The sequence below is a fragment of the Telopea speciosissima genome, chromosome 2, assembly GCF_018873765.1.
Source record: "Telopea speciosissima isolate NSW1024214 ecotype Mountain lineage chromosome 2, Tspe_v1, whole genome shotgun sequence".
Lineage (NCBI taxonomy): Eukaryota > Viridiplantae > Streptophyta > Magnoliopsida > Proteales > Proteaceae > Telopea > Telopea speciosissima.
In genome coordinates, this window is record NC_057917.1 from 51,081,978 (window position 1) to 51,153,257 (window position 71,280).

A 71,280-nucleotide genomic window follows, 5' to 3' on the forward strand; every position below is an offset into this window, starting at 1 on the left:
TCACCGGATCTAGCGCCAGCGACTTTACTAGATCGTGGTTGGTGACTCTGTTGTGCAGGGCGTTGAAAGCCATCGCATCATCTAGGTCCTTGATCTCCAGGCTCTCCGTGTTAAAGCGGGCGATATAATCTCTGATGGACTCATCAGAGCGCCGTTTGATAGCCAACAAGTTGGTTGCGGTCTTCTTTTGCTTTATACTGCTCTGGAAGCGGCTGACAAAGGCCTTGGCCAACTCTGTGAAGCTTCGGATCAAGTTAGGCTTCAATTTGGCGAACCACAACGCCGTGGGCCCCTTGAGAGAGGTGGGGAAAGATCGGTAGGACACCACATCGGACCCACCATAGACTGTCATCATGGCATTAAAGTAGCTGATGTGGTCGTTGGGGTTGCCCTTCCCATCATAAGCCTCGAACGTAGGGGGTTTAAAACCCTTGGGAAGCTCTGCTCTCATGAGCTCCCTCGTAAAGGGATGTTGGCCCGGCTTGAAGCTTTAGTCTGGGGCTGTTCCCCTCTCCAGGGTCGTAATTTTTGTGTTCATCTCCCTGAGCTTATGGTCAAGCTCGCTTTCTTCGACCTAGTTGTTGATGGCGTTCGTGCGTGTGCTACGTGCATTCAACTCGTCCCTGAGATCTGGATGGGGTAGCCTTAGTGGGTCTACTCGATTAGTGCGTATGTCTGAGGCCCTGGAATGAGTCCTTTCGGACCTGCTGTGAGTTCTCCGGCTAGTGGAAATTGATTGATCTTCCACGCGTGGGGGTCTGCTCCGGGTAGGCAGGTTCCCCGTACGCACTGTTCCCAGAGGAGGTAGCTCTTGCCTGGATGGGTGCGATGACCCTGCTCTACTTCCTGATGCTCCTACGTCGTCTCTCGCTATCGTCGGATTCTCCCGGGCAGGTCTTGGGAGTACCAGAGGTTGCAACGTTGTCGGTGGTGGTATCGGTGCTGGTGGCAGACCTGCAACCGCGGTGGCTACCGCAGTGGCTGTCCTTAACGCCTGCACCTCACGAGCTATCTCCCTCAGAATCCCACTCTGGTTCAGAACTTGTAGTTGTAGGTCCTGGATCTGGCCGATATTGGCAGGCGCTCTGAGATCTGTTTCAGGGACAAATCCCTGGGGCACCAGTGGCGGAGGTGGTAAAGCCTGAACGCCGCGGCTGGTTTGGCCCTGATTCTGAGTCGTCGTTGGGTCAACCTCTAATGTGGCAAAGGGTTGAGTTCTTACCCCTTCCTCTACCGTGGGTAACTGAGGGTCGACGAAAGCAGTTGTTGTCCATTGTTGCTGGGTCTTCTTTCCCGCATTCCCGCCGCCCCGGGTGTTCTTCATTGTCTGACGAGTCACCGGGTTGTCCATGGCTGGTGGGGCTTGAGCATTGGATGGAACGATATTGGGTTCTCCTACCATGATCTCAAGTTCAGTTAAACGGAGAGTCTAAGACTTTGAGAATTGTATCGTTCCCACAGACGGCGCCAAACTGTTGCATCAGAAATACTCTCGGAACGGATCCTTCCTGCAAGACAAGGATTAGCAGAGAGTACCGGGTCAGGCCGGTGGTCTCACTCCAATGTTTAAGTTAGATCCCTGAGCAATAGTCAAAAAAATTAGAATTCAAATGGATTGGACATGTGTTACCTCCCTTATTTAAGGTGGTGGAGAGTCCGAGTTGTGCCAGAATTGGAAAGCTGAAATCCCGGAGTGGAGTGAGACCATTGGAGAGTGTAATTAGGAGATAATGTTTATCCGTCGATTCCCACACGCCTGATAGGCGTGACGTGGGCGGAAGTCTAGGACCATGTCGATCCCTGATAGACTTGGAGTGTCCTACGTAAGCTTCATAGGATATCTCTTTCGTTGGGCATGTGCAATGACACCTTTGTCCCTCGATTGTCCTCTCGAGCGGGGCTTGGATTTCACGATCTCTGTAGCTCGTTCTGACCGAGCCGGTATTCTTATCCCAACAGGGGGCAAAGCGACCATTTTGTGAAGGCCTATGTTTGGGCACAGGAGCTACACTCTCGCACAAGCTTCTTTTTCCATTTCAAATTTGATTAAAAATAAGGAGAATGATCTCCATGCCCATGTGTTTTAGCTTCTCCCTGGTCAAGCCAAATAGACGCTTCGGAGGGAGAATGATTCAGGTTCTCGTACAAGAATCAGTCTCATAGGCTAGATGCCGCATAGATAGAATCCAAGAGAGCGATTCCATCTGTGCGGCATCTGACTTAAAAGAATGATTCTCCAACCTCCTCCGAAGGGATCAAGGGAGTATCTATAAGGTCCACATGTTTAAGCAAAAGAGAGTATAGAGAGTACGGGGGTGTGTACTATTACCAGTGTGTACATGTTGTCATGTTGATGGTAGATGGATGTTATAAACAGTTCTCTAATCAGGTTGGGTGAGTTTCTCTTGTTTTTAACCCTTAATTCACTGATTTTTTGGGCACTGAATTATGGTGGTGTTGGAGGTGGGGTGGAGGCACAAGTTAGGGGACTGTTCCAAGGGCTTGGGGTGCAAGTCGGTGAAAGTAAGGGTGGACCCACTGGAAAATCCTGCATTTACTCTCTTGGTTGACAAGGTGAAAGTTTTTTTTGTTGTTTTGGTAAGGGAAGTTGACAAGATGATAGTTGCCGTCACCAAAGAGTTATTTTGATGTTTTATTAAATATTAGGCAGTTTTTTGAACAGTTTGAAGTAGTAACTTGGAAGGTATTCTGGGATGACTGTAAATATTTTGATAGTATGCTTGCTTAGAAAACTAGGCTAGATGAGTTTAGGATTACCTTGACCGACAACGTGCAAGATGTTCTTGTTAGTTAATCTTTTTTGTTTACATAAAAAATGTGTGTACACCATTTTTGAAAATTAATTATATCAATTTCAAATTAATGAGGTTGGAAGAAATTTTTTTTTTTTTGGAAACCAGTCTAGTGGTCTATCTGTCCGATCATAGGATGTTCGATGATCCTATCTACCATAGCTCATATCCAAAATTTGTGCATAAGATATGGGAAGAAGGACATTGCCTAGTAGTGCGGACCCTGCTTGCATCAGTGCCAGGCCAATGAGGGATGGATAGGGCATTGATTAGGGAGAGATTTTTCATTTTGTAAGAGGTGGGACAGTCATTTCAAGGGGGTTGTGTCTAGGTGTAAGACACGTGACCAACCAATGTTCTTTTTCTCATAAGTTATATAAAAATCCCTTTTTGGGTATCAAATGGATGGTTGAAAATGCAAGGGAAAGCTGCCAATGTTTAGGGGAGTAAATAATTGACTTTTACCGTGAAAAATGAATTGTAGCAAATCTAAACCATATAAGCTAACATGATTAGGCACCTTACCCTACTCTTCTGGCAAAGTACTACTTAAGGACTTGGCACAGGTAAGCAAATAATGTGTTGTCCACCCTCTCATGTATCAAATTTCAATCCAAAATGAGTATATTATATAAGTCAAAAGTTCATAAAAAGTTATGAAAGCAGATGGGTTTTCACCCAAAAAAAAATTCATATATGCCACTTAACTTTATTAACGTATACTATTGCATATCAAAAGTTATGACATGTTTGTAACTTTGAACCATATTTTGCACGAGCCCTATATCACATGGATCTACCTACTTCCATCAAATATGAATTTGATAGTTGGGGCAGGCTTTATTTTTCAACCACCCCTCCCCTCCACCCAAACAAAAAAAGAAGGGGAGGGGAAAGGGGGATTTTCTTGACCTCACATTCTCATATAGTATCTGAGGTAGGTTGTTCACATCATATAATTTATGAGGTTAGCATTTTAGAGATGGGGCAACCAACTCGGATTTTTCTAGGTTGAGCTTGGGTGGGTTCAAGAAAAATTACATTAATGCCCCTATTTCGAACCAATGGTAACCTGTGAACTAGAATGGAAAATTCACATGTTACATATAATATAGCAAATTAGCAATGGGAAAAAGGGTTCTTTGCACAACTCAACATGACGGGGCTCATCTTATTGTACCATGTGGAAGGATGATGTAGTGATTCCATCCATTGGATAGAGAAGATATGGTTTGGATTAGTCATGCGTCAAATTTGAAGTCTAATTCAATCAAATACGCGTCTATGTGCATCCAGGACAATGCACCATCTTGTTAGTCCTAGTTTTTTTAAATCTTAGACCCCAAAAGTTTTCTGAAAGCCTTATTTTACAATATGGCTAATTCTGTTTGAGCCGAAATTTAACCAGTCAGCAAGGGACTTAGGGATCTAACTGTCCACAAAATTTAAACCTTCTATCAAAACTACCACATAGCTAATATTGCATCATACAGAAAACCCCTCTTAGGCAACGTTTTAAAAAAATTGGATCGGACTGACCCCAATTGAATCACTAGGGCACACGATTTACAGGCAATTCTAGGGGTTTTCCAGGCTGATTCTGATCCGATTTCGGACCAACCCGGATCCCATTTGCAGATTTTAAACCCTGTTCCTAATTGGGCTTTCCAAGAAGCCAAAGCCCATCAAGCAAACATTTTCCTTTTTTAGGGTAAACCCATCAAGCAATTCGTGCTACCAAATGGGCAAAATGGTCTCCACACTGTCTCCAAAACTAAACAAAAAAATGGTCTCCACTCCATTATTGCCTTTAAAATTCAAAGCGACAAAGAAAGAACTTTCTAAACTAGCCGTTACATTGACTTCAAACGCGCTCTCGCTCTCCTTCTCGCGCTCTCTCTCTCTGTCCGTCGCTCTCTTCCCAACTCCCCCTGAGGACTGTAGTCGTAACTCTCTCAGCTCTTCTTTCTGTCTACGTTTTGCATTCTCTCTCACATTGTTCCACCGATCTGTCTCGCTCTCAAGTCTAATAGAATGTTCACGGAAGGCCTGGACGAAAGCGCTATTGAGTGGATCAAGAAGGTATTGAATCTCTGGATGCTCGGTAACATAATCTATGAAATTTTAATCTGCGAACATCTTTTCTTCCAAATCTCTCTGTAAATCTTGACTGGGTTTTGTCTAAGCTTAACGTTTTTCTTTCTATTTTCCTCCAAACAGAGTTTTGATCTTGTTGTATTTCATTTGAGGTCTTTTCAAACATTTCTTTTATCATTTATTGTGAATCTTGAGGTTCTTTGCATTCTTTCACCGAAAAGTAAGGTTCTTTTTAGGGAGAAAAAAACTTTTGCTTTTGATACATGGTATGATATTGTCTTTCCAAAGTTCGTCTCTCTCTCTCTCTCTCTACATGTTTCTTGCAGAAAGACTTCTCACCTGCATCACTTGATGATCTCCAATAGTTTCATCTGAACTTTTCTTGAAGCTTCGTTGTGACGCTTCCTGAATCTTGCAGGGATCAGATGGAGACACACAGCTTCGATCTCCCTTGGCTGAGAGATTTAGTATTGGTACCATCCCACAGTCTCCTTCTTTGCGCAACAGCAAGAATTATCTCTCTTCCCCGATTTTGCCTCCACTGAAGTTCCATTCTGGATTGCTAATGCCTCAAAGTGCAATGACTCTTGGACTCAATGATGACGATGATGAGAGTGTGGCATCAGTTAATATGGATACCGGTTACTCTGATGAATCTGAGGAGGAAGATTTGGGATCTAGTGACCATGACTTGCAGGATAAGCCAATTGTCCAGCGCTACGATGAGGAACTGTTTGTAGCAAAATCAATTTCAAATTTTAATCGAGAATCAGGTAAAGAATCAGATGGCCCACATGGATCAACTATGATCAGAGGGTCTTCAAAGGAGAAACTCAGGATCGAAGTGCCTGATAACATCAGAAGATTTAGAGGTGGTGATTTGGGCATCAGGGAATGTGCCCAGCAGAATTCAAACCAGGGTGGTAGAGATCAGCCTCGGGAACAGGTTGGGCAACCTCGATGCTTGTGATTAATATGAGACGACTTCTCTGTCAAGATATAAGGTTTCAAATGAAATTCCAGTTTTAATAATGCAGTGTGACGTTTGCTTGCAGGGTTCCCATATGGATGGAGTTTTGCCCGACAAGTTAGTAGACTTGGGAACTCCTAGTGCACCTCCCATCATGGAAATTGATAGAGGAGAAAGTAATTTTGAAGTGACGAGCCAGCAGTGGTCATCTCCAACACATTTAATGGAAATGGAACAAACTATCGGTGAGATAAATGTACCAAGTCAAACAAAAGCCTGCTTTGGAAGCCAAGAAACACCAACAGATTCTGGAACACAATCTCAAACAAGCAATGAACCATGTGCATCGTATTGGCAAACAAATTCAATGGATCAACCAATCTTTTATAGTACGAGGTATTCTCTTCTTTTAAGCTCCTTTAAGTCTTGATATTGTTTGGATTGTTGGGCCACATCTGGTTTCCTTTGAGCTGTTTCATCCTGCTCCAATTGGAAGATTAGGCTCTTGTCTTGACAAGAAACATTTGAGTTTTGTGTTTTCTCATGCTCTAGCATATGCTAGGCCTGTCTACGCATCAATTATGTAGTTCCTCTGATCATTGGAGCACCTATGGGATGCACCCAATCTAAAACCAAATTGCTTCTTTACCCTAAGCATCTGTTGCATATATAGTTATGGCTAAATTTTTTCTAGACAAACAAGTATTAAGGGTATCTTTTTTTTTTGGTGAAAAAGTATTAAGGGTATCTCTCAACCGGCAGACGGCAGTAAGTTTTGGCATGTAGAATGGTGATGTGGTAATTTTGCTAGTATGAATACACAGAAAACGGTCTAGAATGGTCACTTGTCAAATTTCAGATCTGAAGTCAATCATATAGGAATATTGGCATATTTCCTTGTATTTTCAATCATCTATTTTTTTTAGAAAAGTTTTATTTTTTCATTATAATTTCAAAGCTTTATTTTACCACTTGACCAACTTCGTTTTGACTAAAACTTGACATGTGAGAAGTGGACATTGGGTGTCTACCATGTGGCATCTGTCTTTGGACCTTCTATGACTAAAAAACTTCAGCTTTATCCAATCTGCCATGTGGCATATGTCTGTGGATCTGCCAGACTAAAAAACTTCTCCCCATAAAACAATCAAAATTTGGGCAGCTAAGTTAATAGAGGTTTCACAGTCTTAGACAAAGAAGCACATTGGGCTGTAGATAACAGTCTTCCAATCAATATACTTATGGCTCTTTTGGCCTTCTCCACTCTAATTGGTAGCCTTCTGACTTAAAGCTATGAATCAATATATTTTTGAACCCCCTTAATTCTTATAGGTAATATAAACATTTTGTGAGTACGTAGGCAAGAGGTATACTCTGGGCCAAAATAGCTCTAAATAAACAGAAAAGTTTATGATATGACGAAGTTGTAAAAATATGTTGTATGTATCAGAATCAATTCATGGTAGGCCAAAGTATACTAATACTACATGAAACGGAGAGAACTTTTATCCTCCATGGATGAAAACACTTTCTTGTTCAACTATCTGAAATTTGTACCACCCCTCTTTTTTATGTTATCTTGTTGATTATCATCACAGCGGTCAAAATGCATGGCAAGTTATGATTTCCTATGATGCATGCATTCGTTTATGCTTGTATGCATGGGCAAGAGGCTGCACAGAGGCACCTGAGTTTCTGCGGGACGAGTGCCAGGTCCTCCGAAGTGCCTTTGGGTATGATGTTAGCCTTCCACTTATTTCATTCAATTCTTGCATTTTTTCCCCTTTACCCTTATCAGCAGTAGTGCTTAAATCTGAAGTTTGGATCACCTCTGCCTTTCTCTGCCAATGTAGTTTGCACAAGTTTTTGCTGCAGCCCCGAAGTGTATATCCAAAAGGAGGGTTTGCTGAGAGTACAGAAGAAAAAGGCACTTTAAAGGCAACAAAGGTTGTTGGAAAGATTAGGGTCGAAGGTAATACAGCAATATAAACCAAGCAGGTTATTTTGATACTTTTCTCTGCAAGTGTTGTTTGAAAATTAACAGAATTGTGAATCTACTTTAAAAGTTCTTGGTTGCTACTATTGATGTATTTTCTTGTTAGTGAACTTGTGGTAGTTGTTTTCTACCTTTTCTGCATAAATGGATTAACTCATCTGTGCTTAATTTCAGTTTCCAAACCTTACCATTACATGTCTACTCATCACTGTTAATTCTTTTTACCAAAAAATAAATAAAAATCACTGTTAATTCTTGATCTTCAAATTTTGAAATTTACTGAGAAACATTTATCATTTGTAATCACAATTGTTCTCAAACAATGATTTTGAGATGTAACTATAAATTAATATTGGTGGGTTTGATTTTGTGATTGCAGTTAAAAAAATTCGTGTTGTGCCAAGACGGAAGCTCAAGATGACATACTCACAGCGAGGGGCATTCTATGTGCAAGCAGGGACAGATTATGTCCGACATGTTTCAGGACTATTGAGAACCGGTATCAGTTCTCTAAGGCTGACCCCATTGTCAGTGGCATCAGAAGGTTTGTCTTTACAGCTCAGAACACTGAAAGCTTGTTTGAGAGTTGGACTGTCAGGGAATACAACAATATGAATCTGCTATGTAAATGTTAGTTACCCAGTGCATGTGCTGGGGTTGGGGATTTACCTGCCATATCTTATGTCCAGTCCAACCCAAGAGATTGAGGTTGAAATTAAAAAGATTTACGCTTGAAACCATCTGACATGCTGATATGTATTCTTTTCTGAATCATGCACTATTCTTTTTTGACCCCTTAGCATGCACATAAGCATCTGTAAAATTGAAAAGAAGTGCATAAGATGCATCATACACCTTGATCTTACCATATGAATATAGATGATAGTAAACCTCTTATGTAGATTTCTGACTATATCTGGAATAGAATGAGTAGTTAGGCAGGTCATTATTACTGATGGCTAAACATGTTTACAGAAGCACTATATATCTGGAATAGAATGAGTAGTTAGGCAGGCCATTATTACTGACGACTAAACATGTTTGCAGAAGCACTATCATGCTTGTTCCGACTGAAGAGTTCTACTGAAGAAATAGATGTGGAACCAGGTTCTGCAATTTGCTTGCATCCAGGAACTGGCGATTCCCATGTCTTGTAAGTTGTTCGTTGTTTCCAAATTAGTGGCTTTATTTGGGAAGGGATGGGACTTAAAGTTGATAAGGACCAATAGACTGAAAAAATCCGGTGTTGGTGTCAAATTGGTACACAGGTCTCACAGATCATTGTTGACTTAAAAATTTACTATGTCAGACAGACCAGATGGGACATTATATTGTTGACCATCCAATTCATTTCACCAGACAAAAACTCTAGCAAATGATATGGCAGAATATAGTTGTCACGGGGTTTAGGCAACCCAAGGCGTTGGAGAGGGCTTGGACACAAGGCAAAACCAACAGCTGAGCAAGGCGTCCAAGGAGCTTGACTACTATGTGGCAGAAAGGTGTATTAGTTGGTTTATTAAGATCACCCACAGATTCAAATTGGGGGGGGGGGGGGGGAGGGAAGATCTCTACTTATTCGATGTTAAGATTTCATGTACTTTTCCACTCAAAGTTATTTCAAGAATCCATCATTGCAGCTGGATAAGTAATTTCTGATTTGCAAATGTGATTCAGTTTTCCAGAAAGCCAAGGGGATGCTCTATTGATAGAAGTCCAGGATATGAATAAAGTTATCCAAGGTCGGGCAACAATTCAAATTTCATCCTTGACTGAAAATACGGTATGCATCCTTCTTTCCCACTAGAGGTTTTTGAAAGAATTATTTTATCAACCACCTCACTTTTTGATCGATGTGATTCTCCAAACTGAGCAGAGTGATAGAGTTCGGTGGTGGCCAATTTACCATGATGATCATGAATGTGTTGGAAAAGTTCAGCTCTCTATTGGTAGTACAATTACTTGCGATGACACTAACCCCACAAAGGTTTGTTTCTTTCCTTTTACCTGATATATGAACCAAAAATGAAATGCTTATCCTTCGAAAGAAACATAACAAGTTAGATGAGGGCATCCAGAGCCTCTATGTTGAGAAAAGGCTCATTGCCAGGAGTTGAGTTTGAAATTCAGCTATGCTAATTCTGGTTCGACTTAATAAGATTATGAAATGCTCGTTGACTATGAAATGCAGATTCAATCTTCCTGACCCAACTAGAAACATTTCTCTTAGTTGCATGGTGACTCTCACAATGCTAGTCAGCTTATTACAAGACCCAATATGGAGTCTTTTAACTGCATAAATACCAAATTAGATCACAATAAGTGAAAATTCCAAATCAAATTGGACTCTCTCCAAAACAGAGAGCATTAAAACAAGACAAGTAGCTGAAAGTCTCAAGTCCCTCTAGACTTGGGTTTGGTGGACTTGGCTTACAAGAGTGAGCATTTTGCAGGTCTGCATCAGAATGTCCATACACAAATTATCTTTCTTTCTTGCTCCATATCATGACTTCAATTAATTCTTTTTGCACACTTCTATGATTCGAAATCTTGATTGTTTACCCTTTGCATCCAGAGCGGACCTGTCGTGGAAACGCTGGCTTATGATTTTGTGTTGGAGGCTGCTTTGCGTGCGCAGCATTTTCATCCCCGAAACTTGAGGTTACATGGACCTTGGAGGTGGTTGTTGAATGAATTTGCGGACTACTATGGAGTTTCTGATTCATACACTAAACTGAGGTACTTTTAGATATAAATATGTCAAATTACTCCTTATAGCTAAAGATGTTCTATGATTATGTCCATGCAACATATCCTAAATTTTCAGTTCCTTTTGTTATTTTAAATAGGTATCTTTCATATGTCATGAATGTGGCAACACCAACTAAGAATTGCTTGGAGCTTGTGCATGAGTTACTTGCACCTGTGATAAAGGCCCGAGGAGAGAAAAGTCTAACTAGACAAGAGGTGAGCCCCATAAGTGCACTTCAGTATTATTTTCAATTTACAGCCATTGTTTACATACTCACTGGTACTATAGATTCTATCTTCAACGGAGCCACAAGCACTAAAAGTTCTGTATCATAACAGTGAAATATAAATATGGAAATTAAGGTAAAAAAATTGTATAAATTTACATTGGTGACAGTTTCATCAACAATAGAATCCAAGTTAGATCTTTGGTGATTGTTTCATCAACAATAGAATCCAGTAATTAAAAGCAAAGATCTTTGGTATATTTCTATGAGTGCTTATATCTTGAATCCAAGACAGGTCTTTCTGTTTTGGATTCCAAGCTGGATTTCTGGTCCAGATCAACCAATGACCAGAGACGATGAAATTTTATTAACGAAAAATTATCTTGGTTGGGAGGTTCCAGATTGCTAACAGTGGCCTAATTATATCATAACACATTAAATTTCCCACCCAACCTTAGAGATCATATAGGATAGTTAATGAATGATGTTGCCAATTTTCCAATTCAGTTAAATGTTTATGATGCCTGGCACCAAGGTCAATGCTTCAGGCACACATTGACACGGAATGAATGCATTTTGTCTTTAGGACTATCAAGTGTTTTTCTTTTCAATTTTTCTGAAAAATTGCTCTATTATTTAGATGAACCTTATGTGAGAAATAATATATATTTTTTTTTTTTTTGGGTTGCAGAAAAGTATATTGTTGGATTGTGAAACTCAAGTCGAGAATCTGTTAGCAAATGTTTTTGAGAACTACAAATCATTAGATGAGCTCACTCCAACAGGCTTGGCAGACTTGTTTGGTCCAATACTAGAGTGCGCAGCACCAGCTTTAGTTCCTGCAGTGACAGTGTACACCCTTCTTCATGATATCCTTGCTCAAGAAGCACAAACAATATTGAGAAATTATCTACAGGTAAGCCATATGCATCATATTCAAATGTACATATGGACAAATATTTGCATATAGACATGCATATGCATCATAACTTGCAAAATTTATAAGAGATAGACCTAAGGTCAATCAATGTCGATGATACTTCCACCGCCACATTAATATCAACCTTGCCTACTTTCTGACTTGACTGAATAATAAGTGCATCATTTACATGATGTATACATAACCCAAAACTACGTTACCCTGGTGCAATGTGACCATCAGATTTGAAATTACTGGATGGTTAAAAGCTAAGTAGTTGCAAAGGAAGCTACTTAAATTGTTTAATTATTGCCCTTTTTTTTTGTTGTTGCAATGGAACAAAACATAATTACAATGCATGAGGGCTTACGAGAAGCATCTGTGGTCAGTTATTGCCAATTTACCTACATCATTTCTATAGTCTCAGTTTTGCCAACTGATCAATCTGGACTAAATGATAGGAGTACCTTTTGCATGGAAGGGCATAAACTGGGACTAAGTCACCCTGTTGGACATTGAATTTCAGATTTAAAACAACTGGATGGTTCAGAATAGGCTAACAGTTGAAATAAAAATTCTTTGAAGTGTGCCCAGATCCCTTTTCCTAATTGATTTCATGTTCATCATATAGAATTTTGCAGAGAGGTTACGCAGTTTGATTTGTTTTGATCACTCTCCGTAGGCAGGATTTGCTCATGACTATAAAGAGATCTAATGAAACAGAATTTTCTTACAGAAAGCAGCTACAAAAAGGTGTAGGAGACATATGATGGAAACCGATGAATTCATGTCAAGCAACACAGAAGGTTTTCATATGGATTCCATGACCATCTCCACAGCGTATCTCAAGATGAAGAACTTGTGTATAAACATAAGCAACGAGATTCAGGCAGACATCAAGATTCACAATCAGCACATACTTCCAAGGTACTCCAGTGTTCCCATCTTATCTTCATGAATGGTGGGAAACTGGTATTCCATTTTGAAGTTTAACTAACTTGTCCCATTAGAAGATGCATGTGTGACTTAACCAGGAAGCACTTACAATTGGTGTAGCACTAAATGCTTGGAACCCAAATTACACTAAGTTGTCCAAGTTTAGGTTGGGGTATGAGTTTTTTGGGTGTTAAACAACAAGCAAGAAGTGAAATGTGCATCTTGGCAATTTTTTTCCTTCGATTATTTGCCAACATAATCTGACATATATGCCCTTCTTTCAGTTCCATAGACCTGTCAAACATAGCGGCTGGTGTCTACAGCACTGAGTTGTGTAACAGATTAAGAGGCTTCCTGGCAGCTTGGCCCCCATCAAGCCCTTCACCTCATGTAACAGAGCTTTTGATCGCAACTGCTGATTTTGAGAGGGATCTTCAGTCATGGAATATCAGGTTCAGCCTAAAAAATCTCCATGCATAGTATTTGTTATTTATTACAAGAAGCCTCTCCCATATTACTTATCAAAACAATAAATAGCATAATAGAAAATTGGCAACTTTCGATATTCCTCTTACCTTTATTATCTTCTATCTAATGTTCTAACTTTTGCCCCAGCCCGGTTCATGGAGGTATAGATTCAAGGAATCTGTTCCACGATTATATAATGATCTGGGTAGAAGATTGGCAACTTTCGATGCTGGATCTTTGCAAGGCAGAGAAGGTCTCTCTCTCTCTCTCTTATGCTTGGTACAGATCTATGATGAGAGATTTGTTCATATAAAATACCTATTTGCTAACTTGTGAAATAATATTGCACCTTTATGAAGCCAAATCAGTTTGTTCGGTTCCATTTTGATCAGAACTCCTTGTGACAGGTTCCATGGAATGGAGTAAGTACAAATCATTCCACTTCACCATTTGCTGAGAATATGTATGAGAAAATTAAAGATGCTCTAAGTGAGTATGAAGTAGTGATTAACCGATGGCCCCAGTACTCTTTGATTTTAGAAAATGTAAGTTTGTTCCTGTATTCTCTCAATACAAATCTGGGTCAAACTAGTGACAGACAATTATTTGTATCTTATTTTTGGATTTATCCAAATACATTGTATCTATTAATATCCTCATCTTTCTTGACACTATTTTGTTTTGGAAGGCTGTTACAAACATAGAACGAGCAGTCATGAAAGCATTGGAAAAGCAATACAGTGAAATTCTAATGCCTTTGAAAGATAGCATCCCCAAAAAACTTGGAATGCATGTGCAGAAACTTACAAGAAGACAATCCACAACACTTTATTCTGTTCCTACTCAAGTAAGAATGGCAAATTTACTTCTTAGTTCCAGTCCATTTAGAAAGACAGAAACTTCAGATTTATATGTTTTTTGGAATGTCACTTAGTAGTATTTCATGCATATGGCAGTTGGGAACTTTCCTGAATACCATCAAAAGAATTCTCGATGTTCTGCACTGCAGAGTCGAGAATATCTTGAAACCTTGGGCCTCCTGTCTACCAATCAATGGAGAAAAGAAGTCAATTTTTGGGGAACAAATGAATGGAATTACGGTTATGTTAAGAACGAAGTACAAAAATTACATGCAAGCAACTGTGGAGAAGCTCATTCTCAATGTAAGTGTTTCCTTTTCTATCCCTCAGGTTCAGGTTTCTAAATTTTCATTTTGCAATGTTATATAGATGTAGAAAAGAAGAGATGCCAAATCAGTATTTGCTTTTGAGAATAAATATTTACATCCTCTAAAAAAATATTTGATGAATCATTAATTGTGCGTCTTAATCTGAAAAAAGAATGCAATAAAAGTTTTATATGATTCTTTCAGACACAAGCCAATCGAAGCACACGGCTCAAAAGAATACTGGAGGAAACCAAGGAAGAAGATGGGGAAGCTGATGTCCGTGAAAGGATGCAAATGCTAAGTTCACAACTCATAGATTCCATTACAAACTTGCATGAGGTCTTCTCAAGCTGGATTTTTGTTGCAATATGCCGTGGGTTCTGGGACAAGATGGGTCAGGTAACAGGGAGATGCAATATCCTTTCTTGTTTTATGATTTTTTTTTCAGGAATGAAAATTGAAGTTTTTATGTGTTTTTTCTTGTGGTATGTTGCTAGACTGTTTTGAAGTTTCTTGAGAGCAGGAAAGAAAACCGAATCTGGTATAATGGATCTTATTATGCTCTTGGGGTAAGTAATCTATGAAGTCCACATTTTGCATAGCAGTTTTATGCCATATCCCAACATCATCAAAGTATTTTGGGGAATCTGATATCTGAATTCTTTACCATTTATAAAGTGTGAACATAAACATCCACAGTTAGGACCAAATTGACTTACAAGTATGTTGACAGACTGATAAGAGGGAGTCCTTTTACTCTACTTGCGTGCTACAATGAACAGAGCAATAACAAGTGAACTTCTTTCTCATCTTTGGTCGCAGATTTTGGATGACACTTTTGCTTCCCAGATGCAGAGATTGCAAGGAAACGCACTGCAACCAAAAGATCTTGAGCCCCCTCGTTCAGTAATTGAAGCTCGTTCTGTTCTTTGCAGAGACACACGAAATACAACTGACCCATCCAATTACTTCTATGTCTAGTAGCAAGAAATTTCATTTTCTCAGCGCGAAGATCTGTGACTGGTGGATGCTCCATGTTTCAGTGTCTCTGATTCATTTCTTATTTTCTTGTACAGGCTGTAGCTCCATTTATCTTCATAGTTATTCTTTTGTATTATTAATATTCTTTTTCATATGTTCAGAAGGATGTAATCTTGAATGGTTTCAAAAACATTGTGTACTTGATGCCAAACAAAAGAAATAAAAATAAATAAAATAAATTTGCATCCTTTCTCATTTAGATGAAAAACAAACAGTGCGAGACAGTAGGCAATGCAAATTTGCATCTGTTTCTTATGCTTGCAATCATAGTTGTCAAGGCGGTAAGGCAACCCAAGGGGTGGAGGGGTGTCTAAGCGCTTAGGCGACCAAGGCGTCCCAGTGCTATTTTTTATTTCCCCTCTTTTCTAACATTATTTAGTATGCTACAATATGTCACATCAAGTCATCAAAAGTCAACACAAAAATAGAAGACAACAGAACTGAAGAAGCAAGCTATTGGAAGTTCGAGACAATCAAAACATACATTTGGTTTATATGTTCTTGGAATTGGTTATTTTCAGGCATACCTAGTTTCACATTTGGTTTATAGTGTACTTAGAAAATATGATCTTATCAATAAGTAATTACACTACTCTCGATTTAGAGAAATGTTTTTGTTCTCTAAGAAATTTGATTGATCAAATGATTTTATTTTTACATTAGACTTTTTGTATTAGGTAGAGCACAAAACTAGCTTTTTAACAAATCCAAAATTGCTTAAATCTGATTTATATTGAAGGAGTTATGTTCCGGTCAAACCTTATTTGGTGTGCGCGAATGCTGTCAAAATCACTCTGAATGAAATTTTTTTTTTAAAATACCAAAACAATGAATATTTTACCACCACTTTTGGTTTTTAGCAATTTTTACCATATTAAGATTTATGGAATTTTTAGATTTGAGAAAAAACCCCAGAGCATTAGAAAGTTGAAATGTTATCTACCGCTAAAAATTGAGTTTTTGTTCTTGAACTGGGGGCTTGACTTTTTATCATTTTGGAATTTAATTTTTTAACTATTTTTATTGGCATTCAAATAAGGGGGTATTTGCTTATTTATGAATAATATCTTAAGTAAATGAAATACCAAATATAAAATAAGTACTAGAACTTGGTTCAATACCTATTAAACCAGTGCAACGCGCCCTACAATAAGGTGGCAGCCACCTAGGCACCTAGAAATCCTCCTGGACGCCTAGGCGGCACCTAGGTAACACCTATGCTTGCAATTACTTACCACCGGTGTGAGAATGGCTTGATCACTTATCTTTCAAACTCATGGAAACGTTGAACACCCTCCACCCACCCTGTGGCCTCAAAAAAAGAAAAAATAAATATAATGAAATAACTTCCCCCAATCTTTCTTAATGTAGCAGCCTCATAACCATTAGTCATGTGTCTAGAAGTAAAGTAATTTTTCGGCTTCTCCTTATAAGACCTCTTATTAAAAGGGCTACCATTCATGCAGAATAAGTGCATACCTTACCACATATTCATAAGGCAGAAGCCTCACAGCAGAAAACTTTTTCATTTCACTTAAAAGGGGGAAGGGAAAATGAAAAACAGGGGTGGGGTGCGGCTTCTGTGCCATCTCTCCTATCATTTGAAAATGAAATCACCAATTCACCATGTTCTCTGATTTGAACTCTGACATTAACTCTTAGTTTCACATTTATTTGTACAAATTGAAAATAGTGAAATATTAAAAATATAAAAGGAGGGAAGAACCCAAAGGAGAGTAACGCATCAAACTATAAGTAAAGCCAAGCAACACAATTTTTTTTTTACACTAGAAACTTTGCTTCTCAATCTGGCAGTGGAAAATCTACAAGAGATATTTTTAAATTCTGTTCCCAAGGGAGACCCTTGAATACAACATTAAAAGTGAAATGATCACAACCCTTCCTCTTTGTGATCACAGCCTTTGCTTCTTGTTGAATTTGCTGGAGAAGAGCTGCCTACCGCCTGCTGCAATGTTGCCTGGAGATGTTTCCGTGGATCTGCTTCCCTTTCTTCCTCCAGCACCACTACTGACTGATACCCACGACTTTCAGTACCACCATTCTGCTGTTCAGTACTTGTTAGACGAACTGCAGGAGCATTGCTTGTTGGCTGCGGCAACTGCCCTTGACCAATCTGTGAACTTGAAGGGTTAGAAGAAGATGCACGATTGCATAACATAGAGCTCTGTGATGCTCAAACTGGATCAGCCTGATTCATTAGGATTGACTGTTTACTATAATTACTAAGAGAGAAAGCAGGCACATTTCCTGATTCCTGCTTTTGGACAAAAAGAGAGGCCAACTGTGCAAGCTGTTCAGGCTGCAATGGGCATAGATGTAGATGCCTGAGATTTGGTTTCTTGTTGAGTGAACTTTCTGGGCCAGATACAGGAATACCCAAAATTCCAGGTGAGAAATGACCCAAGCTTGCCTCCTGCATACCCTTGGCTTTATAGAATGATATTCCTGCGTGATGGAATAATCAGGATGGATAGCAGCATTGCTGGATATTTGGGAAAGTATATTTTCGATACAAGGACTTGGGGTCCACAGGTCATGAGACCAGTTAGATGGAAACACAAGGTTGTGATGCTGTACCTGCTTTCATTCAGGGACTCCGGAAACAGCCCAACTGAATGGATGGATGCTTGTAACGATGCACATGATACTTAAAAAAGGGAACTTTCCAACTACTGATTTTCTTTGATGCAGAGACAGAAGTTCCTGATGGAATAGGTTCTGAAGATGTGTTCACATAGTTTTTTGACTTTGACACTGGGCAGATGACCTAACACAGGTGTTCCTGATTTTAACAAGAATAGGTATTAAAAGACTTCAGTTTGGAACAACAGGAATAGATATTAACCATAACAGTCGTAGAAGCCAGTGAGCACAAAGAGAACTCCATTCTGGTAGCAATATCAACTCAACCACACCAATTATCAGCATCAATAGTAGAGAAAATCTTTGTGTCGAATAAATCCAATCAGCAACCAGAAAAAATAGAAGGCAGAGCATACCAATCAACCACAATCCAAAAAAATATCATAGCAGTAACAACAACATCAACATCATAAGCCCTTCTCAAGGAAGGCAGGTAGCAAGTATAATCTTCACAAAGAAGATAAAAGGGCAGCATAGGTCGGTTAACCACCACTGGTAAAAGCAGTATAGCTAATCACTGATAACAGCACAAGGTTGCTGGGAACCACAAGTAGCAGCATAAGGTTGTTGGGGACCACTGATAAAAGGCAGCATAGGTTGCTGACCACAAGTAGCAACATAAGAATCTTGTTGCTGAAAACCACAAGTAACCACCTTCATAAGATAAAAATATTTGCCAAGGACACAGGCAAATGACACGAACAAGCAAATAATAATAATAATCTTCAACTGATGACTAGAGCAGATGACAATAGTAATCTTCAGATTTCTGATAAGAACTCCAATCTCCCCCTCACATGTAGCAGTAAACATGGACAAATAATGCAGAGGAGCAAAAGGATAACCCATCATCATATGACATCAATAACCAGCATCACCAAATAACAATAAATCCCATAATTAAGAGCAGCCACACTATGCAGACTATATAAAGAACTCCAATGCATGACAAGGCAAATGAATAAATTAATAACTCAACCAGAGAGCCTGATGTCTCCCAAATTCTGGTCAAATGCTCTTTGCAGAATATAATAATCCCCAAAAATTGAGTTTATCCAACGGTTTGTTTGCAATATATACAGCAAGCCCACCAAATTAATAAGTTGCCAAGAAACCAAAGAAAAGTCCCTCCACAGGACTTCGATGGAGCTGAAAGTTTGGGATAATGTCTACCTACCCCAGCCCTATGAAATCCAAGTGATAACCCAGCAAGGTAACACTTGAATCATAAAAGAACTGTTCCTGAAATTTCTCCTGGCGGTGGAACACAAACCAACTATAAAAATGGATTTGGTTTTCTGTACAAGAAGACTATTACGGAACCGGATTGAGGGTGTTTGGTTGCCTATGGGAGAGTGACTTATGCTCAGAATATCAGGCTGAATGGATCGATTACAAAGGAGATCGATCAATGTTAATGAAAACACCAAGAAACACGAAGAAACAGAACATATTCAAGCAAAGATGACACAAAGATTTAAGGTGGTTCATACACCAATGTGATGCGCTACTTACATGGGCTGAAGATGATTCACTACGTAATGGAAGAAAAATTACAATGAAGATCTCTCAAGAACACCCAAAGGTCACAACAAGAACTCTCCCCAGAAAACCCTAACTCGAAAATCCCCAAAACTCACTTCTCACTCTTGCTTACGCAACAATACAATTAAACAAAGAAAGACTCCTCCAAGTCGGATTGATCCATCGGGTCGGGTCATATCATACCGCAGGGGCAAAGCCCCCCGTACCCCTAAACGAGATCAGTAATAGACTTTGGACTTGGGCTGCCGCAACCATCATAGACCTCACAAAATTTCCCTTTTGGGTTGCCACCAAAAATGTCAGAGTGCGGCAACCTTCAAAAAAGGTACAAGAATTCAAGACACACATTAACAATCAATCTTATAAAGGCTGCACAATCACAGGAGCAATAACCAAAGTCCAATTGCAGGAGCAAAGCATAACAGATCATAAGGAAGCAGCAGCAGGAACAATAGTAACCAAAAGGCATGAACAATCTTCATAAAATAAAGTAAGAAACCCTAGTTTTTTATGTTTCAACAACTAAGGGTTTTAGATTTTTTTTTCTTCTTCATAGCTTTGATACCATGTGACAAAATCTTAACAACCAAAACCTGAGAGAGAATGTAATTACAACCAAAGTCAAAAGTAACTAACAATAACTTAAAGACTTAATAAGACACTAACGATGAAACACGATGGGGATGCTCCCCCTATCGTGAGTAACCTTTAACAATCTCCAATTGATATTTTATAACATATAGGGGCCAGCAATGGTAAAAGGCTTGGACTGCCAAGGAAAATGCCCAGGTTTGAGTCTTGAGTGCTGCCACTTTGCCCCAAAATGCCGAAGTTTAGGACCGACTACAAACTTAACCCTCCTATATCCTGCATAGGCGGGTCCAACAATGGGTAATGGCCCTTTTTATTTTTTATAATATACAAAAATCAACAAAAAACTCCTAAATGATAAATAATTTTTCTACCTTATTGAAATATAATATATAATATATGTTAAGCATAAAATATTAGACAAATATATAATATTAAATTATTGGGACAACAATTTGAAAAAAACAAAAAAACAGACAAAATCCGAATGGAATCAACTATCTTTAGTTTCACACATTTTTTCAAGTGATACATGTGGGCAAGTAAGGCTGTTATGTATGTCTCGAATTCTTGTCTGACATTTTTGGTGGTGACCCGAATGGAACTTTTTCTGAGATTTGTGATGGTAGCGGAGGGCTTGGGCCAATACGCCCCAGCTAGGAGGCCATCACTGATCTCGTTTGGGGGTGTGGGAGCGAAGCCCCGCGGTATGGTTCGACCCGACCCAATGGATCGACCTGATCAGTACTTATATTCAATACCTGCTTTGTTGTAAAGTGAGTGAGATTTGGGGTTTTCGATTTAGGATTCTGGGAGAGAGCAGCAGCGCCGTTTTGGGTGTTCTTGAGAGATCTCCATTGTAATTTTCTCCGATTTACATAGTGAAACATCTTCGCCTTCGCCCATGGACATAGCACACCATACTGGTGTGTGAACCACGTTAAATCTCCGTGTCATCTTTCTCTGTTTTTTGTTTTTGTTCGTGTTTTTGTTTGGTGTTTGCTCTAATAAAGGCAGTTGGGTAGGCCCTTCTTAGTGTTCACCTTTGAATAAATCCTTGTGAGCTCATATATGCCATATGTGGATACCATTGCAATGGCAAGGAAAATCGGAAAACAATAGAATTAATTAGCAAAGAGATAGCCAGCTGGAAACTCTTTCTGACATATCCAAATCTCTCTGAAATTCCTCCGGCTCATTAGTCCCGAAAATCTTCATCTATCAATTATTAATACACACAAATTGAACCTAATGGCTTCCAACAGGAAAGCAGTGAGCATGACATACAGGAGTTGTCCCCTTTGCTATTGTCCCTTCCTAATTCCATTCTTCATTTAGAGGAGACTGATGACATAACTCAGGAGTTGATCTTTGCCATTTAACAGCATTAGCAAAATAACCAGAACCTGCATCAAAAGCTCTTGTAGGAGGATCTTGCATAATCATCTCCTACCCCATGAACACGGATTAAGTTCATGGCATGATCAGAATCAATGGTCCAGGTTCAAAGTTTTTATTGTGGGCCTCACGCTCACAATAAAAACCAAAATATGGTTTATCTTGTTCCAAATCAGAAAAAAGGATACTCTGGAAGCTCTTCCTCAGTAGGAAATGACCAGGTCTTCTTTTCTTGTAAGAAGGAAAAAGCATCAACTGTCAAGTTCCAAGGATTTTCATTAAACAGACTTTTCAGAGGAAACCTGTCTACAGAAAAATCGTGATGATGAATTGATGAGCACCCCTGGCATCTCTGTTCTGCTCATATATGTCTTCTGATAGTCCCAATTGGGACCCTGGAGCTTTTAAACTCATCTTTTCAAAAGCACTGCCTCCTACCAAGCCCAGTGATACCAGAATCTCTGGACTCCAAATTAGAAATAAAGCATGGGGATCGCATGTGGGTCTCCAGCTGAACTCCCCAAATTTCTATCCAGTCGGAAATTCTCAGTGGGTTCTTGTCCAAGGATGAAGAAGTAAAAAAATTCCTTCCATGCTCAGATGGGCCAACACTCTTTGCAAAGCAGATATTTACAAGTGAATTGTTAAGAATTCCTTGAAGAGCTTCTTTTGCTCTGCAAGCAGATACTACATTCCAGAATCACACAAAGGGGTAGCTGCGGCCAAGAAACACAGTAATCTTCTCAATCTCAACAAATGGCATAAACACAGTAATCTCCCCTATCCATAAACATCTCACTTGGCTCTACATTTTTATCCCCCATCCTAGACTCATCCAGACATGATTGTTCAGGAGGACTAGTGTGATGTGTTTGTGAATCCCTCTGAAAGAATGTTGTTCATCTTGATGTTGCTGGTGGTCCTCATCAAGTGCTGTTTGATTGTTAATGGTCTTTCCTGTAATTTAAAGGCTCTGGAAGATAAGTGAAAGAATTGAACAGACTTGTAATACTCATACAAGTTCGCAACTGTGTCAAACCGAGAACACTATCGGATTGATCAAACCCACTAAAACCAAACCTATAAGATCATAAGTATATGTAACACTGATACTCTGTGCGTGCAACTTGAACTCTATTTTGATGAACAAGGGATTGCACCAGAAGAGAGAAAAGTAAAGAGGAAAAGGATAAAGATGTAGCTGAACTTCCAACTAGCCTAAATAAGTCCAACAAATTTAACTTGTGAATTTGTACGCTATAAATCAAGAAGAGATTGGCCCCTAGAATTCTGGGAGCTGTGAGGGAGGAGGGAAAGGAAAAACCATGTAGCTGAATTTCCAACTTGACTTCCATTAAGCAATAAAAAACCTGTGGTTTAGCAATACATAGCCAAAATTTATTAAGCATTTGATTAAATGATTTTCCAGCATAGAATATGACAAACAAATTTAACTTTTGAAAAGACACAGAATTTAACTTTTTTAGGGGATTATTATCTAAATCAGATTCTCTCAAGGCTTATTATTCTCAGTTGTTTTAAAGTTACATACATATAAGATGTATTTGTTTTAATATGTGGGCCCGACTGAAGTGTACATGGCATTGGAGAGTTACCAAACTTGATGAATTTGTTCAACTCTCTGCCAGTGTTTACTGCTGGTCCCAAGCCCGGATAAAGGACTTGGTGTGTCAGGTTGGCAGCTGGCATCGAAAAAACCTTACTTAGCTTTCCCTTTTATGTGGTATTCTAGAACCTTACTGACCTTATTTAGTTGGGATAAAAGGCTGAGTTGTTGTTGTGGTTATGAAAATCCGAAAGTGCATGAGATCTTGTTTCTTCTGAGGATAGATAACATGTTCTTCCTCTCCACTTTTATCTGCTCCAGTGTCTGTGGTTGCTGCAGTACAGAAGCTTGGGTAAAAGAAAGTGCCAGATTCTTCTTCAATGCAAATTTATGGTAGAAATTCGTTGTTCATATGGGGAATTAAATTCCCTACTTCCTCTATAGAACCAGATTCTTAAACAATGGCAGTCCCAAAAGACTGTGGAATCAACTATATAAAAACCAGATTCCTAGTAAGTGCAGTTTATCTTGTTCCTATTTCTACCCTACAGGCGAAACCAAATGGCTACCATTCTAGCATAGAAGATGAAATGTGAGAGAGTTGGAAGGTGTATATGGTAACAAGGTAAAAGAGTCTGTTAGGTTGGGGCTTATTCCTGTAAATGGTCTCGATACTTAGGCAGTTAGGCCCATGGGTGGGTTTAGGGTTACATGTAATAATGTCTTTATATCTGAGTTAAACTTTTTGAATGCTAGTATGCGTGAGTGAAGTCATGTTTTCTTTAACAAGGCAAAAGATTATACAGGACAACCCCAAAATTGGGGGACAGCGGAGGAGAAGCTCCAATGCTGGAGAAACAATACAAAACCAGATTACAATAGCCAGACCTGAAGTCCCCATGAGGAAACAATGTGATGGTTCATCTTGCTGTTCAGACAAGAGGATTGGAGGTGATTGACCTTGGATTTAAGTTCGAAGTCAATGGAGCTCCAAATATGATTCCAGGTAAGGGAATTTAGGAGTCAACCTACACATATGTGACAGAGGCACAAAAGGCCATCTTGATCACCAGATTGCAAATCAAATTCCCTTTGAATTTCTTTAGGATCCATCTCTATTCTCCTTCAAATGGAAGAAAAGGCCTAGAACGAGGCCAACATTTCTGAAAACCCCTTTCCAAACTTGCAGCAGTTTTGAATCCTGAGGTTCCTATGAAGAAGTAGTCCCTGGATGGAGAGAGTGTGAGTCAAGGTTCGCCAGGCAATGATGAAGCTACCCTAGGAATGTGAACCACCACCCTCCAGCAGGGAACACAAAGGTACCTTTAGAGCGAACCAAATCCCAAGTTGAGGCCAAGGAAAAGCAATTGGAGGAAGAGAGGTCATCAGGATGACTTCTAATAACCCCCATAGCAAGAGTCTGAACTTCAGGATCTTTCTCCAAGTCCTTGCATCAAATGGGCAAGAAGTCTTCCATAATAGCTTCAAAAGGCCAGCCACATTGACATTTTTCACCCCCTCTTCAAACCTTCCTTCATTCTTTAGAAGACATATATATACACTCGTGAGGGACTCAACCTTTTTGATGATTGAGCCGGGAATCCCAAAGATCCCACAGTCCAATAAAGATATGAATTTTGCATAACTGCTCTAACAAGCTCCAACCTGCCATTAAAGGATAGTAATTTTCATATGAGTAAAGAAACAATCGTGTTAAAAAAAGAAGTACAACATGAATGAAAAGAAAGTTGTTGAAAACAAATCAGATCGAAATTGTTGGCAACAAACTAACCTTTGCAAACTCGATTTTCAATGGCATGCCTGAAACAACAAGTCCTTGATGATTGCATCTTCACCTTTCCTGAAGGTTAAAGCATCATGGGGGGTTAGTGTTCCTCCCATGTAGCCCAATCCCCACGGATTTTATTTCTTCCTCCCCTACCAATTTGCACCAACCATACACTCGTCACGACCAAAAGGAGATCTCAGCTAAGGAAGCAGTCGCCTCTAAATCACAAAACCTAGTAATCAATGAAAGATAATTTACTAACATCCCAGAAATTGAAGACAGGTTGAAGAAACTAACCATCTTTCTTGGGAAAACTACAGCAGAGAAACTACTCTGCCGCTTTTGTCGTTGTTTTTTCTTCGTTTTCCTTGCCCTACCCATCTTCTAAAACAGAGAGCTTAATAAGCTCGGCAACTGAACAAATGGAAAGTGAAGCCAGTGTCAGTGATGGCAAGAGCCGACATCCAAATCGCTCATATTGAAAGAGCTTCAGATAAACATTTAGAGAGAATAACAAGCACAGCAACCAACCTTTCCTCGCATTCATATGGGTATCAGCGTATCAAGATTGGTTCTTGCTGTCCACCATGAAATGAACTCAAGGTTCAAGCTTGTCCTCCATATGTCCAACCGCGCGCAAAAGTCAACTTCAATCACAGAGGATATACTTGCAAGCCGGGAAGACCATACCTGTGAAACAAATAAAACAGATGGTTATAAGATTCTGGGAACACCAAGTAAGAGGTTTCCATTTGATTTCGACGCTTGAGCTTTTCATCCTTCTTGCAGTCTGGGGTTCTTTCGATAGATCAAAACTCCTCCCTTTCATCCTTAATTCTTGGATGCACCTCGTAACAGCTCTGCTATCGGTCTTCTCTCTCTGTAACTGTCTTGAAACTTTCCAGTACATGAAAAGCTTCATCTGGACCAAAAAGATCATGGCAAGTGAAGAAGCGACGGATAGCAAAGATGGAAGCCACCATTTCCTGCATGTATGTTCTTGCGAATGAATGGAAGAGGTGAAGAGAATAGTCAGGAAAAACCCATGGAAGGCTAAGAAAAAACAGCACAACTGAAATAATTCTCGTTTGATGTTGTCCATTCGGGTTTCCTTCATGGCGATTCGTCGCCCGAAGAGGTCTTCTTCTCTTTGCCAGAGCTTGAGTAGCAAGAGATGACCAGGGCTTTCGGAGATTTCCATTAAAGGGTGATGCTGGATTGCAGAAACTGTAGCCATAGCAGACAAGAGTTTCTGTTGATGCTCTTCATCGACAGGGATTTCAACGACGTGGGATTCTTTAGATTCTGCCATTACTCTCAAGGACCAAATAAAATTTGCAACTTCAAAATGAAACAAATAAAAAATGAGAAGATAAAATTGCAAAAACACAATCTGTGTTGCTTAGTGATGCGTGAATGAGAGTGAACAGGATCTAAAAATTAAATAAATAAATAAATAAAAGGAAAGAAAGAAAGCGTGAGTGATGGAGATTGCTTTGGATGAAAAAGATTGACTCAGAATTTCAGAGATAGCGAAAGTTTAGTTTGTAGCTTTGTTGGGAGAAGATAGGGGAGAGGAAACAGATATTTGAAGGGTTGCGCCGGAGTCTCCAACGGTCAGATTTTCACTTCGTAAATGCTGTGCTCCGCCAACGGTCATTTGGTAGTATTATTTAATTGCTGTTTTATTTTCCCGGAACGTTGAATCTGGTACGTAGTAACGGTCAAATTTTGTGCAATGTGACTACTTTGGACTTCGTTGATTTATATGGAGACGTAATAACGGTCAAATTTTCCATCCAACATTTGGGGATCTGACAATGTCGTCCATTATCTGCTTGATCGATCTAAAAAAGTAAGGTTTCCTTTTTCAACTATTTGCTTATGTTACTTGTGGATCGGAAGCTAATGTTCGGAAATTTCTCTCTTTGGCAGGTGTAGGGTTTGTTATGTAGATTATTTCTTCATGCTGTCTCTGAGAGAAAAATAAAAAATTGGCCGGCATTCACGCCAAAAATTGAAGGAGGGGGGGGGGGGGGGGAATATCAGGATTTGCATACTCACCTCAAATGCAGGAAATGTTTGAGAAACGTAGAAATCTGAGTGATGGAAGGACTGAGAAATTCACTTCCGTAGTTGTAAGTATCATCTTCATTTTATTTGAGAATTTATCTCTATCTCTCTCTCTCTCTGTCTCTCTTAGATGCTTAAACACACGCTTATGCAAACATACATGTATATCATATCACCTTGGTTCTTGCTTTAGGGTTCTATTTTGTTGATTTTGGATTACTATGGTCGCTTCTTTGATGGTTCAATTATTGTTCTAATGCCACATTATACCTCTCAGAGGTTCTTGAGTTGGGTGTACAAGGTTGCTTTATAGATGGTTGAAGCAAAGGCAGGAATGAGGAAAAAGTGTTCACCAAGGTTGGTGAGCTCAAAGATGGTGTTGCAGAAGCTCGCTCTGATGGACGACAAGTACTCAGATACGCATTGCGGTATGCTTGGTTGGAGATGAAACTGGAAGGTTGCTTTATAGATGGTTGAAGCAAAGTCAGGAATGAGGAAAAAGTGTTCACCAAGGTTGGTGAGCTCAAAGATGGTGTTGCAGAAGCTCGCTCTGATGGGCGACAAGTACTCAGATACGCATTGCGGTATGCTTGGTTGGAGATGAAGCTGGCATAGCATGGTGGTTTTGCAAGTCCCTGAAGGTTTCAGCAGCTTATTGAGTTTGAGATGTCTGGACTTGACATCGAATCAGATGGACGCTGCGGTAGGTGGTTCTGCGGTAGGAGACGGGTAGATTTCAAATTATCAGGAGGGAACGAGAGGTTGAAAGTTCAATTTTCTTTGGGAGTAGGGGAGTTTGAGTAAATATAGGCCAAGTACAGGAGGGAATGATAGAAATTTTCACTTTTATATTTTGTAAGCAAATATTCTTTTCACCATTGGAGAAATGCATCTCTACAGCAGAGGGATTTCCTTATCTTCTCTCAAAGCAGACACTCCATTTTTTCGTGTTAGATTCTCACAGAAACTGGAGAAATGAATCTCTATAATGGTTGGCTTCCTCCATCAGTCGCTGAAGAAACAAAGAGAGAGAAGGATGAATTCGCGTATGTTGTGAGGTATGGGAAGGAATCATGGTGACGAGATGATCCCAAGTCAATGTATTGTACGCCTAAATGGATCTCAGTCATTGACCTGTGAGTTTGAAACACTCTCTTTTCGACTTTCAACAGTCATTTTGGTTTGAAAATTTCTGTTTTGTCATTGTTCTAGCTTCATTTTTTTTAGGTATGGTCCTGTTTCCATGTTTGGTTTTTTTTTCTTCTGTGAATTGGTTTCATTTGCTTTCTCATTCTTTTTCCTTGCTTCTCTGGTCAATATTTTACTTTGGGGGATTCTTTTCCAATGTTGGGTCCTCATTATTGTTTGTTTTTGTTTGTGATTCGCCTCCTCCGCGTTGGTTCGTTTTGATTATGCTGCCTTACTTTGCCAAAAGTCGATATTTTCTCCCTTTTAAGTTTGATATTAATAATCAAACTTGTTCGATTCTAATTAAGCACCATCTTTTATAAGTTGGTCAAAGCTGGGTCTGTGTCTAAACTCTATGGCATATTCATGAAAGCTTGCAGAGGCTAAAACTTGGACGAGGCTTATTGATGCAGCCCTGGACCTGGACCATGAAGTTGACAAAGTAGAAGCCGCCACCTCACACCCTAAGGTTCTTCGAAGATCGGTCCGGGTCAAGGAGAGGCATGCCAGGCAAGGCCAGCCCCTGCAGGGATAGATCATCCATTCCTTATCTTCCCAATAATTTAGGAAAGAAGTTGCACTTAAAAGAGGGAAGATTTGGACTGATTTGGGATTATCTCAATTTCTAAATAAATTATGCCTAAATAAATAAAGGATCAATCAGCTAGCTAGTATATTGGGTTGATTGAAGATTTGATTGAAGATTGGATTGAAGAGTGGATTTCTGATTGAGAGTATTTTGGGTAGATTGAAGAGAAGGTGGGATTTTGATTGGAAGAATATGGGGCTGATTGAAGATTGGAGATTGGAATCTTATTTTCTTTCTTTTCTTCCTTACACTTACTCAATTCCAAGTCTATATGTGAGCCTTCATGAGAATGTAGAAAGCAGATTATGAAGTTAAATGAAATTGCTCTATTTTGAGCTTTGAACTCGGTTGGAGTTCTTGCAAGTCCCATTCTCTCTTTGTTCGCTTGATCAACTCCCGGTCACGTAGGGAACGTGATTTCGACTCTCCCGATCCGTAGCTTCCAATGAGGTAGCACCATTTGGTTATTAGAGCCTAGGATTGTGAGAGCGAAAGACTATAATGGCGCCCCGACGAGCTACCCGTATAGTCCCCGTCGAGGATATCAATGCCAGGAAAGAAAACTTGCGCCTCCAGCAAGAAATTGCTGCCCTGCGACGTGAGAATGAAGCTTTGAGAAATGAATCGAGAAGTCCGAATCCGAATGAGGAGACGACCGATCCTGACTCACCTTCATCTGACAACGCGCAACCTGTTTGGGAGAGGAGGCCTCACCGAAATGGGAACCAACATTTTGGAGAGCGAGAAGTTGTGATGAAGCCCAGGCTTAGAGATGGTCGTACAACTCCCGTGGAGGACAACACAAGTGAAGTTCATACGACAATGGATGATGTTGTAGACGAACGAATCATTGTTCAGGTTGATTTCAGTAAACCCCCAATTTTCGATGAGTACCAGGATGAGTACATCAATGAACACGGTGGTTTCGAAAGTCTTGAACCAGATTACTTTTCAAAAGCACAACAACATTTCTACCCGCATCGCATTGGGTGGTTCGACATTGTCAGTACATATGATGATCTGTATTTGGCCTTTACTACTTTCACGTCTCCATTTCAACTTGTTCGAGGTATTAGCATAATCAACAAGTCATATGTGAATTCCTCATTTTTTCGAGTCATGAAGATATCCATAGCTATCTTCATCAGCTTTGAAGTGGTAATGCAAAGGTTGTTATGTATAATTGAAAATACCAACGGTGATTTTGCTTGTTTCCCGTTTGACCCCAGTGGACGACAAGCATTATTAACTAGAAAGAGAGTTCGAGGACGAACTCTTTTTCAACCTGGAGGGAATGATGCAGCCCTGGACCGGGACCATGAAGTTGACAAAGTAGAAGCCGCCACCTCACACCCTAAGGTTCTTCGAAGATCAGTTTGGGTCAAGGAGAGGCATGCCAGACAAGGCCAGCCCCTGCAGGGATAGACCATCCATTCCTTATCTTCCCAATAATTTTAAGGAAAGAAATTGCACCTAAAAGAGGGAAAATTTGGACTGATTTGGGGATATCTTAGTTTTTAAATAAATTATGCCTAAATAAATAAAGGATCAATCAGCTAGCTAGTATATAGGGTTGATTGAAGATTTGATTGAAGATTGGATTGAAGAGTGGATTTCTGATTGAGAGTATTTTGTGTAGACTGAAGAGAAGGTGGGATTTTTATTGGAAGAATATGGGGCTGATTGAAGATTGGAGATTAGAATCTTATTTTCTTTCTTTTCTTCCTTACACTTACTCAATTCCAAGTCTATATGTAATCCCTTCATGAGAATATAGAAAGTAGATTATGAAGTTAAATGAAATTGCTCTATTTTGAGCTTTGAACTCGGTTGGAGTTCTTGTAAGTCCCATTCTCTCTTTGTTCGATTGATCAACTCCCGGTCACGTAGGGAACGTGATTGTGACTCTCCCGATCTATAGCTTCCAATTAGGTTTCACCACTTATGAGCCTACAACAAACGTCAAAAACTCAACTTTCACCACCTACAAGGGGGGTTTTCTGTAAAATCTTTTTTTGGGTGGGAGGGTGGGGAGGGGGGATGGGGAAGAATAAAAGATTAGAAGGATAAAGAAGAAGCTGGCTCTGTTTGAAGGCAGGAAACGAAATCCGGTTTGCAATTGCACTCTTGATAAGAACTAGCTTCAACCTAATTTATTTTGGCCTTCCCTCATTAAACTTTTCATGGTAAAATAGTTATCCTATGTATCTTACAACTAGGCCATGAGGGTGTTGGTAGCTGTTGATTGAGAGGAATGATGAGACTGCTGGAGTGATAGACTTATTCTATTTATAATAAGTGACATATTACACCCCAATAGTACAATACACCCCCTCAAGTTGGTGCATAGATGTCACACATGCCCAACTTGCATACAATGAGTGAAACAACTTACTACTTAACCCCTTTGTAAAGACAATCTGCTAACTGATCTCCAGAGATTTTACAAAGGGAATACAAACTAGTCCTTAAGCTAACTTTTCTTTGATGAAATGACAATCTATCTCCACATGCTTGGTGCGATCGTGCTGGACTGGATTGTGAGCAATACTAATCTCGGACTTGTTGTCACAATAAAGCATCATAGCAAGGGAAACGGAAAGGTCCATGTCTTTCAAGAGACCTTGAAGCCACATCAACTCATAGATGCCATGAGACATGGCACAAAATTCAGCTTCAGCACTGGACCGAGCAACAACTGCCTGCTTCTTAGTCCTCCAAGTTACTAGGTTGCCGATCATCTAGAGAGTTGGCCCAACTAGCATTGGTAAAGGCCTTAACTCGTAAATGGCCATAAGAAGAGAGGAGGATTCCCTTTTCTAGTACATACTTTAAGTAGCGCAAAATCCGGAACACAACTTCTAAGTATGAGGAGTAAGGATCATGCATATACTGGCTTACCAGTCTAACAACAAAGGCCCTGTTAGGACCAGTCTTACTACTGAGATGAACATTCGCTTCAAGAGGAGTATCTGAAGGTCTACAACCCAACATCCCTGTCTCAGATAGAAGGTCAAGGGTATATTTCCATTAAGACAGAAAGATAACCTTGGTACAGTGGGCAACCTCAATTCCAAGAAAGTAACACAACTTACTGATCTCAAACTCTTGACCAAGATAAGTCTTTTGGTGAGAAATTTCCTATGTGTCACTCCCAGTGACAACAATGTCATCAACGTACACAATGAGGATAGCAATCTTGGAACCAGTTTTCTTAATGAACAAGGTGGGATCAGCATTGCTTTGAGTGTATGCTACAGACATCATAGCTTTGTGAAATCTTCCATACCAGGCACGAGGAAGCTGCCTCAATCCATACAAAGGTCTCTTGAGCTTGCAAACCTTTCCCTTGGTTTTCTGACATGAGAAACCAGGAGGAATTCCATGTATAATGGGAAGAAACCAGGTCTTCTTCCAATTCTCCATGAAGAAATGTGTTCTTAACGTCAAGTTGTTGCAAATCCCATTCAAGATTCACAGCACAAGAAAGAATCACACAGATGGTATTCATTTTTGCAACTGGTGGTAACGTCTCCTAGTAATCTAGGCCATAAGTCAAGATAAATCCCCTTGCAACCAGCCTAGCCTTGTACTGGTCCACTGTTCCATCCATATTTTGCTTTCCAATGAAAACCCATTTGCAACTCACTGTCATTTTCTGTGGTGGAAGAGAGACCATATCCCAAAGTACCATTCTTTTTCAGGGCTTGCATTTCTTCAATCATGCCTGCCTTCCACTATGATTCTGTGATAGCTTCTTGCCAATTCTGGGGAATGGAAATAGATGACAAGGAAGACACAAAGGTATGATGATATGAAGGAGAAAGTGAGTTGCACGAAACCACCTTAGCAATAAGATGTTGGTTACAAAATCTCATTCTCTTTCTCTTTCGAATATAAATAGCTTGCTTCAACTCTGATTTAATGCTAACCATACAATAATCCGGATGGACTTAGCACACTCTGGAGTCCGTCGACTTAACACACCATTAAATTCGTAAAGAAGATAGTTGTTCGCAGATACACACAAACAAAAGCAAAAGCACAAAAGTGCATCTATTATTTAATCAGTATTGTTCTCATTGTCATCATTGTTGGAGTGGTGGAGCCATGCTTTGTCATCATTCATCATGAATTCCATGTGATTTTGCATTATATTGTCGATTAAAGGATTCTGCAACGTGGAAGAGTGGTCCCAAGCAGTGTTGGTAGTGTATAGGATGTGGTTTTGAATCACAAGTGACAGACATTGTTCTGAGCACACATGTTGAACATGAACAATTTCCATTGGTCTGGAACTTCCTTTCGCCTTTCAAAGGGGTCATATTCGGCAAAGCTGTGCAGCTGGTATGTTGGGTTGAAGGTGATAGGGGCTGGTCGGGAGTGGTTTACAAAGAGGGGAGGACGATGGACGATGAAGGAAGAATATACTTGGTTATCTAGGAAATGGCTTAAACGGCAATGCCAGTTTGATTGGAGTTAAAAAGGAGAAGTTTGGCAAATAAATGTTGATTGGGAGGGACTAGGCCTTGCTGGTAAATATATCCTTCATGCATTTGTATGGAAAACAGATGGCTATTTTAAAAACAATTAGGAGGTGCTAGAAGAAGACGAGGAATTTGCCAATGGTGAAGAGTATAAGGTAAGGGATAATCAGGATGAGAGTTAACCCAATAATAAAATACACCATGTTTATAAACTAGGATGGGGAGAATGCTTTTGTAGGTAGTAAGGCTAAAATTATAAATGGTCCTTCCTGTGATGTCACCAAGGATTTCAGGGGGGAAGGGCTAGTAGGAATGGCGGTCTTGAGGAGGATGAAGATGATCCTGGGGTGAGAGGAAAACAGAGGAAGGGATTGATGGGGAATAGGAAATCATCTAACACATTTTGCTTGCCTTTAATATGTTTTACCATGAAAGACCATTTTGCAAACCAATCTGCCCATCTGAGAAGTGGTGCAAAGAAGTAGTAGAAGTGGTGTTGGTGATGGGTGTAGTAGGAATGTTTTCTCTGCAAGGGCTACCAGTAGCTATGGTAGGACAGGTACTGGTAATCAAAACACTGCTAATATGAAAACTTCAGCTAATGTGAGGGGAGCTACCATCACCGGTCCTAACACTGCTCCCAATGAGAGGATGACATCAGACTCATTTAGGCAAGCTACCAACGCTGATGATGAAGAAACTGATTTTGGGTATGATAATGATGACATTGACTCTGAATACAGTGGAGAGCATGGAAATGACAACTCAGATGATGCTACATCAGATGAGTATGATGAGGAGGAAACACTTAATAATGAAGGGAATGAAGGTTGGAATATAGATGAGGAATTAGATGAGAAGGATGAGTGGAACTTGCTAGATGAAGAGATAGGTAATGTTGATGCAGCAACTAATTTTTTCAGTTACATTCAGATTTTGAAAATGTACAAAAGTTTAGATTTTGTTATAAAAGGAGGCTTTGATATTTTGAGATTAAAAAAATAAGAGCAATTGGGTGACAACCATATGTGCTTCGGATGGGTGCCCATGGAGGGTACATGCATCACTTACTAGTGATGGTGTAATTTTCATGATCAAGTCAATAGAACCATCTCATACATGTGCAACCATATCAAAAATCTCCAATGCAACATCTCCTTAGATAGCAAAGGTACTTTCTGCTAGGCTTAGGGAAGTGCCTGATATGAATACTAAGAGTATAATTTCTAACATACAAAATCAATATAGTAAACAAGTTGCAGTGCTACAGAGCCAAGCTAATTGCCAAGGGAGAGCATTCAAGTAACCATATTGATGCATATGCCAAATTGCCATCATATTGTGAGATGCTTCTGAATAAAAAATCCTGGCTCAGTGGTTTTGTTGAAATCAGAGACAACAGATGAGTTTAGTGAAAACCCAAGTTTCCAGAGATTTTTTATTTGTTTTGATGCTTGTAAGAAGGGACTTTTGAATGGATGTATGTAAAATCCGTAATAAATTTAAATTTTTAGAACTTGTATGATTTCAGGTTCCAGTTTCGTGTCGATGCTTGCTTCGATGTTATGGGCTGCATCGGTCAAGGCATTAGATCAATCCACTGACACACCTATGGAGGATTCCAGGGAGTCTTCTTCTCAACATGCCCTTCTGGAGTCAGAGAACCCTAGTGGGGTCCCACATCTAAGCTACATGTGTCGGATCTGCTACCTGGAGGGCATGCAGAGTCTCTCCCTAAACTAAATGCATTGTAAGTATAGTTTAAATGTATTTATATGCTGATTGTATGACCAAATAGAGTTAGAGGGGTATTTTAGTAAATTTACCGCTGTGGGACCTGCATCCCCAGTGGGGAATGCTGTCCTTAGTAGTTACCCGTGTTCGGATTATCCCTGATGTCGTCTGACGTCGCTCTAAGGTTAGATTAGAACAATAAAAATAGATTTCTGGTTATAAACTGATTTGAAAATCAGTTTTAGAAGTAATTATTGCTCAAAAGACCAGATTACCCCCTTAGTGCTTAAGTTACTATATAAGCATTCCTATCCTCCTTACTATGCATCCATTCTACCAAAACCAAGGGAGGAAAAAACGATTCAGCTTGGGGAGAAAAGAAAGAAGGAAGAAGAAGAAGAAACCTACGGCTACGGTTAGACATTTGAGCTTGGATTTCCATTAGAGCTGGATTTGAAGCTGTTATTGGCTCTCTAAAACCTAAATCAGGTTGGTTTCCTTCTATCTCCATGCTGTTAGATATGTCTTCTCCCTCTCTTCTTTCCTCTTTTTCATTCTAAACCCTTGGCAGCCATGAAAGTCTGTAAATCAAGCTTTGGAAATGGGAATTTGACCTATATAAATCTGATTTAGGTTAGATAAGGTTCAGACATAGCAGGAAATCATGGCTGCCTCCCAAATTGACCCCAAATCTGGTTCCATGAACCAGATTATAGAACCCTAACTTTCCAATGTGGGTTAAATACCCAAAATCCCCAAATTGGAATGTAATTTCTTCTCTAATTTCAGTCCTATTGCAGCCTAAGCTACTGGCTGCCATTAAAGCCTCCTAACCAAGCTGCTATACTGAAAATTTAATGTCTCTGGGACTGATTTAAGTCAAATTACACTCCCTTACACCTGAGATTCATGGCAGTCCCTTTACTTATGTTCAATTCTGGATCTAGGGATCAAATTTTAGAACCCTAAATCCACCAATTTGGAACCTATAATTTAATTCCCCTAATTTTGATTTAATTCTTGAAATTAAACAAATATATGAGCTGACCACCTTAGAATAGGTTGAAACCATGAAATTGGACCCCTAAATTAAATTGACCCATCTTAAAATAGGGTTAGAACACCAAATTAGACCCAATTGAGGTTCAGATCTTGAGTTAAGTTATATGTTTCCTGCTGAATTTCAAATTACAGCTGAAACATGAAACCTATTGAACCCTGGCATAGTGAATTAGGTTAATTTGACCAATTTCTCCAAATTAGTTATGGGTTTTCAATTAAATCAACCTAATTAAGTCGACCCACCTTAAATTGAGTCTAAATCATGAAATTGGACCCTTGCATCCAAGGATCCATGCACCAGGAACAAAACCCCCAATTCTGCCCTCTAATCCGATCCAATATTTTTGGACAGAAATGCCCCTGGACCCTTGGTTAGACCTTAGACTGCCTTCTGACCCTAACACTTGATCTTTTCTAATGTTTTAGGGCTGCCTTTGGACTGTTTATCCTGTGTTTATCTTTATTGCTGGGATCCTTGGAGGAGGGAATTTTGACTTAATTTATGTGTGTTTCTTACTTAATTCTTGTTTATTCTGTGTGTCATGTTATGTTTCATTAACAGTACACTGTTCATGTAGTTTCTTAGCTTAATTTTCTTTTGCACTAGTTGCATGTGATTATTGGCTGCATTGGCATTTGCATTTGTATTGATATTTATTGTTATGATTCAATTGATGAAAGTTAAGTACTGTCTATTCTTACAACTCAGCTATCCATACATGTTCTTCATGCATAGATTGCACTGGGCTAGGCTGATATGTCATAACCCAGTACTACGCCCCTTACCAATAGGGGGTGAGGTGTTGGACAACCCGTGGTACAGCCGAAGGGTATGCTGGGGTGCCATTTACTGTCCCATGTTAGTGTGTGTATTCCGCTGTGGGAATAAATAGTAGGGTTGGTCATTGGGGGTCTGTTGGGTTAACTTGCCTGGTGATATGCTTTCCTGGCGGGTCCTCACCGTGGTAGAATGGTTTCGCTCGGGTGACCGACGTCTGGTTATGTGTTTCCGGGACCGAGGTTAGCATCTACCACAGTAGTACTTGAACCTCATGAGACTTAGTATCCATGCTAGGACATGCTACATAGGTCATTCATCATAATTGTTGCGACATGTTTTGCATGCATTCCCTTATTGGGCTCAGTCGAGAGCTCACCCCTCGTGATCACTCTATTTTACAGATAAGACTACTGTTGCTGCTGCTTGTATTTCTATGGGGACTCCTTCTGTTCAGGATTCTCCTGTTGACCGTGGAGTTAATACTCCTGTTCTAGTGGAGCACGAAGTGACGACTGCTCGTTCTCCTGATCTCCCAGACTGTTCAGGCTTCTTCTTCCTTTTTGTTATATCACTTTTGTAGTACTTATTGTATATAATCTTTTGAGATAGTGTTACATCTTTTGTGAACCAGCATTGTAACCCTGCTATACATGAATGTTAATATATATAAATATAACTGTTATCACTAGTTTCCCTTAATTATTGTCTTATGTCTTATTAAATTGCTTCCGCTGCACTTTGATTCAGTTTATCGTGAATGAAACTGCAAATAGAGCATTGCATTGTGATTTTGGTTGGATGTCTGGGACATCCTGTCACACTTAGCCCTTATCAACCGGACCGGGGTGTGACAATGTAGACCTTTTATAGGTCTAGATGGATGTCATCTTAAGGGCAAATTTGGTGGAATATTGCTGTCTGTTGTTTCTTTTGATGGGATTAATAGCTTGTTTCCTATTGCATTTAGTATTGTTGCAGTGGAGAACGAAGAAACTTGAGAGTACTTTCTGTATGGTTTGGCTGATGCACTTCGGAGCGTTGTGGATTACATGAACTTTTGACATTCATGACAGACAAACAGAAGGTATGGTTTCATGAACTTACATCTAATCTTACATTATATGTACAAATGAATCATATATATAGTCTAAATTGTGTTAAATCATGTATTTTGTAGGGTCTTATACATGCTATTAGCATCATATTTATAGGACTTGTTGTAGACATCTCTATAGTAATTTTGAAGCCTCTTTTCTTGGCCTATTATTGAAGACCTTCTTTTGGAAAGCAGCACAAACAAGCAATGAATTTATGTATAAGAAAGCAATTGAAAAGATGAAAGACACCAATGTGGATGCACACGATTGGTTGTTAAGGAATCCCCCTAGTACATGGTCCAAACATGCATTTGATAGTAGTGCAAAGTGTGACCATGTTATTAATAACATGATAGAGTCATTCAATTTCTTGGATAGGGCCACTGAGGAACAAGACTGTTTAAAACCTAATAGATGAGATTAGGGAGAAATTAATGACTAGATTAAGGGGAAAGTACACTTTTGCTTGCTCTCTTGAGGGGAAGGTTACACCAACTGTAAAAAAGAAGCTGCACTTGATTGTCTGTGATGTAAGGTTTTGTAAGGCATAGTTTTCTGGAGAAAATCAATTTGAAGTCTCACTGATGGACTGACAAGGTTTTCAGTCAACTTGAGCACTAGATCATGTTGTTGTGGAGTTTGGAACATTTTAGGAATCCCTTGTAAGCATGCAGCAGCATGCATTAGAGATCAGAGGGGAAAAACATTGAAGATTTCTGTGACTTATATTACAGTGTAGAGAAACTTTGACTAACATACAGGGAGATGATTAGTCCAATGCCAGATCTGTAAGTGTTGACAATTAATACAACTATACTAAATGGTGTGCTCCAACCTCCAAAATTGAAGACAACTTGGTAGACCTCGAAGAAATAGGCGATGGGAACTTGGTGAGGCAGACCGTCCAGATTTTAGGAAGAAAAATCAGTCAATGAAGTGTGGTCATTGGAAAGAAGTCGGCCATAATAGTAGGGGTTGTCAGCAGGGACCAACTGCCAGTCAGGTAGCTATTGTCAATGTATTAAATTATGTGTTTTCATTCACATAAGTATGGATATGGTTTCAATCTATTTTGGTTTTCTTTTCTATATAGATAAGCCAAAGGAATGCCCCTCAAAGAATGACTAGGTCTTAAGCCTCTACTACAACCACTATCACTGATCAGGCAAGGAAAAGAGCAAGAATGGTAGCTAGGCAAGGCAAAATCTGGGAAATCAAGGGAAGGTTCATTGGTGCTAAATCCCAAGGAGAGGATGAAAATAATTTATTTTTCTTTTAAACTTGGTGGTTGTAATAACTTTTAATATAGGTCACTGTTGAAGTTCAGAAGGTGCTTTCACCCTCATAAGAGTGAAGTTCCTTTTTTTTGTATGCAAACTTTTTTTCAGCAAACTCTTGGTTAGCCCTCATTTGTAATCACATACTATTGGAATTGCTACTCCTATCTTTTTTGCTTTCATATCTCTTTCTTCTTAATCTGATGTGAGTTAGCAATTGCTGGAGGTGCTACCTGAACATAGGAGTTCAAGTTTTGTAGGAGAATTGAGATTTTGCATTTGCTTTCATATCTCTTTCTTCTATTGTTGGATGGATAGTATGATTATCTTAATCATATGGTCAGCACTGTATTGGACTATTTGCTCATTTACCAATACCAATGATTAGTACCCTTCTTGATTTGTGCCAATACCAATTGACTAGAATTCTCCAATTTGACAGTAATAATTATTTGTAGGTTGGGCATCAACATATATATTAGTGCATGAAAAACCCTCCTGACACTCGAGCCGCTAGAAATTTCTGCAATGCTGTGGCTCACTTCTGGCAGCAACATACCTCTGTTTCCTTGAGTTCTAACAATTACCCACCCCAACACTTAGTGTTTTCCTGCGATTACAAGCAATGATTCCTTTCCATAGATTTAAAAATCACTATTTATTTATTTATTTGGCGAAGTATCCATCCACATGAAGAGCTAGAGATCCAACCATTATAGCTTAAATGCTAGATAAATACCAGGGGAAGGGAAGGAAAACAATAGGAATACTGATTTAAAGAAATGTGTATCCTAGTATGAAACACACTCATTTTGATTGGGAACAGGGGAATAAAGACCCTCGTATGGATTTAAATGGTGATCTTTTAATTAAATAAAATTACCACAACCAACAAGGTGCATTCTTTGTCCCCAAAGTGCTAAGAATATCATTACAAAAACTTTGAAAATTATACTTAGCGCTTTAAAAGCAATACAATTACTGCAACCAACAAGACTATTACAATATTAACCCTATATAGTAGAGTTTCATCAGCTTCAGTGCATTCTTTGTCCTACGATTGTCTTCCTTGATATGTTGCAAGTCTAGAATTCTTTCACCTACATTTGTCTGTGGGTTGTGTCACTAGGCATAGTCATAACTCTTGGTCCTTGTACGGGGTCACACCAAATGAAGAAATTACAACCACCTCCAGGATACTTTGTACAACATTCGTATAGCCTGTTTGGGTTGTCTGAAGATTGTGTAATTCTTACTGATACTCTTCTATTACAAAAACACTTCATGTTCAAATACCTTAAGTGTGAACATGAAGTGTTTTTGTAATAGAAGAACATCAGTAAGAATTACACAATCTTCAGATAACCCGAACAGGCTATACGAATGTTGTACAAAGTATCCTGGAGGTGGTTGTAATTTCTTCATTTGGTGTGACCTCGTACAAGGACCAAGAGTATTGACTGTGCCCAGTGACAACCGACAGACAAATGTAGGTGAAAGAATTCCAGACTTGTAACATATCGTGGAAGACAATCGCAGGACAAAGAATGCACTGAAGCGGATGAAACTCTACTATATAGGGTTAATATTGTAATAGTCTTGTTGATTGCGGTAATTGTATTGCTTTTGAAGCGCTAAGTATAATTTTCAAAGTTTTTGTTATGATATTCTTAGCACTTTGGGGACAAAGAATGCACCTTGTTGGTTGTGGTAATTTTTTTTAATTAAAAAGATCATCATTTAAATTCATACGAGGGTCTTTATTCCTCTGTTCCCAATCAGAATGAGTGTGTTTCATACTTGGATACACATTTCTTTAAATCAGTATTCCTATTGTTTTCCTTCCCTTCCCCTGGTATTTATCTAGCATTTAAGCTATAATGATTGGATCTCTAGCACTTCATGAAATTTCTGCAATGCTGTGGCTCACTTCTGGCAGCATCATACCTCTGTTTCCTTGAGTTCTAACAATTACCCACCCCAACACTTAGTGTTTTTCTGCGTTTACAAGCAATGATTCCTTTCCATAGATTTAAATACCTTAAGTGTGAACATGAAGTGTTTTTGTAATAGAAGAACATCAGTAAGAATTACACAATCTTCAGATAACCCGAACAGGCTATACGAATATTGTACAGAGTATCCTGAAGGTGGTTGTAATTTCTTCTCTTGGTGTGACCTCGTACAAGGACCAAGAGTATTGACTGTGCCCAGTGACAACCGACAGACAAATGTAGGTGAAAGAATTCCAGACTTGTAACATATCGTGGAAGACAATCGCAGGACAAAGAATGCACTGAAGCGGATGAAACTCTACTATATAGGGTTAATATTGTAATAGCCTTGTTGATTGCGGTACTTGTATTGCTTTTGAAGCGCTAAGTATAATTTTCAAAGTTTTTGTTATGATATTCTTAGCACTTTGGGGACAAAGAATGCACCTTGTTGGTTGTGGTAATTTTTTTTAATTAAAAAGATCATCATTTAAATTCATACGAGGGTCTTTATTCCTCTGTTCCCAATCAGAATGAGTGTGTTTCATACTTGGATACACATTTCTTTAAATCAGTATTCCTATTGTTTTCCTTCCCTACCCCTGGTATTTATCTAGCATTTAAGCTATAATGATTGGATCTCTAGCTCTTCATGTGGATGGATACTTCGCCAAATAAATAAATAAATAGTGATTTTTAAATCTATGGAAAGGAATCATTGCTTGTAAACATAGGAAAACACTAAGTGTTGGGGTGGGTAATTGTTAGAACTCAAGGAAACAGAGGTATGATGCTGCTAGAAGTGAGCCACAGCATTGCAGAAATTTCTACCAGCCAGCCCAGCGCATACACGCAGGCCAGCTCGGCCAATGGCAGCGCCAACCGGACAGACCCAGCCGAGCGGATCAGCCAGGCCAGATCCGCAAATAAAAAAATAAATAAATAAAAAAAGAAAAAAAGAAAAAAAAGGGTGAAGGGAAGACCGACCAGGTCCGGAAGAGTAGACCTGCCCGGCCAGCCCAGCTGAGCAGGTCTGCTCGGCCAGGCCGAGAAAAAAAAAAAAAAAAAAAGAAGAAGAGAAGAAAAAGGGCCAAGGGGAGGCCGACCAGACCAAGCCGAGCAGGTCTGCCCGGCCAAGACCAATCAACTAAGAAAAAAAAGAGAAAGAGGGAGAAAAAGAAAAAAAGGAAAAGGCCGGTGTCCGCCAAGCCCATACTCCCTCACCCGCCTTCTGCGTCTAAGGGAGTAGGGGGCATCTGATAGGGCCAAACAGACCCCGACCAATGATGCAAGGACACGTGGACACCAACACTATCGGCAACGGAACAGATGACGACGATGACATCACCATCTTACCGTACAAGGTAGGGAGACCCTGACCCCTATCCAACCAAGCTACGCAACCGACAGATAACCACTACCTGTTGAAGATTGCTCTCAATGGGGGAGGAACAGTCTCACTCAGATGCAACCTCGGGAGACTCCCAGTGATAGTGAACTACGGAAATACAACCGCCTTGGAGGACTCCCTTGCTATAAATAGTAGGCGAAGGGACCCGGGTAAGGCATCTCACCATTATTGATTCTGACTCTTTCGTACTTCCTCTACTTACTGTTCTGCCGGACTGACTTTGGCATCAAAGAGTCCCCCTTCAGAGTCCGCTCTGGGTCTCTTCAGTGCTCTTCCACTTTTTGCTGATCTCCACGTCATTGAGCAGGATTCCGGCGGCAACAGGTAGTATGTATATGACTGACTGTTGTTTTAGTTGTTATGTTTCTTTCCTTCTACTTTTATTATTAATATTTTGTCTTTGCAAAGATCCATGTAACCAACCCTATTTAATTGGGATAAGGCTGAATTGTTGTTGTTGTTTCTTGGTTGGAAACTCAAATAACACCTAAAGGAACATGGATTCTCTTGTTTCAGGCTTGCCTGAGGCTGAAACGGTAAAATTGATCTTTTGAAGCTGAAGGCCCCAAAGTATTCATAGTCCTGTGGCATAAATGAGGCCTCCAATTAGAACATGCAACATTAGATTAAGTGAGAAAGCCTTCATTTATATCATAAAGTTGAGAGAAAGCTAAATCGTTATGTAACAGCCAGACTTCTATTATAAAACAAGCATGATGCACATTCTAGAGCTTTGTTACTCAAGATTAAAGCTGCTGTAGTAAAACAAAAGTCTGGATTAATTGCCGATGGAGATAAAATGCCTAGCATGAAAGCATACCTTGGGAAAGAAAGTAATCAATCATGAGGGCTGAGACTTCTTTTTAGTTGAGCAAAACTTACACATGAAATTTATTTTGGTTTTCTGTCTGCTTTCATTCATCTCTAATTAAGGGGCAATGGAAATACTTGTGGCTGCCAAATCTTTTGCAAAACAGACAATTATTATGTTAAAAGATCCATACAAGCATTCAGTTTGTCAGAAAGCTGGTGTAAATCGGGCTGAGGGAACAAGCAATGGATGAGCGCTAGCCAAAATTACTGACCCATCTATGATATGCTTGTTTCCCTTGCCATTTCCTTAAGGGTTTATGTTAACATGGTCAATGTATTCTCTTAGTAATTTAATTATATCAGTAACATTCTGGAAAGGTGCTTTAACTATTTGTGAGCTACAAACTATTAAGGAATATCACATACATGTGTGGATGAATGTAAAGAAAAGAAAACATCATTCTTAGGTTTTCATTTTTATCATGTTTAACTGAGCATTGTCTGAATGTTCATTTCATGTCTTACACTCTTACAGCCATGGCCATTGGAATGTTGTGTGCGGGAAGTTGTCACATATCTCTATGGGTCAATGGAATTCCCAGAAGCATTTTACCAATGCCACGGCCTTTTTAACTCATTAAAAGATAACTTATACAGAATTTCTAAGTGAGTCTTGATTGGGGTTAATAGGGGAAGGTAACTCTTGTATCTGCGGATGAGAACACATTTACTACAGGGTTGAGGTCTGCAGAATCAGATGGTTTGAAAAGGAAGAGTTGATTGAGGTTCTGCAGAATCAGATGGTTTGAAAATGAAGAGTTTTTTACCTTTTGGTACCACTTACTTACAAAGCATGGCAGGAGATGAGGTGACATGTAATGTTTTCATTTTCAATTTTTTTATACCTGTTGAAGATGCGTCTATCGAGTTCCTAGGGTTTGCGTATCTCGATTAGAGTACTCCTAGTTCTATCGAGATACGTAGCTCCTAGGTGTCTCACAATATTGTTATAATTGTTAGTCCTAGTCCTAGTTGGTTAGTCCTAGTCCTAGTTCTATTTTGATTGCTGGTATTTTCTATTTCTTATAATTCCTAGTAGGATTAGGAGTGATTCCTAGTTAGATTAGGAGTCTTAAGTTGTAATCTGATTTTACATATAAATAAAGGGTTGTGAGAGGGGACAGGACAGTTTGATCTCTTCTGTCTCCAGTCCCCCCTTCTCTCTTCTCCTCTCGCTCGGTTTTGGTTTCTCTTTACAATACCTTCTGAAGATAATGCACGACTGGGACCACTGCTGGTGCTATAGGAAATAGGATTCTCTATATGACTAGTATGAAGTTTAGCAGTTTCAATATCTGATTCCATGGGGATCTTGTATTTATAAGTCTAAGTATGTAATTTGTGGTCTTGTATCACTCTCAAAACTCACTTTTACTCCAAATCTTAACAATATCTCGCTGCAAGCCTGCAAGCATTTTCTGGGGTTACAACATTCAAGAGAAATCATTCTTTGGTGTGCTTCAATGCATCATGTTATATTTGCCTTGATATTTACTTGAATCTAGCAGTTTTGAGGTTGAAAATCTTAAATTAAATGTTTTGCTTTGAGCAATGAGGGGGGTATGACTATATCATATGATTGATCCATGTTATCGAGATTTGTATAAGTCTCGGTATTAGTGCCTAGGTATTAGTGCCTAGCACTAATACTAGCACTAATACCGAGATAGGTGAGAAGGGTAGATCTGTCTCTTTTTATTTCTTTTTATTTTATGTTTCCTGTTATGCCCTTAGTGATTATATATAATGAAGTTTAGAGGGAGATTACACATATCGTGTAACTCCCAAGTTGCACATCTCCTCTTCTTCTCTCTCTCTCCTGATTTCCCTTTCTCCTCTCTTTCTTTTTCTCTTATAATTGACATGGAATCAGAGCTATAGGCACTGTTACGTCTCTCGGTGGGATTCTTCTTCTCCTTTCTACAGCCTACGACTGAAATTGAAGTGTGTGTGGGAACTTGAAGGCTTGCGGTTTCTTCTATTTTTTGTTTGAAGGGGTGCAGCACCCTATGCTGTATTTTGGACTGTTTAGAGACTAGTTCATGGTATAAATTAAGAACTAGGTCTCTTTTTTGTTTGTGGATGTGTTTGATGGAATTGGATGGAGTGAAGATTGCATTGGAGGCTCAAGCATAGAATCGGCACCATCTGTCAAGGTTTCGAGAATGATTTTTCTCCCTAGAAAAATCGATTTCTTATAGGGTTTTTGAGATCGATTTTTGGCTTTTTTCTTGGCTTGGCTGAATCTTTTGAAGTGTGCTGCCCTTGTTTTTTGGAGGATATTTGACAACAGTTTCTGGATCAACATCTTATTCAGGGTTTCTGGCAAAGTCGATTTCTGTCAGGGTTTTGGAGGTTCGATTTCTTTTTCCAGAATTTTACATCTTCTATCTTCACTTCATCAATTCGATAGTGAATAATGGGTTATAGTTCTAAGTCTGTGATGACTACTGAAATTTTCTCTTCTTCCTCCAATCGTATAACTGAAAAGAAATTGGAGGGGATCACCAACTTTCAACAATGGAAGAAAATTGTAAGTTGGTGTTGACGTGACGTGATCAGTAGGATCACTTGTTTAAACTTAAACCTGATGATGACCCACTATGGGAAACAATTGATGCTTGAATCTTGGGACAAATGCTGAATTTTATGGAGAACCAAATAGTTGATTTGGTGACACACATTGATACGGTTAAGGAGTTGTGGGAGTACCTCAATGTTTTGTATTCTGGACAAAATAACCTTTCTCGCATTTATGATTTGTCCCAAGAAATCTACAAAGCTGATAGAAAGGGTTGTCTTTTGGCCCAATATTTTGCTGATTTTAAGAAGATGTATGAGGAGCTAAATTCCTTACTTCCCATCACTTCTAATGTGGAACAAATGCAAAGTCAGCAGGAGCAGCTTGCTGTCATGGGATTTTTAGGAGGACTTGGGAAGTAGTTTGATTCAGTCCATTCCCAAATTCTTAGTGGTGACAAGGTAGCCACTTTGTCTGAGACTTTTTCCAGAGTTCTACGTGTCTCTCGTGAGAGCACTACTGCAGTTGAAACTTCGGCTTTGGCTTCTTTTCCACCCAACCGTGGGCCCAACAGTGGGGCTGGTAATGGTGGTAATGGTAATGAAGTAATAGGGAGAAGTGAGTTTAACTCCTCGTACATTCTCTTGAAATCAGCAAAGTATTGGGTGATAGAGTGTCCCTTCCTCTTAGTCCGGTAGAACTCCTGAGACAACTCATATATGCAGGATAAGTTGTTTTGACCCGAATACAAAACACCCAAATACTCCCATAGTTCTTGCACAGTGTCGATGTGAGTAGCTGATGAAATCTGGAAAATGGGAGAATGACTTGTATTAATGAGACATAGGCTAGCTGAAAAATGGGAGAATGACTTGTGTCAATTAAACATAGGCCAGCTTTATTTATAATAAGTGGTTGTTATGGGTTTTTTGGAAGGACTGGGTCAGGAATTTGAGTTAGTTCGGTCACAGATTCTTGGTAGTGAGACTATTGCTTCACTAACGGATACCTTTTCTCGAGTTCTTTGAGTTTCCCATGAGAGTTCTTGTGATGCTACACCTATAGCCAAGAGTTCTACCCTGGTGTCTCAGTCAGGGGTTGGTGTAGGTGTCCGAGGAGATGGTGGATATCATGGACGTGGCCGTGGTGGTTGTCAAGGCATAGGAAGGGGCCAAACTCAGCAGCGTTTTGGCCAATCTGGTACTACTTTGGATGGTTCGGGTGTAAGGATTTGTCATCATTGTGGCCAAGCTGGTCACATTCAACGATTTTGCTAGAAGCTTTATGGGAAACCCACAACTCAGCAGTTTGCCAATTCTACCACTAATGGTGATTCAGTTCTCCGCCTTAACTCTCTGAGGGCAAAGTTGTGGTTATGTCAGAGGAAGAATTTGCAAGATACAATCAGTTCCAGATTTCACAGCCCACTTCTTCTACCGCTACTCTGGTGAAGATAGGTAATGCAACTGCATGTCTTTCTGCTACCTCCCGTCCCTGGATCATTGATTCAGGGGCATCAGATCACATGTCTGGGATGTTAGGTATTTTTTCTTCCTTATCCCCTTCATCTTCCAGTGTTACTTTAGCCGATGGGTTCGTAGTAAAGGTTAAAGGGGCTAGCACTGTTTGTCCTAATTCATCTCAATCATTATCCTCTGTTCTCTACCTTCCTCATTTTCCCTTTAATCTTATGTCAATCAGTAAATTGACCAAAGCCTTTAACTATTCTGTAACCTTTTATCCCGATTCTTGTATCTTTCAGGACCTTGCTACGAGGAGGACGATTGGTAGAGGACAGGAGTTAGGCGGATGTATTTACTTGAAGATACTACATCGGTTACTTGCTCCAGTGTTGCTTCCCCTCATCAGATACATTGCAGGCTTAGTCATCCCTCTTTAGAAAGTCTTAAGTAATTAGATCCTAGCTTTATGTCTTTGTCTAGTCTTGACTGTGAGTCTTATCAGTTCGGGAAACTTCATCGTGTGAGTTATCCCCTAGAGTCAATAAAAGATATGTTAGTCCATTTTCTTTGGTACATTCGGATGTTTGGGGTCCTTGTCCAGTTTCTTCTAGTTTGGGTTTTAAATACTTTGTTACATTTGTTGATGATTATTCAAGAGTTACATGGCTATATCTAATGAAAAATCATTCAGACTTATTCTCTATTTTCTATGCATTTGTTTCTGAAGTTCAGAATCAGTTTGGTGTGTGTGTGAAGATTTTGCGTAGTGACAATGCCAAGGAGTATTTTTTTGCCCCATTCTCTGCATTTATGGTTCAGCATGGTATTATCCATCAGTCTTCCTGTTCTGACATACCCCAACAGAATGGTGTGGCTGAACGAAAGAATAGACATTTAATAGAGGTTACTCGCTCTCTACTGTTTGAGATGCAAGTCTCTAAGACATTTTGGGCTGATGCTGTTTTGACAGCATGTTATCTTATTAATCGCATGCCCTCTTCCATCTTGAAGGGTTGCATTCCGCATTCGCTGTTATTCCCTACTGAACCACTATTTCTATTGCCCCCTCGCATATTTGGCAATGTTTGTTTTATTCCTGATCATCGACCAGGGCTGTCTAAGTAGGATCCTAGAGCACTTAATCTTTCTTAGTTATTCTCCTGTGTTACACAAATATTTTGTCACTGATGATGTGTCTTTCTTTGAATCCACTCCCTATCATGCTGAACCAGTCAATGCATCTGAGTTGGATGATAGTTATCCCAGTTATATTATTCAATCTCTATTGCCACAGGGTCCGGCTCCAACTGCTCCACTTCAACGACCTCCTGTCATCCAGGTTTACAGCCGCCATCCGAAGGTAACTGCTGTCCCTCTTGTACTTGTGGACTCTGTTATGCCATCCTCCACCACGGGTGCTGAGGAGCTTCCTCCTTCCACTAACCCAGTTGTTTCTGACCTTGATCTTCCTATTGCTTGGAGGAAAGGTACTCGTAGTTGCACTCAACACTTTGTGTCTAATTATGTTACATATTTTGGTTTGTCTTCCACTTTTCGTTCCTTTTTGTCTACTGTTGATGCCCATCTCCTTCCTAAGTCTGTGAATGATGCATTATCTAGTCCTGGTTGGAGGACAGTTATGAAAGAAGAGTTGACGGCCTTAGATGTGAATCGAACTTGGGACCTTATTCCGCTGCCCCCAGGGAAGATGCTATTGGTTGCAGGTGGGTATATGCTATGAAGGTTAACCTCGATGGATCTCTTGCTCGTTTGAAAGCAAGGCTTGTATTGTAGCGAAGGGGTATGCTTAGGTGTATGGTGTTGATTACCTGGATACCTTTTCACCGGTTGCCAAGCTTGCTTCTGTGCGTGTTTTGATCTCTCTTGCTACTACTGGTCATTGGCCCTTGTTTCAATTGGATGTCAAGAATGCTTTCTTGCTTGGTACTTTGCAAGAAGAGGTGTATGTGGAGCAACCTTCGGGGTTTGTTGCTCAGGGGGAGTCTGGCCTGGTTTGTGGATTGAAAATGTCCTTGTATGGACTGAAGCAGTCTCCTCGTGCGTGGTTTGGACGCTTTACTGAAGTTGTTCTGGAATTTGGCTTTTATCCAAATGCAGTGGTGATCAATCCTTCTTCTATAGGCAATCAACTGCAGGAAGGATTTTTGTGATAGTTTATGTTGATGATATTATCATTATTGGTGATGATTCAGCAGGTATTATGGATTTAAAGTTATATCTGCAGCAAAAATTTCAGACTAAAGATTTGGGCAAGTTGAAGTACTTTTTGGGAATTGAAGTAGCTCAATCTCAGAAGGGAGTGCTTCTTACTCAGAGGAAGTATGTTTTGGACTTACTGAAACAGGCATGCTTGACTCTCCTATGGATCACAATGTGAAACTCACTGCTGAAGAGGGAGATGTTCTTGATGATCCAGAGAGGTATCGGTGACTGGTGGGTAAGTTGAACTATCTAACAGTTACCCGACCAGATATTGCTTTCCCTATTAGTGTGGTGAGTTAATTTCTTTCCTCTCCCTGGACCTCTCATTGGGATGCAGTAATTCGTATTCTTCGCTATCTCAAAAAGGCTCCAGGTAGAGGAATAGTGTATCGAGATCATGGTCACAACAGAGTTGAAGGATTTTCGGATGCTGATTGGGCAGGCTCTTCAACTGATAGGAGATTGACTACAGGATACTGCACATTTGTTGGAGGAAACCTCGTTTCTTGGAAAAGCAAGAAACAGAGTGTAGTAGCCCGTTCTAGTGGTTAGTCAGAATATAAGGCTATGGCACACCTGACATGTGAGTTGATGTGGATACATCAATTGTTGTCTGAGCTGGGTTGTAAAGTTTCAGTTCCCATTCAATTATGGTGTGATAATCAGGCAGCAGTTCATATTGCTTCCAATCCTGTATTTTATGAGAGGACGAAGCATATTGAGGTGGACTATCATTTTGTTCGTCAGAAGATGCAGAATGGGTTAATTCTTCCTAGTCATGTTAGAACTAGAGAGCAACTGGCAGATGTGTTTACAAAGCCTTTGGGTAGTGGGCGAATTGGTTATATTTGTAACAAGTTGGGCATGATAGATAAATATGCTCCAGCTTGAGAGGGAGTGTTATATGTTAGTTTATGAGCCAATAGTGTAGTTTATTGTTTTTCCCCTAACCCTATATTTCCTTTGTATATCTTATTTCTTTTTAGATCAATACAAACTAACGATTGTGTGCTCTTCTCTTCTTCTTCTTCTTCTCTATTAGTCACAGCTCCATATTATCTTCTTCATGCAAAAACGCATTCTTCATGCTCCATATTTCTTATTCCTTCTTTGAATCCACCCCTTATGATAGTTCGTCTTTTACTGTGTCTGAGTTGGATGATGATCTTCCTGTTCCACTGTTCAGTTTATTGTTAACCATGTTCCGCAAGCTGCCTCATCATTGACACCTCCACCTATTGTGTTTCAACATCACTACTGGAAAGTATGGGCTCCCCTCGTTCCCGCGAATTCTGCTCCGTCTATTTCTTCGCCGGCAGATCCTGCAATAGGTACTACTTCTCCTTTGGAACCTCCTTCTGATCTTGATATTCCTATTGCTCATCGTAAGGGTGTTCAGACTTGTACCCAACACCCCATTTCTAACTTTGTTTCCTATGCTGGTTTGTCTTCTACCTTTCATTCTTATTTACAAACTATTGAAAATCATCCGGTTCCTAAGTCTGTCGTAGAGGCATTGTCCAGTCCTGGTTGGAAAGCTGCTATGCATGAGGAATTGTTGGCATTGGAGGAAAATCAGACTTAAGATCTTGTTCCCTTACCTATAAGTAAATCTGCTATTGGTTGTCGATGGGTGAATGTGGTGAAAGTGTGAACCCTGATGGATCCTTGGCTCGTTTGAAGGCCCGCCTTGTGGCGAAGGGCTATGCCCAAGTATATGGTGTAGATTACTTGGATACTTTTTCTCCTGTGGCGAAGCTTACTTCTGTTCGCATTTTGATTTCTCTTGCTACTACTTATCAGTAGCCTTTGTATCAGCTAGGTAGTTTACTGTTTTTCCCCTAACCCTATATTTCCTTTGTATATCTTATTTCTTTTTAGATCAATACAAACTAACGATTGTGTGCTCTTCTTCTTCTTCTTCTTCTTCTTCTTCTTCTTCTTCTTCTCTATTAGTCACAGCTTCATATTATCTTCTTCATGTAAAAACGACTTTTCATTAAGTAAAGCCAGGTAACCCTGGAATAGTCATCAACAAAAGTTACAAAGTAACGAAAACCCAAAGTAGAAGTGACAGGATACAGACCTCATACATCTGAATGAACTAAAGCAAAAGTTTGGTCAGACCGTTTATTGATTCTAGGAGGATAACTCACATAGTGGAGTTTTCCAAACTGACAGGACTCACAATTTAAACTAGAAAGAGACCGAAAACGACTATCAGGAATCTTCAACCCCTCCAATGAAGGATGACCCAAACGACAATGAATCTGGTGGGGTGACGCCACACTGGTACACGCCATAGATGAAGTGTCCTCAAGTATATAAAGCCCCAGGACTCACGACCTCTACCAATCATCTTCTTTGTTGTAAGATCCTAAAATGCACAAGAGTCCGAGAAAAAGGTTACAGAACAATTATAGGTTTTGATAAACCGATTAACAGATAAAAGATTAAAATGGAAATCAGACACATAAAGAACTGAAGGCAAAGACAAAGAAGGTGTAACATGAACAGTACCAGTACCAGTTACTTTAGTTAAGGAACCATCAGCTAAAGTAACACTAGATGAAGACTTTGGGAAGGAGGAAATACCTGAAAAACCAGTCATATGTTCTGAAGCCCCTGAATCAATGACCTAGGGACGAGAGGTAGCAGTCGAAGACATGCAGTGGCATTACCTGTCTGAACAAAGGTGGCAGTTGGAGGCTAGGCTGACTGAGAAATCTAGAACTGGGTAAAACGGGCATATTCATCATCAAACATCTTCATGGTCTTACCCTCAGGCTGTGGAGATGTAGAAATAGTAGACTCAGTAATAGTAGCAGAATTGGCAAACTGTTGTTGAGATGGCTTGCCATAAAGTTTCCAACAAAAGTGTTGGATATGTCCTGGATGACCAAAGTTGGTGCATAGATATCTGTCATACCCAACTTGTTAACAATAGAACTAAACAACTTAGAACTTAGCCTTTGGTAGGAACATCCGCAAGCTGATCATCATAGAGAACGAAGGTAATGCACATCCGTCCACTGTCAAGTTTCTCCTTAATGAAATGACGGTCTATCTCCAAGTGCTTTGTTCGAGCATGATGAACCGGGTTATGAGCAATGCTGATTGCAGACTTACTATCAGAGTACAATCGCGTAGGTAAAAATCAACCTCAATTTCAAGGTCTTGTAACAATCCTTGGAGCCACAGAGCCTCACAAATACCTTGAGCCATAGCTCGAAACTCAGCCTCAGCACTGGAACGAGCAACAACATTTTGCTTCTTGTTCCTCCAGGTAACAAGATTTCCTCTAACATAAGTACAGCAGCCAGAAGTAGAACGCCTATCATCAGGAGACCCAGCCCAATCTGAATCTGTATACGTTTCAACCTTCATGTGTCCATAAGGAGAAACCGAAATTCTTTTTCCAGGAGAAGCTTTTAAATATCTCAAAATTCTGTAGACAGCATCCAAATGTGTAGAGTAGGAGTTATGCATATACTGGCTTACCAGACTTACTGCAAATGTAATATCAGGACGAGTATGGGACAAGTAGATCAGACGTCCAACCAGTCTCTGGTACTGCCCTTTGTCAACAAGTTCTCCTTCTTTTGACCGAAGGAATTAGGCTCTACAAGAGTGTAAGCAGGCTTACTTCCCAGCATACCTGTCTCAGATAATAAATCCATGATGTACTTTCTTTGGGATAAGGAGATTCCTTTTCTAGAGTAGGCAACCTCGATACCCAAGAAGTACCTAAGCCTACCCAGATCTTTGATCTCAAACTCAGTACCCAAAAAAATCTTCAAAGCATCTATCTCCTCAAGGCTGCTCCCTGTGATGACAATATGTTGGAATATGTAATCTAGAATACCGTGGGGGTATTCTGGTCCTTTTGGGGTTAGTTTAATTCTTATGTCATTAGGTTAAGTTGCTGCTCTTATAGAGTTAGGTAGTTAGGGATAATTATGTTTATTTCAGTCCCTTTGTAACTTTCCCCTCTCTATTATAAATAGAGGGGCTTACCTATCAATGAATCTAAGTCATTATTTTCTCTCATTCTCGCTTTCTAACCCACGATTCTGCCAACATGGTATTAGAGTAGGTTTGATCTAGGTTAGAAAGAAAAAACCCTTCTTCTCTTCAATCGACTTCTCCCTCCTTTCTTTTTTTCTCGGTTTCACCTTCTTCTAGTTTACTTCTTCTCATCCTTGTAAGGGGACAACACTAATGAGGTAAAAACCTAAACCAATGATTTAGTTGCTGCCCTCCTCCATCCTATCTATTTTTTCTATTAAAATTCTGCTGGAACAATCTCTGCGATTTGAAGGTCTCCAATTTTTCTTGAAGATCAGATTTCTATCACTAAAGAAGGCTGATCCTCCATTGTTGGAGCCTCCCATGCACCCTCTTCCAACACCTTTCTACCCTATTCCACTGTCCTCTTTCCCCTTTTTTTCTTTCTCCAGCTTTCATTAACCATTCCAGCCCTCAATACCCAATCGATCTCAACTTGTCAGGGTTTTTTTCAAAACCTTGACTAAAATCGATCTTTGGGTTTCTCTTTTCAGATGCAGCTGATTTTTGGGGGGTGATTCTCTACTACTATAAGCCCCACTCGACCTAAATTTGGACTTTTTCTGATGGCTGGATTAGTTTTTACAGCAAAGCTTCCTTAACCTTCTAATTTGGTTACCTACTAAAAACCCTGACAAAACCCTAACTCCAATCTTCAAGCTCTTCGTCAGTTCTATTTAGCATGTGGGAGTTTACAAATTGGAGCTTTGCACACTGGTTATTCCGTGTTTGAAAATTGATCAAGCCTTGAAGATTGGAGTCTTTCGTTACTTCAAATTAGATCTGTTTACTTATCAGATTTGAATATTGGAGTTTGGTGTTTCTCCCCTGCATGAGTTTCCATCTAAGGAGTTTGTTTGATCGTTTGAAGATGGTTGACAATTTATAGGTTGCATTGTTTTTCTCCGTGATTATTGGTGTTTATCCCACTACTCTTTTTTTCACTTCACCACCTCCCATACCATACCTTTGGCATATACCCATAACCACTTTGGTAATTTATGGTATTCTCTAAATTGCCATTTCTTCCTTTTCTATTACCCTTAGCACCTTTTGGAAAATTCTGGAATACTTTACTTTTGCACTATTTCTTACATCATCTCCGTTATCTGTCCACGTGTACTACTACATGTAAGGGGGGGATTATGTACAATACACCTGCAGCCATTGCAGAAAGCAGAACTTGCAGGAACATTAGTGCAAAATATAGAAGATCAGTCTTCTCCACCATTGCCATTGGGTATCCTTCGTTATTGGGTTGAGTTTGCCATAAGGAATAGATTGAAGTTTCGAAGCGTATTGAAGATATTTGGTTGTTGCCTGCCTATTTGAAGGTTTACAGATGGGTTGATTCAATTGTTTCCACTGCCTGATTCTGTTTATTCCGCTGTTTGCTGACCTAGTCTTTCACTTCAAGATTTTATGTCACTATGACAATCTGAGAATCATCACTGGGGACCGCTATTGAAGATTAGTGAAAGCTGCCTTTTTTGGAGACATTCCAGTTCCGGTTTGCTGATCAAGTCTGCCTAGTTTTTTTGAAGATCTATTTTTCAAGACTCCCACATGCTAAATAGAACTGACGAAGATATCTGGGCAGAATTGATGTAATAAACTTCAAAAAACTTGAATCAGATCTGAATTAGTGAACAATGCTAGAATCAAGCTCTCAAAGTAAGCTGGATTTGAATCAATAAAGAAAACTTCACACAATTGAATAGATTCATAGTTGCAACCAATAACTATGGAACACACTGTTGTAATCCCAAATAAAGTAATCTTCAGGGTAGTAGATTCGAGTCTTCAACAATGAAAGAAATTCGATCTCCAATAGTAGGATGCTCAGTCTCAAGAACAGGGCAGCAGTAGTCCTCATAAAGGCAGTAGTAACATGTCAACCAGTCATGGTTATAGAAGACACTCAATAGAACTAGCAAGGTATGTAGTAAAGCTCAATAGAACCAGCAAGTATAAGATAAATAACTCAGCAAATCCAATACTAAGAGATGCAGCCCGCCACATAGGAACTAGAAAATAAATAGGTTGATTGATGTAGAAGGTGACCATAAGGATAAAACCTGAGTTTTGTCAAAAAACTCCATAATAATGCTAACACTCCCCCTCAAGTTGGCACATATAAGGTATTCTAGTCAGACCTGTTTTACCTTGAAGTGTAGAACTAAGGCAGCAAGCAGCAGAAATAATCAACCCAACTGTAAATCCTCAAATAGGCAGGCAACAACCAAATATCTTCAATACTTTAATACTTCAATCTCCCCCATACGGCAAACTCAACCCAATAACAAAGGATACCCAATGGTAATGGTGGAAACAATGATCTTCTATGTTTTGCACCAAGTGTTCCTGCAAGTTCTGCTTCTGCAATGTCTGCAGGTGTACTGTACATAATCTCCCCCTCGCGTGTAGTAGTACACGTGGACATAACAAAGATGATGAATGAGATAGTACAAGTTGCTGCTCTTATAGAGTCAGCTAGTTAGGGGTAATTATGTCTATTTTAATCCCTTTGTAACTTTCCCCTCTATTTCTTACCTATCAATGAATCTAAGTCATTATTTTCTCTCATTCGTGTATTTTAATCCCTTTGTAACTTTCCCCTCTATTTCTTACCTATCAATGAATCTAAGTCATTATTTTCTCTCATTCGTGCTTTCTAACCCACGATTCTGCTAACACAATGTCATCAACATACATTATCAACATTGTCACATATTCGGTAGCCCGTTTAATAAAGAGTGTGTGATTTGCATTACTTTGCTTGAACCCAATGGAGACCATAGCTTTATGGAACCTACCGAACCACGCCCTAGGAGATTGCTTCAACCCATAAAGAGCTCGCTTGAGCTTACACACCTTTCCCTAAGTCTTCTGAGAATCAAAACCTGGTGGAATGTCCATGTAGACTTCTTCAGCCAATTCACCATGCAAAAATGCAATTTTTTACATCAAACTGAAATAAGTTCCATCCCTGATTGATGGCATAAGACAGGAGAACTCTCACAGTATTCATCTTAGCTACTAAAACAAATGTCTCCTAATAGTCAATCCCATATGTCTGGGTAAAGCCTCTAGCAACCAGCTTGGCTTTATATCTCTCAATACTCCCATCAGCCTTGTGTTTGACAGCAAATACCCATTTACACCCTACAGCTCTCTTTCCCGAAGGAAGCTTAACCAAATCCCACGTGTTATTTTTGCCAAGAGCTCTCATCTCTTCCTCCATAGCTTCTTTCCAGTCCGAGTGTGCCATTGCCTCCTGCCAGGAGTTAGGAAGAGAATTAGAGGACAGAGAAGCAAGAAAAGTCTGGAAACTAGGAGACAATGAGTCATAAGAAACCACATTAGAAATCGAGTGATGAGTGCAACTACGTTTACCTTTCCTAACAGCAATAGGAAGGTCTAAAGTAGGATCATAAGGAGGAACAGATGGAAGCTTACCAAAGGGTTTAGAGGGAGTAGAACTTGGAACCGTGTCAGTCAATCTTATAGGAAAGATGGTAGTAGGCTTGTTCTGGTCGAGCTTACTCTTCCTGGCAAACATCTGAAGTGACTTATCTCCTGAACTACCTTCTCCTTCTCAGGCTGAATAATAGTTTCACTAGGCACATGAGTCTCCCCCTGAACAGAAACCTGTTCTTGGCTAGTAACCCCATCCTCAAGAACATCTTCTTCTTACCGTGGAGAATCAATAGGTTTTTAAAGGACCTCTTCCCGAGGAACAGACTCCCCCTGAAGAGGGATAGGGTAAAAGGGAACATCCTCCTGAAAAACAACATCCATGGAAATAAAAACTTTGCGAGAAGAAGGGTGATAACATTTATATCCTTTTTGGGTAGCAGAGTAGCCCAAAAAAATACATTTAAGCCCACGGGGATCCAATTTCCCATGGACATGATGATTACAGGCAAAAGCAACACAGCCAAAGACTTTAGGAGGGATGGGAAAGGTAATAGTACCAAGAAGAGTTTCTACTGGACTCTTATTATTGAGGACACGAGAAGGCATCCTATTAATAGGAAAAGCAGCAGTGGTAACAGTATCGCCCCAAAAACGAACAGGAACATTGATAGCAAACATGATGGACCTAGTAACCTCAAGAAGGTAACGGTTTTTTCTTTCTGCCACTCCATTTTGAGGTGGAGTATCAACACAGGATGTTTGATGGATAATCCCATGGGTAGAAAAATAGGACTGGAATGTCCCAACCGAGTACTCAGTGCCATTATCAAACCGAAGAATTCTGATTTTACCATCAAACTGAGTGGAAACCATATGGTGAAAATGCTGAAAAATAGAAAACACATCACTCTTTTGGTGCATTAAATAAACCCAAGTCGTACGACTAAAACAATCAATAAAAGTCACAACCATCTATAACCAGAAGAAGAAACCACACGGGCAGGGCCCCACACATCAGAATGAATTAAACTAAAAGGAACCATACTACGATTATCTGACACAGGATAGGTATTCCGAGTTTGCTTTGCAAGAATGCAAGCATTGCAATGAAAATTATTCAAATTATATAACTTAGTAAAACTAGGAAATAAACTAGAAAGAGTTCTTAAGGGTGGGTGTCCCAAACGACGGTGCCAAGTGTGCAAATCACCAAGGGCTTTCAAAGCAGATTTTGGGAGAGAAGAAGCCACAGTAGAGAACGCAATAGGAGGCTGCTCTAACAGGTATAGGCCACCTTCCATCTTACCACATGCAATCGTACTGCCCGTTTCCAAGTCCTGAAATACATGGTGAGAAGGAAAGAAAATTACCTTACAACTCAGCTCACGTGTAACACTACTAATGGATAACAGGTTAGTTGAAAAATGGGGAACATGAAGAACAGAAGATAAGGAAAGGGAAGGGGAACAATGAACAACACCCTTGCCAGATATAGGAGGAAAAGAACCATTAGCAACATTGACTTTATGGTTACCAGCTAATGGAAAATACTGAGAAAATTTTTTAGGAGAACTCGTCAATGATCCAAGAAAAAGATTTGACAGAGGAGCTATGACTACAAAATGAAATACCTGTGGAAGGACTGCCAAAGGAAGAGGCAGTAGTGGCAGAGGCAACACTGGCATGGGCCGAAGGTGCTGGAGTAGTAGATTCCAGCCTTGACGTCAAACTCCGCAGGTGACTCATCTTATTGGTAGAGAGGGGTGTACTAGACGAAGCATCCTCAGAGATCGACTGGTGGGCAGTACTGCTTCCAGTTCTCGATGGACCACTCCCACGAGGCTCAGGAGGGCGACCAAGGAATTTCCAACAACAATCCTTGGTGTGGCGCTCCTTCCCACAGTAGTCACACTTCACTGGAGGGCGTCTAGATGAGGCAGCAGGCGCAACATGACCACTAATCTAAACCCCAGGAGAGCCAGCAGGAGAGGGCCGAGTCCCTTTGGCAGGAGAAGTATATAGGGCAGCACGCTCCATAGGCGGAGGATGCACCATAGCAACATGCCGGCTTTCTTCAGAGGCTACAATTGCATAGGCTTGGGCATGGGTAGGAATTGGATCCTTATTCAAGACATGAGCACAGATGGGATCGTACTCCATATTTAGCCCTGCCAAGAAATCATACACCCAAAGCTTCTCTTCCTATTGGCGATAGGCAATAGTGTCAGCCTGACAAGTAGCAGTAAACTTTCCATAGAAATCCAAGGTCTACCATATACCCCTCATGGTATTATAGTATTGGCTAAGAGTGAGATCCTTCTGTTCCATCTTATGGATCTTCCGACAGAGTTCATAGCACTGGGCAACATTACTAACCTTAGGATAGGTTTCGGTGGCAACACTCCCGACATCGGCAGTAGTCTCCAACAGAAGATAACTTTGAGAGATAGACTGATCAATCGAACTGAGGAGAAAAGACATCACAAGGCACTCATCGAGATCACATTTATCCTGGGCCTTCCCTGCAGCAGTAGGACGAACAGATGTACCTGTCAAATGGCCTTTCAAACCACGGGAACCAACAGCAAGCGAAACAGACCTTGACCACATGAGGTAATTATTGCCATCGAGTTTAACTGAGTTAGTCTGGAAGGTAGGGAAATCCTTTTCACGATGGATATAGGATCCTCCTTGTCTAGAAGAAATGGCAGAATTTTCGTTGTTAGAGATGGCCGCAGAGAAGGGAAAAAATAATCACAAAGCTTCACTCAATGAAGCAGCACATAAAAATCCCCAAATAGGAGATTTAAGGCATAAGTGAAGGCAAAGAGCCCTTGGTGGGATACACTCACCACTAATGGAAGCCGAAAGAGGAAGGTAGGGAAGGGGACCCCTACGGCTTAGGCTGTAGAGGCAGAAAAAGGTGGGTGGGGAAAAAACGAAAGGAAAAAGTGGAGAGGGATGGGCGGTGGTCTCGCGAAAAGAGAGAAAAATGTGAGAAGAGAGAGAGAAGGCGGAAGGAGTGGTGGAGATGGGAGGTAGACGTGGTGGTGGTGCTGCTACACTAGTGGTACTGCGGCGGCTGTTTTTTTAGTCTCAACCATGACCAAAAAACCTAGATTGATTTTCCCTTGCTCTGGATACCATGATGAAATCTGGAAAATGGGAGAATGACTTGTGTCAATGAGACACAGGCCAGCTTTATTTATAATAAAGAATAGAACAATCTAGAATGAGTACAAGACCAAAATACCCCTATTGACAATTCTACCCTTGTACCCATATTACAACAGTAACCAAATCTACTATATGGTTCTCCATCGAATTCGACATCTGCCCAAGTATTCGGGCATCAACAATATCCGAAGTTGAATCATCAACAGATCTAGTTCCAGTCAAGTGAGCCTGCTGGTCACGACCTGTTAATACAAGGTTCCCAATCTTCCTCTATTGCTGGAAATTGGTGATACCCTCAAGTTTCTTTTCTGTGATTCGATTGGAGGATGAGGAAATCACCTCTGTAACCACGACATTCTTCTTATCATCATCGTCCATATTTGCTTCTTAAAAGTGCCACCAAAATCTCCAAAACTTTAATAGATCTAGTTCCAGTCAAGTGAGCCTGCTGGTCACGACCTGTTAATACAAGGTTCACAATCTTCCTCTATTGCTGGAAATTAGTGATACCCTCAAGTTTCTTTTCTGTGATTCGATTGGAGGATGAGGAAACCACCTCTGTAACCACGACATTCTTCTTATCATCATCTCCCATATTTGGTTCTTAAAAGTGCCACCAAAATCTCCAAAACTTTAACAAGTATTTAATCAAACACACATTAGGCAATTGGATACTACTCAACTTATCAAAGAAAGTATTACTCACAAATCGAATCACCACAAAGAGTCACGAAATCACACTAAAGCTTCAAAAATCACCAAGCACACCTCACCAAAACTCTAAAATCACCAAGCAAACCATCATACAAGCATACTAGGACCTTGCGGCAATCAAAAGCTATATATATACTTCAAAATCAGCAAGCAATATTTCCACAAAGTGCACTATTACCTTGCTGCAGCAACCACTGCACAGAGAATCAGCAAAACTATCAAGCAAGTCTCCAGCCGAGCTTCAAAAATATCAAGGAAATGCCATTCCAGCAACCTGCCGCCATTAAACCTTTCATCAAACCACCATCAAACCCTGCGGAAATCTGCTCTGGTGTGGAAATAGGAGCAGATTTACATCATCATCACCGACACTCAAACCGCAGCCAAGAATAATCAAAAAGAGGGGGAGAAATCACCCCTAAACTGAAGTTTGTAACCTCTGGTTAAGAGAACCAGAAATCGCAGAGAAAAAAATGGAGAGAAAGAGGGAAGAAAAGAGAGGAAATATTGCGCAGGTTGTGCTCTAGTTCAATGATCTGCTCTGATACCATGTAACTAATGGAGAAGAAGAAGAAGAAGAGCACACAATCGTTAGTTTGTATTAATCTGAAAAGAAATTAGATATACAAAGGAACTATAGGGTTAGGGGCAAAACAGGGGCACGACTAGATTATTGAAATCCCCGAACTCTTAACAGCACTTGCCAATACGTAGATGATAGAAATGAATCGAATCGAATGATGGAATATGGGAAAGAAGGAAGGGAACGAAGCCCAACCGTGGCATTGGCCATTTCCTAGGCTTAATCCCTTGTTGTATCAGTTCACATAGGCTCCCGGTATTAGTTGTATTGGTATCAGCTCGATTCCTGCTTCTATCTCTCCCATTATTAGCAAACCATAATTAGTATTCTATTTCTTTACCGGCATTGGTACAAAAAAATGAGTATACTCTTCCATCTATTCCTACGAGGGTCACTGCTGCTACTAATCCGGTGCAATCCACTACTCCTTCCTTGTGTTTTTCTTCTGCCACAACAACAAAGGTACATTTAAAGAAATTTAAAATCCTATCGATTATAGCATTTTTTTCGATAGCACCTAAACTACCCTATATGGGGCTAAGAAGTCTCTGGCGCTAATCCCGAGAGCCACTATTAGCTCATAAACTAACATCTAACAGGAGCAACCTCCTGGGTTTGTTACTCAGGGGGAGTTTGGTTTGGTGTGTAAGTTGAAGAAGTCTCTGTATGGATTGAAATAGTCCCCTAGGGCCATAGTACTAAAACTCGCGAAAATTCGGTCGAGATATTGAATATTTCGAGTATCTCGATCTGTCCAAAATGAAACGCAAGTCCGATATGAAAAAATGCAATATTTCGAATATTTCGGAAATTTCGGTGAAATTTCGGTCATCTCGTTTTGAAATTTTCAAAAATCTCGGTCATTTTTGGCATTTTACACCCACAAAAAAATACCATATTTCGACGAAATTTCGGTATCTCAGAAATTTTGGTTAGACCAAAACACCAAAACGAAACGAGATTTAGTACCATGCCTAGGGCTTGGTTCGGCAGGTTTACTGAGGTTGTGTTAGAATTTGGGCTGACACTGTGTGGTAGTGATCATTCTGTGTTTTTCCGCCAGTCTAGTGTGGGAAAAATATGTCTTGTGGTTTATATGGATGATATAGTTATAACAGGAGATGATGTTTCTAGTATTGAAGGTTTGAAGGTACACTTACACCAAAAACATTAGACTAAGGATCTGGGAAAGTTGAAGTATTTCTTGGGTGTGGAAGTGCCTCAGTCGAAGAAGGAATTTCGCTGTGAGATTACAGGAGATGATGTTTCTGGTATTAAAGGTTTGAAGGGTACACTTGCAGCAAAAACATCAGACCAAGGATCTGGGAAAGTTGAAGTATTTCTTGGGTGTGGAAATGGCTCAGTCGAAGAAAGGAATTTCACTCTCACAGCGAAAATATATCCTTGTTCTTCTTTCAGAGACAGGAATGTTGGATTCTAAACCTCTAGATACTCCTATGGATCCCAATTTGAAGCTTACTGCTGATGATGGTGATGTCTTGCATGATCCTGAGAAGTACTGGAGGCTAGTTGGGAAGTTAAATTACCTAACAGTGACTAGGCCTGATATAGCCTTTCCTGTTAGTGTGGTGAGTCAATTTTTGTCTGCTCCCCGGACACCTCATTGGGAGGTTATTATGCATATCTTACGCTATCTTAAAAAGGCTCCTAGACGTGGTCTTCTCTATAGTGATCATGGCCATGGGCGAATAGAGGGTTTTTCAAATGCTGATTGGGCAGGGTCTCCAATTGATAGGAGGTCTACTACAGGTTATTGTGTGTTTGCTGGAGGAAATTTGTTGTCCTGGAAGAGCAAGAAATAGACAGTAGTTGCTCGTTCCAGTGCAGAGTCAGAGTACAGGGCTATGGCACATGCTACCTGTGAGTTGATGTGGGTGAGACAGTTATTGGCTAAACTTGGCTTTGTTGATGATTCTCCAATGAAACTGTGGTGTGACAACCAAGCTACTGTCCATATTGCTTCAAATCCGATGTTTCATGAAAGGACGAAACACATTGAAGTTGACTGTTATTTTGTTTGAGAAAAGCTACAACAAGGGTTGATTTCTCCTTGTCATGTCCATACAAGAGAACAACTTGCAGATGTGTTCACAAATTCTTTGGGGAGTGCAAGAGTGGATTATATTTGTAACAAGCTTGGCACGATTAACATCTATGCTCCAGCTTGAGGGGGAGTGTGAGAAGGGTAGATCTGTTAAGTCTTTTTATTTCTTTTTATTTTATGTTTCCTGTTATGCCCTTAGTGATTACATATAATGAAGTTTAGAGGGAGATTACACATATCGTGTAACTCCCAAGTTGCACATCTCCTCTTCTTCTCTCTCTCTCGATTTCCCTTTCTCCTCTCTTTCTTTTTCTCTTATAATTGGCAATCCACACACACCAATTTCCCAAAAGAAATTATATTCTTCTGAATCCAAGTATCTTCAAGGTTCAAGCACTCCAATTTTCACTCGAACTGGATCAGAAGCATTGATTTGCTTCTATTATCATGCAGTTAAGCGGAGTACATTTAAAAAAAAATCTGAGGGCCCAAATCCATGTTCAATCTAGAACTAAATCAAGAAATTCTATACAGAAATAAAAATCACAAGTTCTAGGGCATAGTTGCAATGCAGTGCCTTCCCTGTATCAGCTTTTCTAAGATTCCCCCACCTGACAGGGCACAGTGCCAATTCTCAAGTACCATGCATATGCAAGCTTTTTCCTCTTTGCTCAACTAATAAGTTTCTTAAAAGGAAGACCTTAAGTAGATCAGTATTGCTCAACAAGCATGATTGGTGGCCGCTATAACTGCAATGCTGTTGTCCTAATAGCCTTTCATACTAAAAAAGAATTCAATGGATCTAGTTATGCTGGCTTACATCAACTTACGATGCCATAGTATTTTCTTTTGATGGGCACTTCGGGATGTCATAATGCATGACAGCCAACTCTCTCTCTCTCTCATATATATATATATTCATTAGTTTTTGTGATTGTACAGAAGCTTTTGAACATGGAATCTGTCATTTATTATGGACTCCATATGTATTCTGAATTTGGAAAAAATTAAACATGTAGTTTCTTCATGTTGGTCCTTTTTATATTGATTACCTGTTACTCCAATTGCTGAAAAATTCGAAGGTTTGCCAGCCACCTACAAGGGGTTTGCCATGTGTCACAGGATTTAAATTGGTTAACTCTGACCTTAAGTCCCTCTATTGTTTGTCTTCGAAATATCCTGATTCCTCTGGTTTTATCTGGTAAGAATCCAAAAAACTCTGTTTTTATTGCCTACCCTTTTCTTTTGTATTGATATCTCAGGATTAGAAAATTGTATACCTGATGTTTATGAAATGTCATCGAACATGTTAATCATTTGTCCCAAACGGCTGCTTGATCATGCATAACCTTACTGGCTTGTTTCATTGGGGAGCCATCACCTGTGAGATCTACATTTAGGCAATTGTGGAGTTCCAGCAAACTAACGCAGATAAATGGAATTTCCCGAAATATTTTTGTAGTGGAGAAACTTGAGGTACATAGATAACAAATTTGATCTTTATGCACCTTTTTTTGGGAGGTGGGATTGGGGGGGGGGAGGAGTTGTATGACTTGTATCTGGTATCTGTACTTGGCAGCTTTTGGCCAACACATCCTCTTCATCTTCATATTTTGATTGATTTCATCACATGCACAAAGAAAGAGAAAAGGGGGGGGGGGGGGTTCAGTAGGGTTCAGTTTGGGGAAGTTTGTTTTTTGTTTTTGGTAAGAAGTTTGGGGAAGTAAGTTAAAGAGTAAGTAATTGATTCTTGTATTAGTATCCTCATTGTAGAAGTCTGTGTGATCCGACTTTATTTACAGTTCATGTAATACATAACTATATAGAAATGCCATGAAAAGTTTATTCTTCCTGATGGTGATGGTGTTGCCAAATGCTTCTTGATGTTCCATTAAACAATAGGGTTCATCAGATCATCAGATAAATCCCACAAGACACAGTCAGAATTGAAAATGCTGGACCCTTGTCCCACAGTTTTTCCACCTTCTGCCTCCTCTCCTTCCTCATCCTGCCCTCTCTCATGCAATCCCACTTGTTCATGATCACCTCCGCCTCCAGTGCATGTACTCCCGGTACACATACTCTGGCTCCATGGGGATGCTTCCCCGTCATTACCATAAGATGATGGGCCAAATTGGAAGCCAGAAACCACTGCTGGAAATTCATTGCAAGCTCTAGCAAAACCCTCAGATGTCTCTCCTGTTGAGGTTGTGGTCCAGGGCTTGTTAGTGGGTAGTGCATCAGGTTCTTGCATTGCCTTGGAGAGACCTATCTTAATCTTCTGTATGGTGTCATCCTTATCATGGGTAGTACTCCCTGTGACAAAGGTGGTGGTAGCAGAGCTCCCTCCAACAGGTTCAGGGAGTGGGGATACTTCAAACCCAGGTGCAGATGCTTGGTGTTGGTGTTGGAGCTGAAAGTCAATGCGCCTCTTGGTTAGCAGGTGGAGCATCTCATCCTTGAAGCAGCCCAATGCTGCCTCAGCAAGGTGAGCTACCTGTGGTGGGGCGAGGGTGGTGGCTATCTCAGCCACCAGGTGGGAGAAGGGCTTGTGTGTCACAGGGTCAATTCCCATCCCCGACAGCTTCTTCTTCAGCTTGGTATTCCAGTGGTTCTTGACATCATTGTCAGTGCGACCAGGCAGTTGTGCAGCTATTAACGACCACCTGTAAAATTTACTCAAAGTGAGAATTAGAATAAATAGAATGACAAAGGTGGTGGTATTACTAAAGTTTGTTGATAAAGAAGATTTAAGTAATGAGCAACCAACACTCTAAAAGCCATATATATACATAGGAGCTTTATATAATGGTTTTTACCTGTTCCCAACAACAGAGTGAAGCTTGACAATGGCTTGTTCTTCTGCTTCTGAAAACTCGCCATGCTTTAGATCTGGCCGGAGGTAGTTGGTCCACCGGAGGCGACAACTCTTCCCACACCTCTGCAGACCTGTTAGAATTGTAAAGTTTAAAAAAAAAATGCAAAATTCATCTATGGATGCCAAACTGTTTATAAGTTAGCAAAGAAAGACAGAGAGAGAGAGAGAACCAGCATTCTTGGGAATGAGGCGCCAGTTACGGGTGCCGTGTTGGGCAATGTAGGAAGAAAGCTTGTTGTCTTCTTCAGGTGTCCATTGTCCCCTCTTCACATTGTCCTTCTCACAACAAGGGATCCGACCCATTTCAAAATAATTCCACCTTTCTTCTTGTACTTACAGAGAAACCAAGTTCTCTTCTGGGTCAGAGATGAGATACCAAGACAAGAATATAATACTGCCTCAACAAAAGCCAAAAAAAAAACAGAGGAAGTTGACGAAAGCTTGGAATCTGTGGAAAGAGAGAGAGAGAGAGAGAGATTCTCTATAGCTTCATCTTTCTTTTTCGTTTTGATGAGATATATTTTTTTCCTCTTTAGAAGTATAATTTGGGAAGAAGTGTTTGTTTTTTGTTGCTGAGAGTGAATGAAGAGAAGAAATGAAGGTATTAATAAAAAGGTTCACGTGGATGCATACTGCATGGGAGTAGACCATCGAAGTCGCATGATTTCATTAAAGAATTCAACGCCGTTGAGCGTGTGAAGCACTTGGCCGGTAGCTCACCCTCAAGATGCCTGGTCAACTCTTTCTCTCTCTCTCTCTCTCTCTCTCTCTCTCGCTTTCTTGTGTTGACTACTTGGATTGGAGGAACTAGCTAGGAGGGCTTGTGTAGAGGCTGGTTGGGCAGCTTTCTATTTGAGTCATACAAAACCTTTTAGATGATACAACAACTTGTGAAAAATTAAGGTCTTTGCACGTCTGCTGACAGTAAAAATGCACCCTCTCAGGAATAATTATCACCTCCAATTCACGGGTACCTCCAATTCCTCCGATTCCTCTAATAGAGGGGAGTGGACCCCACCTTGGGCAGTGTTTTCGGGCAGGGGGTAGGGTGATCATTTGCGCCCCCATGTGAGGAATTGGAGGGGGGCAGCGAATTGGAGGGGATTCAGGAGAAAGGATTAAAAATTCTCTTTCTCACGTGTTTTTGTGTTCACAAGAATTCATAGTAACCTTAATAATGCCATCGCTACTAATTTATAAGAAAAACAAAAAAAATACAATTTTTCGCAGCCCACAACTCAAATTATAGAATACAAGACATCAACTCCTCGACCAGGGTGCTTTCCAATTTGAGTTCCAACAATTGGAGCAGCGACACGTTTTATTTATTTATTTATTTATTGACAGAAGCAAGTTAGGAAAGATGAATACCAATTCCAATGACTTTTACGTTTCTTAATGGGCATCGCCATGTCTTAGTGGTTTTGCTGAAGAACGGATCACATTTTTGGACTATTAATTGGAGGTGGGGGAACTGTTCTTCGTCCTTGGAAGCCAAGCCCACAATTCAGTTAAATTCAAGCACAATTGGTTAAATTTGCGATCTGATGATCAACATTGGTGTGATATGATTTGTAACCTGTTTTCTATTTCTTGAGCTTGAAGGCAGTAGTAGCTTTGAATTTATTGAACCTTTCTATAGGTATTAGGCAAGACTGCCCTCTTAGTCCCTATATTTTCATTATTGCCATGTGCTGTCTTTTTCGATTGTTTCAAGTTTATTGAGAGATGAATTCGTTTTAAAGGAATCAAGGTAACCTGAAATGCGCCTAAAATCTCTCATCTCCTTTTCGTAGATTATATATTCATCTTCTGCCATGTAATTGAAGATGATGTTTGTACAATCAAATCCATTTTGTATTTGTTTGAAGATTTAATAGGTTAACAAATTAACTACTCCAAGAGTGAATTACTTTTTAGTAAAACAAAATAAAGATTTGCCCTATTCTTGGAATTAAAGAGAATACATGCCGAGGTATTGATTCAAAATACCTCGGCATGTATGTGTTTACTCCTCCATCTAGATGTCATAGTCTTTTGGAATGTGGTTTGTAGATTTAGGAATAGATTACTGGATTGGAAAAGCAATCTTTTATCCCAATCCGGATGGACAGTTCTCATAAAATCAGTTTTTGGTTCCATTCCCACCTATATTTCTTGTTTTCTTTTTTCAAAAACTGTTCGTAAACTCTTTTAGACTCTATTAATGCAAACTTTTGGAGAGGACACAATAACTCATGGAAAGGAGACACTTTCATTTCCTAGCCAACAATCTGTAAACCAAATCCTCTTGGAGGTCTAGGTACTCGATTGAGCCATATCCATAACAGAGCTCTCCTCAGGTTAGGATGGCGCTTGCTCGTCCAACCATCTAAACTTTGGGCTCCAGTGTTAAAAGGCCAAATTAGGGCTGCAACAAGGTTGGTTTGGGCCGAGCCTTTAAAAACCCCAGCCCAACCCTGAGTCCCCTTAGCTAGGCCTAGGCCGGCCCGGCCCTGACTCAAGCCAAAAAAATCCAACCTTGAACCACCCTCAAGAAAGAGCTGGGCTGACCTTGATTGGTCCTAACCATGGGGGGAAGGGAGATGCATGGGCTGGCTAGGTTGGGAAGAAGAAATTTCTGATCTGGTTGGGGTTCTGAGATCCCGAATCGAGTTAGCTCTAGAGGAAGAAGAAGAAAGAAAGAAAAAAGAAAGGATTGGAAGAGCAAGAAGGAAAAAAAAAAAAAAAGAAGAAGGAAGAATAGGAAGAAAAAGATAGTCTGGTTAAGGACACATTACAATAGGAATATCTCCAATCATGATTACCTATCAAGGAGCTTTACTGCTAACCAATAATACTGCAGGAATTAGACACAAATGCTCCTGTATTATAATACATTATTTAACACTCCCCCTCAAGCTGGAGTATACAAATCACCCATGCCCAACTTGGAACAACTCTTAAGCAAAGTAAGGTGAAACAAAGGTTTAGTGAACACATCACCCAATTGATCTACAAAAGAGACAAATGGAGTAACAATCAATTTACTTATAACAACATCTCGCACAAAATGACAATCGACTTCAATGTGTTTAGTTCTTTCATGGAACACCGGATTACTGGCAAGTAGATAGCAGACTGATTATCACAAAACATTTGCATAGGCACAGTAACTAGAAAACCCAATTCTTGAAGCAGCAATCACAACCACATCAACTCGGCTGTAGTATGAGCCATCCCTCTATACTTAGCCACAATAGTTTGCTTCTTGCTTCGCCATGTGACTAGATTGCCACAAATAAAAGTACAATATTCTGTGGTAGACCTCCTATCACCATTAGCACCAACCCAGTCAGCATCAGAAAATCCTACCCGATCAATATTTTGATGAGGACGATAAATGAGCCCCTTCCCTGGAACCCCCCCCTTCAAATACTTTAAGATGCAACAAACCAACAAACTACCTCCCAGTGAACTTTCTTTAGTGATTGCATAAACTGGCTAATAACACTAGCAGATCTAGTAATAGTTAGATAAATAAGTTTCCCTACTAACCTCCTGTACCGATGCTTATCATCGAAGTCTTCACCATCGTTGTACCTAAACTTTTGATGTGGATCCATAGGAGTATCAACTAGTTTAGAGGCAAGGATGCCCATCTCAAATAAGAGGTCTAACACATATTTTCTCTTTGATAGACTAATACCTTTCTTACTCCATAGTACTTTAATGCCAAGAAAATACCTAAGAGCACCCAAGACTTTCACCTGAAATGCTGATGAAGATATGATTTTACCTCTGTAATGCCAAATGCATCATCCCTAGATATAATAATGTCATCAACATATACAACCAAACTACCATTGTATAACATTGTGTAAACCCACAAAGAGTAACAATTGAGCTAAACTTGTCGAACCAAGCTCTAAGTGATTGTTTTAAACCATAAATGGCCTCGTGTAGCTTGCAGACTCTGTGAGAATTCTCACCCTAAGCAACATACGTTGGAAGTTGCTCTATATGTACCTTCTCATGGAGATCACCATATAAAAAAGCATTCTTGATATCCAATTGATATAGAGGCCAGTCTAAATTCATGGCTAAAGAGATATGAACACACACCTAATTAAGACGAACAACATGGGAGCAGGTTTCAAAGTAGTCCACACCATAAGTCTGAGTATAACCCATCGCAACCAACTAGGCCTTGAGCCGTTTAATCAAGCCATCTAGATTATACTTTACTGTGTCCATATTTGGCAAGATAGTAAGTCATCCATTTCTATTTCCATAATTGGTTTCCACCCAGGATGAGATAGAGCCTCATGGTGATTTGTAGGAATGAAGTTAATAGATAGGGAAAAGGTAAAACTATGCTACGAAGATGGAAGATGAGAGATAGAAACATAGTTATCAAACTGGTAAGAAGTCAAGGATTTCTAAATGCAAGAATGGGTACCTATACAAAGAACGACATGTAAATCAACAGAGGAAAAAGAAGTATGAGCTTCAGCTAGAGGTGCCAATAGTGTAGTAGGCTGTACAGCAGGAATAGAAGAAGGCATCACTATCTTCTTACACCGTTAATACATTTTTAGTGGTGTAGACGGAGGATTGGCAAGAGCATTAGGAAAAGGCACAAGAACCGGAAGTAGAGGAGCATAACATGTATCAATATCC

General features: G+C 40.0%; 4 protein-coding genes and 1 pseudogene across 7 annotated transcripts; 1 reads left to right on the forward strand and 4 right to left on the reverse strand.

Annotated features, from left to right (window-relative positions):
* Positions 1–4,727: 4,727 nt before the first annotated feature.
* On the forward strand, positions 4,728–15,358 carry LOC122649572. Of its 4 annotated transcripts, none has more exons than XM_043842771.1 (21): positions 4,729–4,895; positions 5,329–5,856; positions 5,966–6,276; positions 7,479–7,613; positions 7,734–7,852; positions 8,256–8,420; positions 8,924–9,029; positions 9,554–9,659; positions 9,753–9,863; positions 10,452–10,615; positions 10,726–10,843; positions 11,546–11,770; positions 12,510–12,700; positions 12,994–13,161; positions 13,325–13,430; positions 13,585–13,722; positions 13,866–14,024; positions 14,134–14,340; positions 14,550–14,744; positions 14,843–14,914; positions 15,168–15,358. In XM_043842771.1, exons 1-21 carry the CDS (start codon positions 4,848–4,850, stop codon positions 15,324–15,326), a joined length of 3,531 nt encoding a protein of 1,176 aa, XP_043698706.1. In that variant the 5' UTR covers positions 4,729–4,847; the 3' UTR covers positions 15,327–15,358. The 4 variants fall into 4 exon arrangements, with proteins under 4 accessions (XP_043698707.1, XP_043698706.1, XP_043698709.1 ...); XM_043842770.1 differs by having other exon boundaries at positions 4,730–4,895; positions 9,750–9,863; XM_043842772.1 differs by lacking the exon at positions 14,843–14,914 and having other exon boundaries at positions 4,728–4,895; positions 9,750–9,863.
* A 1,831-nt stretch (positions 15,359–17,189) lies between these two features.
* On the reverse strand, positions 17,190–25,321 carry LOC122650828 (annotated as a pseudogene).
* Positions 25,322–25,457: 136 nt separating this feature from the next.
* Positions 25,458–26,316, reverse strand: LOC122650004. The gene has a single exon (XM_043843289.1). It carries the CDS (start codon positions 26,250–26,252, stop codon positions 25,590–25,592), a length of 663 nt encoding a protein of 220 aa, XP_043699224.1. The 5' UTR covers positions 26,253–26,316; the 3' UTR covers positions 25,458–25,589.
* A 5,183-nt stretch (positions 26,317–31,499) lies between these two features.
* LOC122650829 (uncharacterized mitochondrial protein AtMg00810-like) lies at positions 31,500–32,301 on the reverse strand. Its single transcript, XM_043844203.1, has 3 exons — positions 32,133–32,301; positions 31,943–32,044; positions 31,500–31,786 (listed from the first exon to the last, which is right to left on the reverse strand). The coding sequence occupies exons 1-3, from the start codon at positions 32,299–32,301 to the stop codon at positions 31,500–31,502; spliced, it is 558 nt and encodes a 185-aa protein (XP_043700138.1).
* A 33,167-nt stretch (positions 32,302–65,468) lies between these two features.
* Positions 65,469–67,103, reverse strand: LOC122651512 (transcription factor MYB80). Its single transcript, XM_043844923.1, has 3 exons — positions 66,789–67,103; positions 66,560–66,689; positions 65,469–66,406 (listed from the first exon to the last, which is right to left on the reverse strand). The coding sequence occupies exons 1-3, from the start codon at positions 66,919–66,921 to the stop codon at positions 65,632–65,634; spliced, it is 1,038 nt and encodes a 345-aa protein (XP_043700858.1). The 5' UTR covers positions 66,922–67,103; the 3' UTR covers positions 65,469–65,631.
* Positions 67,104–71,280: the final 4,177 nt, after the last annotated feature.

What these genes read in the sequence shown, in the direction of transcription:
- LOC122650004 (XM_043843289.1), bottom strand. Translation starts at nt 26,252, where the DNA reads ATGGCAGAATCTAAAGAATCCCACGTCGTTGAAATCCCTGTCGATGAA.
- LOC122649572 (XM_043842770.1), top strand. Translation starts at nt 4,848, where the DNA reads ATGTTCACGGAAGGCCTGGACGAAAGCGCTATTGAGTGGATCAAGAAG. An exon ending in ATTGTCAGTGGCATCAGAAG is followed by an intron (nt 8,421 to 8,923) that starts GTTTGTCTTTAC and finishes ACATGTTTGCAG; the next exon opens with AAGCACTATCATGCTTGTTC. An exon ending in CTTCAGTCATGGAATATCAG is followed by an intron (nt 13,162 to 13,324) that starts GTTCAGCCTAAA and finishes CTTTTGCCCCAG; the next exon opens with CCCGGTTCATGGAGGTATAG.
- LOC122651512 (XM_043844923.1), bottom strand. Translation starts at nt 66,921, where the DNA reads ATGGGTCGGATCCCTTGTTGTGAGAAGGACAATGTGAAGAGGGGACAA. An exon ending in CCTCATTCCCAAGAATGCTG is followed by an intron (nt 66,690 to 66,788) that starts GTTCTCTCTCTC and finishes CAATTCTAACAG; the next exon opens with GTCTGCAGAGGTGTGGGAAG. An exon ending in CACTCTGTTGTTGGGAACAG is followed by an intron (nt 66,407 to 66,559) that starts GTAAAAACCATT and finishes TAAATTTTACAG; the next exon opens with GTGGTCGTTAATAGCTGCAC.
- LOC122650829 (XM_043844203.1), bottom strand. Translation starts at nt 32,301, where the DNA reads ATGAATACCATCTGTGTGATTCTTTCTTGTGCTGTGAATCTTGAATGG. An exon ending in GTCAGAAAACCAAGGGAAAG is followed by an intron (nt 32,045 to 32,132) that starts GTTTGCAAGCTC and finishes TGATGTCTGTAG; the next exon opens with CATACACTCAAAGCAATGCT. An exon ending in TGACATTGTTGTCACTGGGA is followed by an intron (nt 31,787 to 31,942) that starts GTGACACATAGG and finishes TATCTGAGACAG; the next exon opens with GGATGTTGGGTTGTAGACCT.